This window comes from Nuphar pumila, chromosome 7, assembly GCF_984573655.1.
Source record: "Nuphar pumila chromosome 7, dmNupPumi1.hap1.1, whole genome shotgun sequence".
Classification (NCBI taxonomy): Eukaryota; Viridiplantae; Streptophyta; class Magnoliopsida; order Nymphaeales; family Nymphaeaceae; genus Nuphar; species Nuphar pumila.
In genome coordinates, this window is record NC_143255.1 from 12,215,815 (window position 1) to 12,279,683 (window position 63,869).

Below are 63,869 nucleotides of genomic sequence, written 5' to 3' on the forward strand. Positions count from 1 at the left end.
TCATAGGTGGTGTACACTTTGTCAATGCATTTTTAAAAAGATATTTTAATGAAAATTATTTATGAAAGTTGGCCACCAAACTTTAAAAATCCAACTCCCACGAGTAGTGAAAACTAGGATCGAACTCGAAGAACGGGTTGATAAAACTCTGTATTCTACTCAAAGTGAATTTATTTATTGCCTTAAAAAGAAAAATTAAATTAATTAAAAATAATTATAAAATGAGAATTAAAGAATTATCACAAAACCCAAATAATACTCAAATTGAAATTAATTAGAAAGCTTAAATGTGGCAAAAAAGGTCCTAATTAACTAGGAATTAAAAAAATGCTAAAAAAAATCTAAAAATGAAGCTTCTTCGCCTTTGCTTCTTCACTTTAACTTTAAATCCACTTCACTTCAATAATGTGAAATCAACAAATGGTGTTATCTCTTGCAAAAACAAACTAAATGCAAAATCTACACTAATTTGAATTACTACACGAAATTATAATACTGCTACTAGTTATTACAGAATTTCCTATCATAACAAGTTTCTGTAATTTGATAGAATTAGATAGCAATTGAATTCAGATCCTTCTTAAATTTTTTAGATATGTTCTTAAAATATGAATAAAGAGAATCCAATTTGCATTAGCATTAAGTGGGTTTGGGTTTAAGTGTTTGCTGAACACATTAGCATTGGATACAAGATCCAATTAATGTGTTTTGGACTGGATCATGGTCTGAATTGCTTTGGGATTCACTCTAAAATCGTAAAATGATCGTAACTTTCTTGTTTTAATTCTAAATTCTGCAAGATTTGAACCATGACTTCTTTAATTCTGAAACATCATAAGCATGAAATGTAAACCAATAAAATACACTTAAATGCATGATTTATGTATTAAGAACAAATGTGTTATCATGCATTATTAATAGGCAAGATGCTTGATTTTGTTTAAAAGACCAGAGCATATTGAATGGGTTGTTGAATAAAAGAAGACCTGACATACTCATTCATCCTTTAGTTCTATGAAGAGAGAGGATATGAGGTACAAACTTTGATAAAAAAATGTTAACAACTACGTGCTTCGAGTTGCAATGGCTCGACGTTCCCGGTCATCGGAGTTGATGGACATGGCTACCAAATATTATCCTAGATGGTAGATTTCATAAACTTTTGTAGAAGTTCGGATAGATCACTCATTTATTCCTTCCTCAGAGGGATTCTTTCTTGGTTTCTGAAATCGTTTCCATTGGAGCAGACTCAGCTAGTCATTCGGGTTATAAATTTACATAAAATAATAATCCTTCAAACGTTCTTAGTTGTTTCTATATTTTGTCCTATGAGAACCCATAGGCCGATATTATCGAAACAAGACGATGTTCACATTGCTTCTTTTGAAAATTGAATGTTGTAGAATATGATAATGCATATGTTAGTCTTATTCTCTGGTCTGTTATCATTGCATCTGCCAAGCTTTTATGAGTCTAACTTGTTTTATAGGATACATGTGAAGAATAGACGAATGGTGCAGGAGATGACAAGATGATATCAAGAATTCACTCTCTCTAGTGTTTGCTTCTGAGTACGTTTTATAATTTTGTATAGAAACTTTTGTATAACATTATTTATATGCAAAACCTTATTTTGAATCTTCATAGTTTTGAATGAATGTATGAAAATGTTGACCCAAATCTAAAACATTTGGTTAGAAATTTTGCTTGTAATTTGCCCAAGGTTCGCTGACTTGTTCTTTTCAAATATTCATTTTTAACTCTGAAAAATGATTAGTTATTAAATTTTTTTCTAAAATTTACAAATCCAAAATTTTGGGGCATTATAATTTTGATAAAAAAAATATGAGTTTTTGAGTCAAAATTTTAGTGCATTATGGACCATTAATTTTTAAAGCCCTTAAAAAACCTACTTATATATCGCTATTACATGATTCAAAACTCATTTACCACTAAACAAAACTTGTAGATCACATTCATATGATTTAATCTACAAAAGAAATCTAAAACTTATGATTTCGTGCTCAATAGTTTGATATAATTCCTTGTATATATATAAAAGAGACTGAATGTTTGGTACTGTTTTGGGTTCTATATCTCTAGTGAAGAAAAGTAGTTTTATTTATGTATTCTTTGCACACCTGACGCTCAAGATGTCTTCTACATGTTCTTTCGATTTATTACGTAGAGAATGCACTAAGGATCAAAGACCCTATCACACTGATCTTCGCATGTGGTATCTATGGCCGCATTCTTGGCGACGTAATACTCAGTAGATGCCCTCTTCAATGCCTAACGAACCAAATGCTTCGCCTTGTGGAAGGAGGTGATAATATTTGGACTCAGACTTGGGTTGGGGATACCTTCTTATCCACAAGCTTGTAGCCATAAGGGCAACCCCTTGGGATTAGGGCTGAGAAACAAGCCAAGCCACTCGTGGCTTTGCTCATGTTTGGCTCGTAAAGAGCTCGTTTAAACTCATAAAATAGATTCGACAAGTTGAAGATGAACAGTAGGTACTCGGCATTTTTTGTAATTCTAATTCTTCCAGCTCTAAACCAATGCATTTTTTTTATAAACAAGTCAGCTCGAACTTGGCTTGGCTCGCCACAAGAATGAGCCAAGCTTGAACACTTCAAGCTCGTCTCATTCATCTCTACTTGGGATCATGTGATTTACATGTTTGGTCTACTGACCTTTGGATCATGTTTTTTTGGCGTGTACACGAGTTTTTAGGGTTAAAAAGACAAACGGTCTATAACGTATGAAAATTTCAATCCTCAAAAAGTTGTAATTTTGCATCCAGATAAAACAATCTAAGAGTCAATTCCTACTCTTATAACCATGCTAAATACATCCATGGGGTTAGATTTAATCAAAACAACCTCCTCCTCCTCAAAAAGTAAGATTTTTAATTCAAAATAACACGATCCAAGGTTTGATCCTTCGCAAAAAGACCATGCTTAATGCACCGATAAAGCTTGAGCCTATGATTTTTAGCTCAATAGTTCTATGCTTTTATTAGTTCCAAATCTAAACTAGTTAATCCATTGTCCTTATTTGATAGATGAAGATGCCTAGTAAGGTCCATTGATAATGGCAATTGAAGCTTATTTTCTGTATCAACGAGTGAGTCCTGAGGTGCTGGCGGAGCCCCCCCCCCCCATCTTGGAGTATATATATATATCAACTAGAGAATATTTCCCCTAATTAACAACCACTTTCTTCCAACCTTTCATTGGGACTAATTAAAGACCAAAGGGGGTGATGGCAGCAGGATAGCACAACGGGGTCAGCACGTTCGTTAGATCATGACTAGGGCTGGTAAACGAGCTGAATCAACAGAACAGGGCCTGTTCAGTCTCGGCTTGTTTACTGGAGAGCAGATCCTGAATCTCACCCAGAGTCTACAGCCACAAAACCCACCTCACTTTCGGACTCAACGCATATGGCTTGTGTGAGCCGAGCTAAGCTCAGGTCGTATAGGCCAGAGCCACAGAGGCGGAGCTTGGGGGGGGGGGGGGGTTCCCCTGTCCACTTCCATCCCTAGGTTAAGGTGTGGAAACGTGGACCCTGTCTTGGATCTTATTGTAGGATCCCAAACCCAGATGCAATGAAGTTCAGCCGTTTATTTTGACTAGACATAGGTATAAAGTCTACAGACTACCCATATCGACAATGCTAGTTTGGATTTATTTCCTTATTTAATTCTACATGTGAAGAAAATTTTCCCAAAGGGAGTGTACCTAGGTTTGGATTTAAACCAATTGGACCCACTTACATTGTCCAAACAGGCAAAGATTTGTGGTTGGTCGTACATTTGATTCAAGCTCTATCTGATATGGTTCTCATCTAAGATGATCAAAATCCTAAATATGTCTTTTAGACCGTCCATATGAATTGGTTTTCATATGGGGTGCGTTTTGAATGCCTCAACCTGCACATATCCAGGGATTTGAAGTCCAACCCCTGATTTTTTTTTTTGAATTTACAACCCGAAAAAACCGCACCGGCATGAAGACCTGATCGTGCTGGCTCAGCCTGCCATACTTACGGCTCATCGCGCCGGTAGCATAAAACTCCGAGGCAAGAATCCCTCCCGATCGGATTTCAAATCCATGGCACCTGTACCTCTGAAAAGTGAGGATCTCAAATCCAAGGTAGCCTAAGATTTGAGATCCAGCATTGGCAAAATTAACCCAGGATTTTACTGCCACACAAGCACCACATCAGCATGCCTGTGCCACATTAGATCTTCGAATATGAGATCCGAGGCATTCAAATGGTGAGTTTGTATCCTTGCCTCCCTGGGATCTCAGATCTGAGAGGATTTTGACCAGAGGTCTGAGCATCTCTAGTCTGACCCCCTCCCACCATGGATTTGGGGAGGGGAGGAGGGGTTTGGCTAGTTGTGGGGAAATTTGTTTGAGGTTCAAATTAAGGTGTGAGATCCACACCCTAGGTTCAAGGCATTCAAATGCACCCATAGTGAAAAGGGTGTAAGTGGGTCGGGTTTGACCAGGACCCGACCCATATCAAATCCTATATGGTCAGGTTTTGGTGATAAAAAATGTCTGATATCTAACAAATCGACCATGCCGAACGCATCTGCGGGGTCAGATTTTGCAAAAAACACCATGAAAACCCCGCTCACTCCTGGTAGGCACCTAATGTATGTATGCACTTTTCTGGTTTCACATGAGATCGAAAATGTCTTGGCAACCTCTCTCTCTCTCTCTCTCCAAACATGATTTTCTATTTGTTATTAACGGCTCCCTTCTAAGCTGAGTGACTTAAGGTATTGGTTTGTTAAATCAAAATGCAAGTCTTATGGGTCAATTCCCATTTTCTCTAACATGCTATGATCCTTTTTCTACACGCTTGAAGTACGTCTAAGGGGGGATGGTCCTACCACTTTTTTGGTTAACTAGGTCCAGTTAGGACCTCAAAATCATACTTTCAAGTATTTTTTATTTCATTTGAACTGCTAAATGTGTTTATCATTGCTTGTTTACTAAGAAACAAGCTTTCTTTTGATGTGAAAATATAAATATTTTGTCATCAAATTTTAGTATAATACACATCTGAGCATAAAAATTCTTAATCAAAATACACATTCTCTATTGAATAAACAATGATACGCATCTAACAGTTTGGATCAAGCAAAAAATACTTGATACAAATTTTGGAGGGTCCTAGTGAACAAAAAAGAGGTAGGACCATCCCCTTCTCAGCAAGAGTTAGAGTATGCATGCACTATGAGAATGAGATGATCCAACAGTCTATCTAACCCAATTTTGCTTGTATAATTTTGATTCTTCTTTGAATATGAGACAGGAGACTGAAGTGGAGCATTCTTATTTCATCATATAGCAAAAAAGGTTATATCCTATGGCATATGAGCATCATATGTAGATCCTAGCCATCCAACTAAATGCATCTGCATAGTTGTATTTTGATCCTAGCCATCCAGCCGAATGCAACTCCATGGCCATATTCATACATATAATCCAGACCGTCCAGATACATTCAGTTGGACAGCTAGAATCTACACATGATGTACAACATCATATGACATAGGATACAACCTTTTTTCGTCGTTTCAACTAGAATTAAAGAACAAAAATAGAGGAACATTACGCATGAAATGAGTGCACAAAAGCGAACCAGTTCTTCTTTTCAAATATAAAAGAGAGCTTTTATTATTAAGCATACGAAGTACATTTATTTGACTTTGTTTCCCAAAGCAAGGCAACAAGGGTGCAACTATATGCTTTATTTACTTTTAGGTATAGCAAGATCCATATAACCCAGTCTTTAAGTTCTTTCTAAGGGCAAAAGATGACTCTATAGTCAGTATTAGAACAAGTGAATGTGCTAGTTTTATCATCCTTTGGATAGCTGTAGGCATCAGGGCACCTATCCTTGAAAAACTGGGAGTAGTTGGTGGGTCCACAAGTGTTCGCAGACGACCCGGTGCAACAGTACTGGTCCTGCCTGAACGTAGTGCAGGGGTTGTTGCAGCCGCCGGGCACGCGCAACTCATTGGGACACTGGCCGTTGATGTCGGCATTGCAGGTGATTCCCCTGCAGTTGTTGCTTACAGGGTTGAATGCCATGGGGATGTTGAATCCATCCACAAGGGATATGTCAAAGAAGTCAAGGTTGTTGAATTGGTTGAGTGCATACTCAGCCAGTGTGTTAGGTGGCTGGCCAAAGGCTTGGCAAGCCAAGAGTCCACCACAGTCTCCTGTTTGGCAGCTGCCCTGGCCGCTTCCATCAAAGTTGCAACCGGTGCGGCCCCATATGCGTGCCATAGTGGTGCCGGGGTTGACGCCAATGGTCCAAGACTCTCCGGGGTTGAGCTGGCGACCGCCGCCGGGAACGGCAGCGGCCCAAAGGGTGTAGGAGCATTGGTTCCTTATCTCAAAGTTGGCTCCATGGGTGAGAGGGGAGAGTGATATGAGGGTGATGAAGAGGGGGAGAAGGCTCAACATGGTTTTGTGCTTCTCTTTTTTTGCCGGAATGGATGAAATGGGTAGAAGGTTAAGGGGGGTATTTATAGTGTTGGGTTGGTTGCTTGTCTATGGTAATTGAATTCCTAAAGGGAAGAGTGTAACAGAAACAAGAGCATGTATTGAAATCATGTGGCTGTTTCAGATAGTGACAACCAAAATTTCAACAAAAAGCTCAGTCTTCAAAGTATGTAAACAAATCAGATTTCTGGTAGCGGTCAATTTACTCCCTTTGATGAGTCGGTCGTAGAACACTGCATTTTCTACACGTATAAACCGCATCCAATGAGTGATGGACATGTATAAATCCTAATAAATAAGTTAATTTTGCACTGTCAATTTTACAGCCTAAATACTGAAGCAAGGCCACAGTCAATTTTGCACCTCTTGGCCTGTATCTTGGAAGTCCGAACCATATCAGTGGTTTCTCCTTGGGTAATAAAAAAGCAAGAAATTATGAAAGAATGTACACCACTAATTTATCAACGGGTGCTCTGCGTGGTTGGTCAGAGCTGTAAGTGCACGTCTCCTTGTGGTGGGACGTTGCAGGTTCAAATCCCAGTGATACGTTTAAGAATAACAGGTGTGTGTCTGCCTAACCCCAGCTTTCCTATAAAAAATAAAATTTGTACACCATTAATTTCTAAGGGCATATTTTTCTGCGGTTTCCTTGTTTTTAGATTTCCTATTGAAAATTTTGTTTTTGAACGGAATAGAGGCATGCGCATTGGTACTGCCAAAAGTTCCAAAACTTTTTGGATTGTCTAATTCTTAACAGAAATAGGAAATCCTGGATTAAGGTGATCAAGAGATAAAAAAAAGTTTTTTTTTTAAAACGTTAGTTTCTTTTTCAAACTCTTGATTTGAAGATAATGGAGGTGGATATTTGGAGCCAATGCATAAAACAGGGGGCATGACATGCATTAAATCAAACTTCAGCAGGGAAAAACATCAGCTTCCATTTTCCAAGAGGGAAATTTCCTGGTTACATCTTGCTAACACCTAAAAGCCAATTATTAATTACATGCCTGCGTCTGCATTTCGTACTCCTTTGACCAGTTGCTTTACCAATTTGTATGACGAAAATATTTTAAGAGGAAACTGGGTCATAATGATGCAACACTAGCTGGCACTACGTAATCATAACCATTTTTCTTGAATTCTACATCAAACGGTAGTCTTGACTTGGTCATGTTTATCGTGTCATATATGAATTCCACATCGTTCAGTAGTCTTGACTAGGTCTAGTTAAAACCTCAAAATCATACATTCAAGTATTTTTTATTTCATTTGAACTGTTAAATGGGTTTATCATTGCTTATTTCACTACAACAAAGCAGTAAATTAGCGACGACCACATTCCGTCGCTAATCCGTCGCTAACATGATTAGCGACGGATTAGCGACAACGAGGCGACAGTATGCTTACGTCGCGAATATTTCGACGCTAACCGGCGACGAAATTATTCCGTCGTCAGGTCCGTCGCTAATTGCGACGGAATAACGAGCGCTATATTCCGTCGCCAATCCGCCGGTACTAAACAGCGACCACGGCTTGGCGACGGATTTACTTCTATCGATATGCCGTCGCTAGATTAATATGAATAGCGACGGATGGTTCCGTCGCAAACACGAAAAAAAATTAAAAAAAATTTATTTGAAAATTAAATACCGAGAACTGTACAATTTCTATTTCCTGTACAATTTATATTTCCTGTAAATAAAAAACAAACCACACAAAAAAATTCATATAACAAGAATCTACAACAATTAATCATTCCACCTTAAAATTAAGAAGTTTAATTATTTACAATTCAACAATTACAATTAGGAAAAATAAAAAAAATAGAACTTCTTCAACACAGTCCTCTAATCATCGCCAAGATTTTGTGCGTCTTCTTGTTCATTGTCTTTATCTGTCCCTTCAGCTCCACTACGCTGATTATCGCTAGCAGCCTACACAAGAAAAGAACAGTAAGTATTGATAAACAAAATATAATGAAATAAATTACACACTATATGTGATTTTATCATGTGCTCATGTGTGATCTAAGGCAATAAAAAAACTCTATATGTGATTCTATCATGCTCATATGTGCTCTAAGGCAGACAAAAAGTTATATATATATATATATATATATATATATATATATATATATATATATATATATATATATATATATATATGATTCTATCATGTTCATATGTGTGCTAAGGCAGTCAAAAAATTGAATATGTGATTATAGCATGTTCATATGTGTTCTAAAGCATCTAGAAAAACTCTATATGTGATTCTACCATGCTCAGATGTGTTTTAAGGCAGGCAAAAAACTATATATGTGATTCGATCATGCTCGTATGTGTGCTAAGGCAGTAAAAAAATTGAATATGTGAATATAGCATGCTCATATGTGCTCTAAGGCAGGCAAAGCAAAAAATTTTATATGTGATTCTATCATAAATGATATATAACATGTTCATATGTGTTCTAAGGCAGTAAAAAAACTCTATATGTTATTATAGCATGCTCATATGTGTGCTAAGGCAGTCAAAAAACTGAATATGTGATTATAATATGCTCATATGTGTTCTTAGGCAGTCAAAAAACTGAATATGTGATTATAGCATGCTCATATGTGTTCTAATGCAGTCAAAAAAACTTTATATGTTATTCTATCATGCTCATATGTGTTCTTAGGCAGGCAAAAAAACTTTATATGTGATTATAGCATGCTCATATGTGCTCTAATGCAATAAAAAAACTCTATATGTTATTATAGCATGCTCATATGTGCTCTAAGGCAGTCAAAAAACTGAATATGTGATTATAACATGCTCATATGTGTTCTTAGGCAGGCAAAAAATTGAATATGTGATTCGAGCATGCTCATATGTGTTCTAATGCAGTAAAAAAAACTTTAGATGTGATTCTATCATGCTCATATGTGCTCTAAGGCAGACAAAAAGTTATATATATATATATATATATATATATATATATATATATATATATATATATGTGATTCTATCATGCTCATATGTGTGCTAAGGCAGTCAAAAAATTGAATATGTGATTATAGCATGTTCATATGTGTTCTAAGGCATCTAGAAAAACTCTATATGTGATTCTACCATGCTCAGATGTGCTTTAAGGCAGGCAAAAAACTATATATGTGATTCGATCATGCTCGTATGTGTGCTAAGGCAGTCAAAAAATTGAATATGTGAATATAGCATGCTCATATGTGCTCTAAGGCAGGCAAAGCAAAAAATTTTATATGTGATTCTATCATAAATGATATATAGCATGTTCATATGTGCTCTAATGCAATAAAAAAACTTTATATGTTATTATAGCATGCTCATATGTGCTCTAAGGCAGTCAAAAAACTGAATATGTGATTATAACATGCTCATATGTGTTCTTAGGCAGTTAAAAAACTGAATATGTGATTCGATTATGCTCATATGTGTTCTAAGGCAGACAAAAAACTGAATATGTGATTATACCTGAGAGGGACCTGGAATCGAAGATCCCCTATCCTGAACAGCGGCCTTGATCTCATTTCGGAGAAAGGGGGCGACGGTGTATTGAAAGTAGTTATTCAGTGATTCATTAATGATCTCGCGTACATCATCACCGGAAAGAATAGTCGGCTGCTTGGAGCTTATGTCGGCGCAAGAAGTCGGTGAGCCGTAACTGGAAGAACCAATAACTGGTGAAGTGTTCATATTACTCCCAAACCCGAACACGCGACCTTTTTTGGGTTCACCTGCTGCAGTCACCCATGCCCCATGCTGTAGGATCAAATGATGGATGCTGAGTAGCGTCATCGCCATATCGCTCTACCATCTGTTGCTCATATGCCTCCTACAAAATAATGTTTAAAGTATTCATTAATAATTAATGATAACATTATGATAACTTGCATATATATTGCAATGATTATTAATAGAATTAATACATACCGTTGTCGTTCTCGCCTTCTCTGATACGAAGACTCCCGTGGTCTTCCGTTTATGTGTTTCTACAAACACATCCTTATATGGTACACTGTCTCCTTTGTCTGCTTCCTGCGAAGTTAAATGACAAAAGATTTAGTACACAAGTTTGCAACAATACTTATAAAATTAATATTATATATTGATGAGTTACAATTTTCTTTAGGTGGCTCCCAAATGTCTTAGATCCACCTGTGTGTAGATGGGCTTCGGGCATCTTCGATCGATTTTGTGCAGCCTTCGCAGAGCGATTTCTAAATGCATCTCCCGTCCACTTATCGCACATTTCATCCCAGTAATCTCTCATGATAGTAATAGTGTAACGCCCCAACTTTTTATAGTAAAAATTTTGAAGTAATTTTTTTTTTTTTGAAATAGCGGAAGTGCGAAAAATACAAGTCGGGCGCATTACAGGGTAAAACAGAGAAGTACCAAACATACCATTCATTTATTGAAATATTAATGTCATTAATTACATCCCATAACAGAAATGTAATTCGACTAATCAGAGTTCAAACATAAAATACTGAATAAATGAGATCTCTTGGCTTTATCCAAAACGACACCCCGATGCTCCAATTAGTTGCTACCTGAAAAACATTTAAAGCAGAAGGGTCAGACTCCCCTGTCTGCGTAAGAAGCATTATATTTATATGTGGTGCTCAGTGACCTGTGTACAAATATGTGCAAGTACAACAAATATAACTAGCATGGAAGTTTATAACATTCTAAGAAGATGATTATGCTCTCTAATTCATGATACAGTGCAAAGGATGACTGAACTAGAGGTATATTTATCCACATTAGTACAAGCTGTAGATTCCACAAATTTTACTAAAGTCAACTCAACAGAATATAATTCTTCAGAGATAAGTTTCTAGTCAACTTAAATTATTTAATGCTTATCTTACTCTTACCCTGTGGGTACGCACAGACATAGACCTCGTAGCGGACCGAGACCATACGAGGGTCTATTATTTAATAACCCGTATGACTAGCCATACGGATATCCAAAGGGGACGGTCAGTGACCGAGAGAGAACTCCCCAGTGGCTAGAACAAAAATTAGGATGCACCCTGTACTTCTGCAGAAGACTTGGATCTACCACCTAGGACATACTGGTAGTCCTGATCCCCTAACTTCGTGGACTGGGGACCGGGTGAGACGCCTAGCTCTCACAAGAACAAGAATGTCCACGAAGCTTGTACCACCTACCCTCTCCAAGGTAGACCATGGGTCCAGTAACATACGCCATCTTTCAGGTGTACCCAGAGCCCTGGGAAACCAGTAACATATACCATTTTTAGGTATACCCAGTATCCCGGGAAACAAGTAACATATATCATCTTTCAGGTATACCCAGAATCCCATATTTAATTTATATGTGTATAAATTTTCATTCTTGTTTGTTTGGATCCAGTAACATACATCTTCTTTCAGATGTACCCAGAACCCTGAGAAACCAGTAACATATACCATCTTTCAGGTATACCCAGAATCCCACATTTAGGTTATGTGTGCATTTTTTTTTTTTTATTCTTATGTGCAAGTCATTGCACCACAGGGGATTTTCAAAACCCCAACTCATACTCAAGTTGATCTTAGTATATACACATTACCCATCGAATGCCTCAAAGGCACCAACCACAATTTCTCATAATTCTGGTTCAACTTTGTGTCGAGTACTCAAACATTCGGCATTTTCAGTTTTGTTTATGAGCTCGAGTGTACGTTTCGTACCCCCACTGGTTATGCCGCAACATGGCATTATCCAACTTTATCATGTGTGTTCCATGTATTGGACATAATCCTAAAGTCCATATGTGAATCACTTATTTAATTTACCATCAAAACTATTTTTTTTCATAGATATTTCAGTTGCATTTCATCTAAAAAGTCTTTAGAAAACTTTTCTAAAAGAACCCTTCATGAAAATCCTTTTAGAAAACTCTTTACTCAAATTTTCATGTTTATTAGTCGACCAATAGGCTCACCGGTCGACCAACCCTTTTGGCTTCAAATCTTTTAAGCAAAACGTTATTATTTTTTTTTTGTAAAATTAGTCGACCGAAGAATTTATCAGTCGACCGGACAGAATGTCTGTTTTCTGGAAAAGTTTAGCAGCAGTCGACTGAAGGGTTTATCAGTTGACTGATCATAAAATTAGTCGACCGAAAGTTTTATCAGTCGACCGGACAGAATGTCCGTTTTTTTTAAAATTTAGCAGCAGTCGACTGAGGGGTTTATCACTCGACTGAACAGAATATCAATTTTATGAAAATTTTAGCATTAGTCGACTGAAGGTTTTATCAGTCAACTGATCAGAATATCTGTTTTCTGGAAAAAATTTAACATCAGTCGACTGATCAGAATGTCTATTTTCTGGAAAAATTTTAGCATCAGTCGACTGAAGGTTTTATCAGTTGACTGATCAGAATGTCTATTTTCTGGAAAAATTTTAGCATCAGTCGACTGAAGGTTTTATCAGTCGACTAAACAGAATGTCTGTTTTCTGGAAATTTCTGCAGCAGTCGACTGAAGGTTTTTATCAATCGACTAAACATATTATCAGTCGACTAACTATTGTCTCAATCGACTAATTTTGCCATTTTTCTGTAACTTCTTAAAAGGGCGTATCTTTTTATTTTTCAAACATTTTGATCATTCTAAATATACTGTTTTGCTACCCCTTTCATCCTCAATGTATGGAATCTTTCAACTATAAATATGAGTGCATTCCATACTCAAAAACATCGAATCCAATCGAATTACCCAATAGGAATGATATATCTTTATTTTACCATGATGTGAAATAGCAATCACGTATACATAACTTCAGACTTGATTAAAACCATTCAATCTACAAAGTAGGAAAGGTGTATTGAACAAGTAAATACAACCAAACAATAATTTCATGAATAATAATCCAAGATACTTAAGGTTCCACGCCATTTGCCTACTTTATTTTTGTTTTGATCTTGAATCCGTCATGGCTAACACCCACACCAAAATATATGCATTTTCCTACACAGATTCGAACTGTAGGTTTTGATATGAGTACTACATATTACCAGGCACACACATAGGAATAAAATGCCCTTACAAAGAACACCACAGTGCCCCAACGTTGGCCAAGGATGAGAACCATTGGCTGAACCACTACATATTGACCTATTGGCGAGTAGGTGTTTCAACTCATGCCACCTGGGTCTCAAGGCCCTAAACATACCTACATATAGGTGGTGCTTGTCACGTAAACTCCATGATATTGCAACATAGATGTGCAACAAGGCATCAACCACTTATATACAAATAGCAATGCTCCTTACCTCTTGTTGGAGCGTCAAGCGAATGAAGCAACGCTTCTTCCTTCGTTGGAGTAGCACACTACGTTTGCCAATGGAAGTCCAGTCGTGCAGCAATAGAAAACTCCACCACCAACTATGGAGGTTTGATCACCCAAGAGAGGGAGAGAGAGAGAAGGAGAGATATAGAAAATCGTGTTTCACGATTTCTAAAAGAAAAAACTTCTTGATTTGTCTCCTCTTTCTTAGGTGGAGTTTCAAAACTCAACCCTAAAAAATATCCTCCAAATCCCACGATTTTTGTTGGGATAACATCTCTTTCGATTTTGCCCTTTACTCCATGTGTCATTTTTTTAACTTCCACTCTCTTTTTTCCTTATTGTGGTACCCCTCATCCCCTGATGCATGGGATTCCCCTCTATTTTTGGTAAGGTGAGAGGAGTTGCTCACGTTTTTGGTGGAGAATGACAAAAAAGGTAAGGTTTAATTTGAGCCCACGTTTTTACCTTTTTCACCAAGGTAGAAAACATCACTTTCTGGTGACAAAAAAATTTGTGCATAGGGGGTTTTGAACTTGGGTGGTGGCCCTACAACCCTATGTGTCCTACCATAACTCCACTTCACCACTTATTGTTTACTTTTGCGAAAATATTCTTTTTATGTCATATCGGGAGGTTTTTCCTTGTTGATGGATTTCTTCCATTTCAAGTGGATTTTTTTCACCCGTTGGTTTTAAACTTGCACTTGCTTACTTTAAATGTGCTTCAGATCTCACGCTATTATCCCGAAACCATCGGGTTTCCTTACTTGGACTCGTAAACCGGGTCAGATCATCGGATCTCGCCAAGATCCGGATCCAAAACCACTTGTGAGAGTTTGTTCTCGGTTTCGTTCTAGAAACCACAAGTCATAAAATTTGTACTGTCTAACTTAAAATCTTACTATTTCACATAACTGATCCCTTTTATTCATTTAGAATTTCATAAATTTCACGGGTTTTACAAATAGGACCAAGGCCCTTCCACATTAATGGATCATCTACTACGCCAGATGCTTTTTTTGCTGCAGTCTTCATAGTGTGCAACATGTCTGCAAATCGATTGACAACCACCTTCTGCCACACCTTTCTTGCATCATTTTCTTCCACCGTAGTTGCGAAGCGATTCGAAGCCTACAAATATTTTCAGAAAGTTAGTAGACATTACTTAAATAAATTAAATATAAAACACATTAACTATGATGAACAATTGTATACCATGAATGAGGACCACAATCTGTCTAACACCTCCTTTAGGTACTCTTTCCATTGAGCAACTGGTCCTGGTAGATGTTGAAGAAGTGAATTCCTAATCTCCCGTACTACTTCTTGTGGCTCAAACCTCGTGCTGCAAATGAATTGTTACACAGTAAATATCAATATAAAATATTTAAAAGATATGCAATAATTGAAAACAAAATACTTACGGTCGATTATCGATATACACTATTCGAATGAGTCTTCTTGTGCCAGCCTGAGAAGATCCTGTTTCCTGTGTTGGCTGTTGACTTGTGCGATCAACTGGTGTAGGTGGGTCGTGTACAGGCGCAACATCATCTGTAAAAAAATACATTAAAAATTCTCAGAATGCACATTTGAACTAATCAAGCATCCAATTAGTTATATGATATACCTATCACAGGAGCCCGTGAAGATGAAGGTTGAGCCTGGCTACTACTGGATGAGCGACCACTATAACCTCCACGAACCATATTCTAACAAATAACATATGTCATACAATACATTCAAATAATTCACATCAAGTATTACAATGCATTCAAGTCATTCACATCAAGCATTGCAATGCATTCAAATAATTCAAATCATTCACATCAAGTATTGCACTAATTCAAATCATTCGTTAATTGCATAAATTATAATACATTCAGATAATTGAAATCATTCACATCAAGTATTACAATGCATTCGAATCATTCGTATCAAGTATTAATATACATTCAAATAAAAATTTTAATCATTCACACCAAGTATTGCAATACAACTCACATCAAGTATTACAATGCATTTAAATAGAGGTTTGTAGTATAAGATTTTGCTCACTAGCTTGAGAATTCTTCCTCGTCACTAGTTTGACTTTCTTCTACTTCTTCTTCTTCTTCATTGTTTGCCCATCCACTTGATACATCATTTGGATCACATTCCTCTATGAATGTTTCATCGGCCAATGGAGATATGACATGCATATCATGCGCAACATCGTGACCATAAGCGAAGTCATAGACATCATCTGATTGATAGTAATCACTGTCATCAACTAACTCATCTTCCTGTAACTGATTATACTCGGGGTATAGTTTGGATTTCACCTTGCAAACTGCCCACCATTCATTTCTATCTGACTTTTTTATACTCGAATATGAAGTATAATAAACTTGTTGAGCTTGCGAGGCTAATATGAATGGTTCATATGTTCCAAACCTGGATTTATGATTCACCTCCACAATGCCTGAAGCTTTGTCGAGTCTTGTTGCAGTTGGATCAAACCAATGACACTTGAATATCGTAACCCTGTTATTCATGCCTAAGTAAGTCAACTCCATTATTTCATCTATAACACCGTAGTAATCATGTTCATTTTCACCGTAGCTGCTACCCTTGACACACACGCCACTATTTATCGTTGATTTGTTTATACCGTAGTCTTTTGTATGGAATCGATAACCATTTACGATATACCCGTTGTAGCATTGCACAACTTTGGTTGGACCATTTTCTAAATCACATATTCCTTGATCTTTAACATCACCATGGCGAACCTACGCACAGACATAAACAATTATTGTGATCACGATCAATTAAGTAACTTAGTGTTGTTTATAAGTACAAAATTTAAGTTAGCTTCTTTACCAACTGTTTCAACCACTCCACAAACTTAGTTTCACGTTCTTTTTGTACTTCTGCATCAGTGAGATGTGAAACTTCGCTTTGCAACTCCAGATCAAATCGTCTGCAAACCACAAATACTTATATTACCGAGCCATGTATCCACATATAGAACATAAAAGGATTTATAATTGAGTTGCATATACATATACTTACTTGATGTATGGGTCGATCGCTGTGCAATTAAAAAGAATATAGATGTGTGCTGCATCTTGCTCTCGATCTGTCAATAGCCTTGATCGGCAACTACCAAATACATGCCCAAGTGGTTGAAATATCGATAGTTTGTCAGCTACAGTTACTTGTTCTCCATCATCGTTACGGGGCGGGCATGTGTAACGTGTTGGAATATGAGGTTCGAAGTACATAGATGAGAAATTTGAAATCTCTTCTAAAGTGTACGCCTCACAAATAGAGCCTTCTACTCTTGCTTTATTACAAACCTTTTTTTTAGGTCGAACATGCATCTGACAAGAATATACATTTCAAATTTTAAATATCTGTCATTAAAGAGACAAATATAAAAAAACACATACCTTTCAAATGGGTACATCCATCGATATTGCACAGGGCCACCAACCCTTAGTTCATATGGCAGATGTATGATCAAATGTTCCATAACATCGAAAAATGCTGGCGGAAATATCTTTTCTAACAGACAAACAGTGGTGATGACAGAGTCCTCGAGATTCTTTACATCTGATACAACGACCTCCGATGCGCACAATGTTCTGAAAAATCCGCTCAACTCATACAATACCCCCCATATAGGTTTGTCTGACATATCATGGAATGCTAGGGGTATCAATCGTTGCATAAAGATATGACAATCATGGCTCTTCAACCCATATAACTGTCCATCATCAATCTTCACAGCCCGAGCAATGTTAGAGACATATCCATCTGGAAATCTCAGTTGTCTCAACCATTGACATACATGTTTTATTTGATCAGGTCCGAGCACGTACTTCGTCTTTGGTTTCAGTACTTTGACATTATACTCTTTGAGTTCCAATTCTGGTCTTTTACATATTAATTTTAAATCCATATGGGCTTTCAGATTATCCTTCGTTTTTCCTTTAATATTCATTACTGTATTGAACACATTTTTCTCTATATGCATCACATCCAAATTATGTCGTATCAATAGGGTCGGCCAATACGGTAGTTCCCAAAAAATAGATTTTTTTGTCCAATTGTGATCCTTCCCAAATCCACGGAAGGGTGTAGGACTGCGGGCATCTGTTAATACATCTGGAAAGTATCGCAATCTTCTTAGAATCTCTATGTCGGACAATCTTGAGGATGAACCTTTCGTTTCAGTTGTGCCTGCTTTAAATGCATTCTTTTGAGGTCGGAACGGATGATCGCTGGGTAGGAATCGACGATGACACTCAAACCAGCAAGGCTTCCTTCCATGCCTCAATCTAAAAGCTTTGGAATCCTCCATGCAGTACGGACAAGCCAACCTCCCATGTGTGCTCCAACCAGATAACATACCATATGCAGGGAAGTCACTGATTGTCTATAGAACAGCGGCCTTCATGTTGAAATTTTGTTTTTTGTGGGCATCATACGTGGTAACACCGTCATCCCACAGTACTTTTAATTCATCAATCAATGGCCTTAGATATACATCAAGATTTTGGCCAGGTGAGGTCGGACCAGGGATCAACAGAGACAAGAAAAGATTTGGACGTTTCATACACAAGCTTGGTGGAAGGTTGTATGGAGTAACAAATACTGGCCAACATGAGTATGGAGTTGATCTACCCCCAAATGGATTAAATCCATCTGTACATAGACCGAGTCTAACATTTCGCACTTCCATTGCGAAGTTCTGATGAGTACGATCAAAGTGCTTCCAAGCTTCAGCGTCAACAGGATGCGTGATCTTGTTTTCATCGTGTCGAACTTTATTTGCATGTCATCTCATGTGTTTAGTTGTCCTTGAAGACATATACAATCGCTACAATCTAGGAGTGATAGGAAAGTAGCGGAGCGACTTGTATAAAACTTCCTTTGATCTCGTGCTACCATTGCCTCTTGTCTTTGGCTTGAACCGAGGATGCCCACATGACGGACATGATATGTCGTTTTTCTACTTCTTAAAATACAACATGCAGTGATTTGGACAAACATCAATCTTTTTGTAACCCATACCTAGAGCGTTGACTATAACTTTCGCACAATAGAAATTTTGTGGCAATTTATCATCTTTAGGCAACATACTCTTCACAATCATGCATAAACGGTCAAAACATGATTGACTCAAATTATACTCGGACTTCAAATTCATTAGTTGAAGAACTGCAGACAAGATAGTGTGACTCTCACAACCGTTCCAAAGTGGCTCATCAGCATCTCTAAGTAAATCATAAAATCTACTAGCTGCATCGTTTGGTGATTCTTCATCTATGGCAGTTCTTACATCACTAGAACTCATAGCAGAACCCAGTTCTGTTCCTGCGACATCAAATATCAAATTCGTATATCGATTATCGTGCACCACATTCACCCGTGCATCAAAATCGTTTCTAAATTCTTCTCCATGAAACGTCCAGTTCTGATAATCACTCACAAAACCCTTCCTGTATAGGTGATGTCTAACGCCATGAGGTTCTACAAATCGATTATTCTTACAAATCTTGCAGGGACACCTAATCCGACCTGTGGGATCTACTGTACTGACACTTGCCGTTGCAAATTCAATAAAACTGTCAACACCATCCATATATTCATGCGATAACTCATTGTCCACTATCCTACGGTACATCCATTCACAGTTTGCAGTCATTTTGTCGTATGATGTTGCGAATAGTATCCTAACCAGTTAAAAGAGAACCATCAGAATGCTATGATGAAGAAAATATCAAATTTATCATACAATATATGATGTCATACAATCACAAGAATTATGATACATGCATTGATAACTTAATATTTTCATGTGCAAACTATTCATGACACGATACATTCATTTGAAATATGCTTTCAGTATACAATTTCACATGGTAGACATAATCAAATTGAAAGTAACTACATGTAAGCATGGATACAATCACATCAAACATTGCAATACATTGAAATAATTCATATCAAACAAATCTCAAACATGTACCTGCAGCAAACACACTTCAATATCCCACTAACTACTACCATGCCTAGCATGGACTCCGTACTCCAAAAATAAGAACACTTCCATATTCATACATTAAAATCATGCTCAGCATAATCTCCGAACTCCAACAAAGCAGTCCTAGATATCAACAACTAAGTGAGTGTGTGAACAATAAAGTGTTACATTCAATACATTAAATAACATGTGATGCGCTTGCATCACTTACTCACCACGGGTATTTACCCGATTTGCATTGTTTTTGTCACTTACTTACCACGGGTGGCGGGGCACAAGCGAGTTCCGTTGAAAAATCTGCACAAAAAAACACTGCTTTAAAATGAAGTCACCACGGAAAAAAAACTGTTCTAGCAAGGGGTCGACTCCCCTGCTGTTCCGGCAGGGGGTCGACCCCCTTACGGAACATAGGGGGTTAACCCCCTTACGAAACGTAGGGAGTTAACTGACCCCCTGTTCGGGCAGCGGGTCGACCCCCAGCCTGTTATGGCAGGTGGTTAACCCCCTGTCGGGGTCGACCTCCTACCCGGGGTCGACCCCCTGCCCGGGTCGACCCCCTACCGGAAAGGCAGAGGGCAAGGGTCCCCTGTCGAAAAACGCAGGGGGTTAGCCCTCTGCAAGAAACGCAGGGGTTAACCCCCTGTCGGAAATGGCAGGGGACGCAGGGGGTTAATCCCTTGCGTTTTTCGACAGGGGGTTAACCCCCTGCGTGAAAACGGGGGTTAACCTCCTGCCGGAAACAGCAAGGGGTTAACCCCCTGCCGAAAACGGGAGGGGGTTAACCCCTTGCCGGAAACGGCAGGGGGTTAACCCTCTGCGTGAACCGGGAGGGGGTTAACCCCCTGCGTTTTCCGGCAGGGGGTTAACCCCCTGCCGGAAACGGGAGGGCGTTACCTTTCTCCGGGCGGCGGACGGTGGGACCGGCGGGAGCGGGACCGGTGAACGGCGGGAGCGACGAACGGTAGGAGCAGCGAAAGAAGAAAATGAAAAGTTGTCTGGGATTAGGGTTATTCGAAAGTTAGCGACGGATTCATTCCGTCGCTAAGCCAACGTAAAATCAAATTCGCGAAAATAGCGACGGATTATATTTTGTCGCCACATCTGTCACTATTTAGCGACGGACTAGGTTCCGTCGCTAACGTCGTCAGTAAATGGTGCGATCGTACCGACAAAACAGTCTGTCGCAACATCCGTCGCTAATTAGCGACGGACTATCTTCCGTCGCTATTTTCATAAGATTCAGTAATAATAGCGACGAATATTTGTCGCTCGACAATCCGTCGCTAACTAGCGACGGAATCTTTCCGTCGCTAACGTCCGTCGCTAACAACGTATTTTCTTGTAGTGTTTACTGAGAAACAAGCTTTCTTTTGATGTGAAAATATAAATATTTTGTCATCAAATTTTAGTATAATATATACCATTGATTTTTTTACATTTTTAAAATACACATCTCAGCATAAAAATTCTTAATCAAAATACACGTTCTCTATTGAGTAAACAATGATACGCATCTAACAGTTTGGATCAAGCAAAAAATACTTGATACAATTTTCGGAGGGTCCTAGTGACCAAAAAAGAGGTAGGACCATCCCCTTCTCAGCAAGAGTTAGAGTATGCATGCACTACGAGAATGAGATGATCCAACAGTCTATCTAACCCAATTTTGCTGGTATAATTTTGATTCTTCTTTCAATATGAGACAGGAGACTGAAGTGGAGCATTCTTATTTATTTCATCATATAGCAAAAAAGGTTATATCCTATGACATATGAGCATCATATGTAGATCCTGGCCATCCAACCAAATGCATCTGCATAGTTGTATTTTGATCCTAACCATCCAGCCGAATGCAACTCCTTGGCCATATTCATACATATGATCCAGACCGTCCAATTGCATTCAGTTGGACAGCTAGAATCTACATATGATGTACAGCATCATATGACATAGGACACAACCCTTTTTCGTCGTTTCAACTAGAATTAAAGAACAAAAATAGAGGAACATTACGCATGAAATGAGTGCACAAAAGCGAACCAGTTCTTCTATTCAAATATAAAAGAGAGTTTTTTTATTAGTAAGCATACGAAGTACATTTATTTGACCTTGTTTCCCAAAGCAAGGCAACAAGGGTGCAACTATATGCTTTATTTACTTCTAGGTATAGCAAGATCCATATAACCCAGTCTTTAAGTTGTTTCTAAGGGCAAAAGATGACTCTATAGTCAGTATTAGAACAAGTGAATGTGCTAGTTTTATCATCCTTTGGATAGCTGTAAGCATCACGACACCTATCCTTGAAAAACTGGGAGTAGTTGGTGGGTCCACAATTGTTCGCGGACGACCCGGTGCAACAGTACTGGTCCTGCCTGAACGTAGTGCAAGGGTTGTTGCACCCGCCGGGCACGCGCAACTCGTTGGGACACTGGCCGTTGATGTCGGCATTGCAGGTGATTCCCCTGCAGTTGCTTACAGGGTTGAATGCCATGGGGATGTTGAATCCATCCACAAGGGATATGTCAAAGAAGTCAAGGTTGTTGAATTGGTTGAGTGCATACTCAGCCAGTGTGTTAGGTGGCCGGCCAAAGGCTTGGCAAGCCAAGAGTCCACCGCAGTCTCCTGTTTGGCAGCCGCCCCGGCCGCTTCCATCGAAGTTGCAACCAGTGCGACCCCATATGCGTGCCATTTTGGTGCCGGGGCTGACGCTAATGGTCCAAGACTCGCCGGGGTTGAGCTGGCGGCCGCCTCCGGGAACGGCAGCAGCCCAAAGGGTGTAGGGGCATTGGTTTCTTATCTCAAAGTTGGCTCCATGGGTGATAGGGGAGAGTGAGATGAGGGTGATGAAGAGGGGGAGAAGGCTCAACATGGCTTTGTGCTTCTGTTTTTTTGCTGGAATGGATGAAATGGGTAGAAGGTTAATGGGGGTATTTATGGAAGCAGATCAGGTCACGCTGAAAATGAGCGTTTTTGCTCATGCGGCCATCGTGACCGTCTGTTTGCATTTTGGATGAATGCCACGTGGTTTTGTTGACTTTTGAACTTTTTAAAATGCAAATCGGATAACTACGATGTCAGCATGAGCAAAAACGGTCATTTTCATGGCCTGATCTGCTTTCGGTATTTATAGTGTTGGATTGGTTGCTTGCGTATTGTAATTGAATTCTTTAAGGGAAGAGTGTAACAGAAACAAGAGCAGGTGGCTGTTTCAGATAGTGACAACCAAAATTTCAACAAAAAGCTCAGTCTTCAAAGTATGTAAACAGATTAGATTTATTGCACTGGTAGCGGTCAATTTACTCCCTTTGATGAGTCGGTCGTAGAACACTGCATTTTTTACACGCATAAGCCGCATCCAATGAGTGATATTGGACATGTATAAATCCTAATAAATTAGTTAATTTTGCACTGTCAATTTTACAGCCTAAATACTGAAGCAAGGCCACAGTCAATTTTGCACCTCTTGGCCTGTATCTTGGAAGTCCGAACCATAGCAGTGGTTTCTCCTTGGGTAATAAAAAATCAAGAAATTATGAATGCATGTACACCATTAATTTATCAACGGGTGCTCTGCATGCGTGGTTGGTAAGAGCTGTAAGTACACGTCTCCTTGTGGTGGGACGTTGCAGGTTCAAACCCCAGTGGTACGTTTAAGAATATTTGGAGCCAATGAATAACAGGGGCATGACATGCATTAAATCAAACTTCAGCAGGGAAAAACATCAGCTTCCATTTTCCAAGAGGGAAATTTCCTGGTTCCATCTTGCTAATTAACACCTAAAGGCGAATCTTTAATTACATGCATATGCATATGTATGCATGTACACCATCAATTTTCACTAGCTGGCACAATGTAAACATAACCATTTCTCTTGAATTCCACATCAAACGGTAGTCATGACTTGGTCATGTTTATCGTGTCATATACGGAAGCCCTGGCCTTGAATTCCACATCGTTCAGTAATTTGGACTTGTTTTTTTCCATGCTTTTTAAAAGCAACAAGGTAAAAGAGAAAAGGAAATTGATAAACTGATCATGGAAGTCTACTATTTCATGTATCTGCAGCCGCATCGAATATAAAAATGATCAAAATAATAAATGCAGTCTCCCAACCGAGATTGCTGCTCTCCAACGTGCCAGACCCTCCAATGTGATGGTTTTGAATTATTCATAATGACTTTTTTTTCAGATATTTTATCCAAGATCAGTTTGCTCTTGTTATCACCTCATATTCAACAGCCAATTCTACAAAAGTAACCTGTGTGGTCAATAAATTCATTAAGCAAAGTTACACAGGCTATAAACATTGATTTTGGACAATACCCTTTTTATGGCGTATTCCAGTCACTTGCACACAGCCACCTTACTCTTACTCTGCAGAATTTTTTACTAGGAGGATTAAATTATCCTACTTTTACTGCTGAGGATGATAGGTATTATCCTACGTCTCCTGCTTAGAATTTTGATGTTGCAACTACCTCTATAATTAAGAGTCCGGATCCACTCATTCCTTAGTCATCTCTATCTTTAGACCCCTCTTTGGGATTTCATTGATGCCCCACGAGTCTATTCTTACGGTTGAGAAAATACAAAAACTTGTGATTTGAAAAAGTCATATTTTTTCCTAAAAAAAGGTATGTCCCACGAGTCTATGCTTATTAAATCAACTATGTAAATTGTAGAAGGCTGATGCATAAACTAACAAACTTAAACAATATCGGGTTGAGTCATTGCCAAATATGAAGGAAGCCATGAGCTGACGATATTCAAGGGGATTAGGAAGAGAATCACCAATCACAAAGAGAAAGTTTTCCCCCATAGGCAGCTGAAGTGGTAACAGGCTTGCATCCATCCATACGAAAATGAGACAAAACATTCATAGCATATTTTTATTGAGAAAAATAAACTAAACTGAACTGTATGTGGATTGCTACATTAAACCCGGATTCATTTGTTCATTAGAATTCACAATGTGACAGATCACTTAACCCCAAAAAAATACTCCTACATATAAATCAATATACCATGTTGAAATATCAAATCATCTCTACTTTCTTCCTCTTAGGTTTACCTTTGCTTTTTTCATCTTGCCTAACACCATGTCTTCACATACAGATATTCTTTTTACCTTTCTTTTAATTAAACTTTTATTTTGATGAAATTTTTATATATTTAAAAATATGCATTACATCATGTCCTAATTTCCATAAATTTAGTATCCGTATCTTGTGTAATATCCCTGTCTATGTGACATTAAATATATGTTGACAATCCGCTTGATATGGACAGGAAGCCACTAAATTGCGAACAACTATATGTGTAGTTTACTAGCTTCACAGAATATGTGTAGGCTTTGTTTGGATGGTGGAAGCGAGATGGTGCCAATGGAGTGGATAGATGGTCACACTCGATCCACCTTGCAATTAATGTCCCCATGGGTCCACTCATCTTTGTCTGCATTTCACATGGTTGGTCAGTCCCCCAAAGGACTACAATTGATGATCTTGGTCATTAGGATGAGTCACATACTGATAGGGTTCAAAGTTGGCTAGCTTGACCTGAGACGATAGTGACAAATATCGTGAGATTTATGAAAAATCTTGAGATAATATTGAGAGAAATTATCTGAAAGTTAAAAACAATAATTTTTTGTGATATTTTTCAAAGTATTATGATTTTTTTGTTAAAACATAAATATCGTGATTTAAATGCAATATTTATGTTTTCAACAGATATTTATCATGAAAAATTATGTGATTTTTATTTTTAAATATTTTTTATTTATATTTTATTATAATACTATTTTTATATTTTATATTTATTTTTTATTGTCGAGTTTTTGCCAAAAAATTCAAGATTTTCAAAAAACAAATTCTAATTCTTGTGAGTTTTTAAATGCCAATATTTGGACATTTTTTTAACTTTTGTCACTATGCTTAAGACTGCCAAGCTCTGTGATCACCAATTCAGACACAATTGAGAGAGGATTATGGCAGAAGTGGGGGTGGGCAACCGGCCCGGGCTGCCCAATGGGCCAAGCCGACCAGGCCCACTATGGGCCGGGTTTGGGCCAGGATTTTAGGCCCGGGCTCATTAGGAACTGGGCCGAAACCCAGCCCAGTCCACTAGCAAGCCGGGCCCGGGCTGGCCTGCAGGCTAATGGGCCGGCCTGCAGGCTAATGGGCCGGCCCGCAGGCTTCCGGGCCGGCTGATGGGCTTGAGTTATAAAAAAAAGTTAAAGTAATTTTTATGGAAACTAGAAAACACATAGTAACTTGGGTACATGGAAACTTGTTAATTACTTTGAATTACCTAATTAATTGCATTAATTTTAAGAAAAAATAATTAATTGCGCGCACAGTTGGCTAGGATTGTTTTATTTAGGAATCGTCTTATTTGGGCCAGCCCGGACCCAGCCCTTTTCGCATTGGCCCATTGAGCCACTGGGCCCGGCCATGGGTCTCTCTCTCTTCAAACCCGAGCCCGTTAAAAACCGGTCCAAAACCCGGCCCAATAGTAAATGGGCCGAGCCATTGACCGGACCAGCCCGGTCGGCGCGATGCCCACCCCTAGTCAGAGATGCCTGGGATGGCTTTTGTCTTAAAAATGGACGACACCCATCGATGAGTGTGGAGGGCTCATTATGAGCCGTTCATTTTAAACCATTCTGGTAATGTATGCGTGAAGGGCATCGGGGAAAATGCTTCAAGTTTTTTTTGTCGGCATCTCAATCAGTGGTTTTGATGCTCGTTCTATTTTAGATCAACGGCATCCAAGGGGGTTCCGACGATATTACATTAGAGCTTGCTCTGTACTCATCGTGTCACATTGAGATCTAGATGGATGAATTGTCTTGATCTAAATTGATAGCTCATAAAGGGATCTGGAAGCTGATGCTTGATTTATGTGTGCTTTGGTGTTTTACTCCAGATATGATGAAAGGCATAACTCTTTTAGGTTGATCATTAAACCGGCAGGGTCTGGATTTACTGTTCCTTTTGTAGGTACTAAATTATCGTTCGAGCCTGTGCTCTGGATATGTATAGTTTAGGCTATGTTTGATGGTTTGTCCAGGAACAGAACATTTGTTCTATTGGTTCTGTAACAATTGTTTCATATATCCGTTGTTTGATGACGATGTTCAGATAACTTGGACAGTCATGGATAATGGGTGGAATTACTTCGACGACCAGAGCAAACATCCCACCTGTGAAAGAGGGCGAATGCCGTTTCCAATGAGAAGAAGACGAATGTCGCGGCGATTACCAGCAAGGAGACGATGAGTGCCTTGGAAAATCCTACCAGTCCGCTGGAGGTTGACGACAGGCGTCCTAGGTTCGGGACGTCGTCCGCCTGTGGCCGAAGAAGGGAAATGGAAGACGCTCTATCGACGATAGCCGAGAACGTGTGCCGCTGCGAGATCGGAATGCCTCACCGAAAATGCGTGCCGCTACGAGATTGGAATGCCCCACCACAAGGTCATCCGCTCGACGATGGTGGTCGATGTGGTGACGGCGAGCGAGATCACTGTAGCCAACTGCGGCGATTCTCGGGCCGTCTTGTGCCAAAATGGGGCTGTCCTCCCCCTTTCCTCCACCAATTGCTATCGTTTTTCGATGATTTCTGCGGGCCTGATGGTTTGTTCGCTTTGGTGATGTTGCAGTCAGACGAGCTCCTCCAGATCGAAGAGGCCGGCAGGGGCGTCATCTACTGGGATTGTTCCCGCGTTCGGGTGAGGAGAGAGAGAGAGAGAGACCATCGCCAACTATGGTGATTCCCGTGTCGTCTTGTGCCAGAATGGGGCCGCCATCCTCCTTTCCTCTATCGTCCCCCTTTCCTCCGTCTCCTTGCTATCGTTTTTCGTGGGAGAGAGATGCATCAACGGGTGCAGCGCGCCTATCGATGCATTTTTTTTTTATCGTTCTGCCCGTCCCTATTATTTTTGCAACGGGGAGGCATGTGGAACAAAAAAGACAATAGATAATAGACATGGTGGACGGCGTTCACCACGTCCCATGTTTGTTAAAAAACATGAGCTTTTTGTGATTTTTATCTGCGCGACATGCGAGATGTGTCGTCAAACCCTTAGGTTACTTAAATGATAAAATGGATCAATTTTAGATATGACCCGTTTTGTTGATAGATCCATAATGGAGGTTCAGAAAGGGGGAGGAAGGTTGATACTAAAGACCGAACAGGGGGAAGACCGAGGAGGGTTGGATCCTTCAAAAAAAAAAAAAACCCTAGTTCCAACTATGTTTTGTTGGGATTTTTTATTTTCTGCTGAAGCTAAATGAGGATTCATCCCTACATTTGGAATGATTGCTTCAAATAAACCAGCATGGGATAAAGGGGGAACGATTCTGTTCCCATTCTATGCCCTATAAAAAGGGGGTTTCATAAGCAACCCAATACAGAGTGAAAAATAGTTTTCACATACAGGGAAATACGAGAAAGGGTTTCCCATTCGAAGTATTTTCATCCGATCACGGGAATCGGTCCTGCTCACCAACTGCATCCGGTAGCCTGCGCTTGTGGAGGGTCGCAGTCCGACTGAGGAAAAACTGCATCCTCTACTCCAGCCACCACCAGTCTGGTTTTCCCCTGCTTCAGTCGACCTCCACCTACAACATTTATACAATGGCGGCATCAGGTACTTCAGCCCCCTTGTTTTTCTGTTTTTACACAGATACAGTTTCTGCTGTGTATTTTTTCTGTTTGTACGCAGGCTGCCCATAAGGAACTCCCCAACAATGGGTTATGGGCCCACACCTTGCATCTGCTGCGCGGGGTGTGTCCCGGTCGCCTGGCAATGCAGGTCATCGTGGGGCAACGCTATAGCTGGTCGTTGGCACCAGCGACTGTCGTCGTAGAGCGACAGAACAAAAAAAAAGAAGGGGGGGGAGGGTTTGGGCTTTTACCTGTGGTCGTTGGGCTGCAGGAGCATCAACCATTGCTGGTGGAAGTCGCAGACTATCGTCGATCTAATGGTCAACAACGCACAAGGGTTTAAAAAAAAAACGTTTTTCCCTGTCTCCTCTATCGTCGAGCGAGGAGAGGTGCAACACCAGTTCGGGCTTCATAAAGGTCGCCGACAGGTGTGGTGACATTGGTCGTCGGCAGGTGACATGGGTCGATGGCAGGCGACATGGGTCACCGACATGCGACATGGGTCGCCAGCGGTGATTTGGGTTAACCCTAACCCCCTTTTGCAGAAAATAGGAAACCCTTGGGTTTTCTATTTTACAGTTTCATTTTTAATCAGATGGAACCGAATCGGGTCTGTTACCTGTTCAGACCCGGATCCAGTTCATGCTGGGTCTGATCCAGATCAAATTAAAACCGGGTCAGACCCGGGTCTAATTATATACCGGGTCCAGACCCGGATCAAGTTAAAATCGGGTCAGACCCGGATCTGATTATATATCGGGTCAGACCCGGATCAAGTTAAAACCGGGTCAAACCCGAATCTGATTATATGTCGAGTCCAACCTGAAACTAGTTCAAGTCGGGTTCGAACTGGATCCAGTTAAAGTTGGGTCTGACCCAGATCCAATTTGAACTGGTTCTGACCCGAATCCAGTAAGGTCCAGGCACTATTTGGCCTGAACAGGATCAGAGACTGATTCGGTCCCCTTTCGGGATCGATTCAGAGCCATTTTGACCGGTTTTGAGATGCTAAGACCCTATTTTCATAAATATAAGAAAATACAGAGATTTTGGCATACAATTATAGGATTTTTATGAACTTTTGTTCATACTTCACACCAGTTCATAAGGTTCAAAACCGGTTCATACCCTTGGATAACCAGTTCGGGATTGTTTCAGATCTGCTCAAAGTGCTTTTAGACTGGTTCCTGCTTAAGGACCCAGGGTTTTACCCATTTAAGCATTTTTTTGTTATTGTTCATGCATTTATTTGAAATTATGCATACGTAAATGATTGTTTAATATTAGCATTAAGGATAGTTAGATGACTTAGTATATTCACGTCACCAAAGTGACTGAATACATGTATATCGTCAAAGAATTTCAACACTATCATGCAGTTTAAGCCAACTCATATCTATGAAATATACTGGAGGAAAAAACATTCGCCAGCATATTTTGGAAATGAGGAACATAGCGTCTTAGCTAAATGACATGAAGCTAACCATCTCTAATTCTTTGCTAGTGCATTTAGTTCTAGGGTTCTTATCCTTGGAGTACGGACCTTTCAAAATCTCTTACAACACACATAATGATGAATGAATGTTCAATGAACTTATGTCCAAGTGTGTTGAAGAAGAAGAGAGGTTGAAATGGGAGAAGGTGCAGAGTGCACATATGGTTTCTCATGCATCCAATGTAGGACCAAGAAAGAATGCAGTTAAGAGAAATGCTAGGAAGAAGCCAACAGGGGATAAGACATCCCAAGGTAAACAATCTGACTCTGATCTCATAAAGTGTTTTTTTTTTTTGCAAGAAAAAAAGACACACGAAGATAGATTGCATAAAGTACAAAAAGTGGTTGGAAAAGCAAGGTAATTTGTCATTTGTTTCTCATGAATGTAATTTATTATAAATTTCTGAAAATAACTGGTGGATTGATTTTGGTGCTACTGTTCATATTTTCAACTGTCTACAATTGTTTCTGAGAAGAAGGAAACCAACAATGCATAAGAAGAGCATCTATTCAGAAAACAAGATGCGTTCATATGTGAAGGGTGTTGAAACCTGCAAGATTACTCTAAATACATGCATAGTTTTGGATCTTCACGATGTCTTTTATATTTCATCATATAGTAGAAACTTAATTTCAATTTCAAAATTAGATAAATTTGGATATTGTTTTAAGTTTAAAAATTCTAAATTGTTCATTTAAAGAAATTCAATTGAAATTGGTTCTGCATCAGTTTATGATGGTTTGTATAGATTGAATGTGAAGATCCAAAGTCAGGAGTCCTTGAATTCTGAATACGCATTAGTTGAAAATAAACGTAGCTTGATAAATGATAGATCTTAGATGCTTTGGCATCGAAGGTTGGGTCATATATCTGAAAAAAGAATAAAGAGACTTGTAAATAAAGGGATCTTGAAATCTCTAGATTTTACCGACAATGACCCATATGTTGATTACATAAAGGCTAAGCATACAAACACATATAAAGAGGGTGTCAAACGCAGTAGTGAGATATTAGAAATAGTTCGCACAGATATATATGGACCCTTTTCTCCTTGTTACACAGATGAAAAATATTTTGTCACATTTATTGATGATTGTTCTCGGTATATGTATTTCTACTTGATCTTTGAAAAATCTGATGTTTAAAGAATTTAAGAAAGAAGTAGAGAAACAAATCGATAAAGTTATTAAAATAGTTAGGTCTGATAGAGGTGGTGAATATTATGGTAGGTTTACTGAGATGGGGCAACGAGAATGACCATTAGCGTGATTTCTCAAAGAGGAAGGCATTGTGTCCCAATATATCATGCTTGCTAGTGCCTATCAGAATGGTATAGCTGAAAGAAGAAATTGAACGCTTAAAGAAATATTCAGAGCTATATTGAATTTTTCAACACTTCCCATTAAGTTGTGGGGTGAAGCCTTAAGGACAGCTGTGCATATTTTGAATAAGGTACCTACAAAATTTGTGCCTAAAACTCCTTACGAGTTGTGGATATGTAAGAAATCATCTTTGCCTTATATGCACATATGGGGATGTCGTGCAGATGCTAAGTTGTATAACATTCACATTAAAGCCTTTGATCTAAGAACAACCAGTGGATATTTCATTGGTTATCCAAAAAGATCAAAAGGGTACAAGTTTTATTGCCCATCTCATTCACCACAGATCGTTGAAACAAATAAAGCAAAATTCTTAGAAGATGGTTCAGTAGGATTAAGTACACTTCAAAACCTTGGTTTTGAGGAAGTACATGATCCAGTTTTATCATCTGTTAAGGAAAACACTGAGAAATACAACATTATTATTCCTAATGATGATGTGGTTGATCATTCGGTTGTTGATGCACAAATCCAAAGTGAACCTATTGTGGACAATGCGAAAGAGTACGAATAGAATAATCAGGTTCAATCTGAACCTGAAGAACAACCAGTTTGAAGATCCACAAGAATTATGAGATCTGCCATACATCCTGATTATGTGGTGTACCTTCAAGAGCCTAATGATTTCATAGATATGGATGATGACCTATTGACTTTTATGGAAGCTGTGAAAAGCAAACAATTTACACAATGGATATAAGTCATGAAAGAAGAGTTAGACTCTATGGCTAAAAATCAAGTGTGAAATCTTGTCAAGTTACCTAAGGGAGTAAAGTCCATAGGGTGTAAATGAGTCTTTAAGACCAAGAAAGACTTCAAAGGTAACATAGAGAGACATAAAACAAGATTGGTTACTAAAAGATTCACCCAGATGGAGGGCATTGACTACAATGAGACATTTTCTCCTATCTCAACTAAAGAGTTAATGAGGATAATTTTGGCCCTTGTAGCTCATTATGACTTAGAGCTACACCAGATGGATGTGAAAATAGTGTTTCTCAACGGGGATCTGAATGAAGAGGTATATATGGATCAACCTCTTGGTTTCTCTAAAAATGATCATTTAGTTTGTAAGCTCAACAAATCAATATATGGACTTAAACAGGCCTTCCGACAGTGGTATATCAAATTTTTCCAAGTCATTATGACTTTCGAGTTTACAGAAAACATTATTGATCAATGTATACACCTTAAAGAAAGTGGGAGTAAGTTCATTATATTGATGTTGTATGTGGATGAGATTTTACTTGCAACCAACAATATAAAGTTGCTTTCAGAGACAAAATAATTTCTTGCATCACATTTTGATATGAAAAATATGGGTGGGGCTGCTTATGTTCTTGTCATTGAGATCCGTTGAGACAGAGCAAAAGGTTTTCTAGGCCTCTCCCAGATATCCTATATAGATAAGGTGTTAAAGCGATATGGGATGGAGAATTGTTCTCCTAGTTCAACACCCATATCAAAAGGTGACAAGCTGAGCCTAAAGGATTATCCACAAGACGATATTGACAAAGCACAGATGAGTGCTTATCCATATGCATCAGTTGTTGGCAGCTTGCAGTACGCGCAGACATGTTCTCGACCAGATATTTCTTTTGCAGTAGGGGTGCTTGACAGATTTTAGTCTAACCCAGGTATACCCCATTAGAAAGCTGTCAAGAAAGTCTTGCGGTACTTGCAAGGGACAAAAGACTATATGTTGACATATCATAAAGTTAATCACCTCGAGGTCATTGGCTACTCAGCTGCAGACTTAGAAGGATGCCTTGATAGTAGAAAGTCTACTACTGGGTATGTCTTCTTACTTGCTAGGGGCGCGATCTCTTGGAGTAGTGGGAAGCAGACGACCACTGCTGGCCACAATGGAGGTAGAATTCATAGCATTATACGAGACTACCTCGCAGGCTATATGGTTAAAGAACTTCATATCACAGTTAAAGGTGGTTGATTTCATTGGGAAGCTACTGAAGGTCTACTTTGATAATGAAGTTGTGGTGTCCTTTTCGAACATCAACAAAAGTACTACATCATGTAAGCATATGGAATTGAAGTATTTTGTTGTTAAAGAAAGGACGGAAAATCATTTAGTGCATATTGTTAATATTGGTACCAAAGAGATGACCGTTGATCCTCTTACTAAAAGGTTAGCACCAAGATTATATTCTGAACATGTAATGATGATGGACTTATTAAACTCTTTTTGATATATGCATATAAATAAAGTGATCACTTTCAGTTCATGATTTCCATTTTTTTGTTGTTAATCTCATAATGATTAGAGCTAAGAACCTATAGAATAGAATAAAAAGGTCATTCTATTCATCAAGTTATTCCCATAAGGTTTTTTGGTTAAAGGGTTTATTGTCAGATCAAGTGGGAGAATATTGGATTAACCACTATGATTTACGTGGTGGTTATCCATGATGTGCATTCATGCCCACATCTGGAATGATCGCTTCCGATAAACTAGCATGGGATAAAGGGGAAACAGTTCTGTTTCCATCCTGTGCCCTATAAAAAGGGGGTTTTATAAGCAACGCGATATAGAGTAAAATACAGAAGGAAAAATAGTTTTCACATACAAGGAAATATGAGAGAGGGTTTAGAGTCTTACCTCTCCATTCAGAGTATTTTCATCCGGTCGTGGGAATCGGGCTTGCTCATAGACTGCATCTGGCAGCCTGCGCTTATGGAGGGTCGCAGTCCGGCTGAGGAGAAACCCCATCCTCTGCTCCAGTCACCACCAGTCCGGTTTTCCCCTGCTCCAGTCGACCTCCACCTACAATAGTTATACAATGGCGTTAACAGGTACTCCAGCCCCCTTGTTTTTCTGTTTTTACTCAGATACAGTTTCTGCTGTGTATTTTTTTTTGTTTGCGCAGGCTGCCCATAAGAAACTCCCAACAGTGTCGTCTTGTGCCAGAATGGGGCCGCCATCCTCCTTTTCTCTATCGTCCCCCTTTCCTCCGTCTCCTTGCTATTGTTTTTCGTGGAAGAGAGATGCATCAACGGGTGCAGCGCGCCTGTCAATGCATTTTTTTTAGCGTTTCGCCTGTCATTATTTTTGTAACAGGGAGGCATGTGGAACAAAAAAGACAATAGATAATAGACATGGTGGATGGCGTTCGGTGCATCCACCGTCGTCCCATGTTTGTTAAAAAACATGAGCTTTTTGTGATTTTTATTCGTGCGACATGTGAGATGTGTCGTCAAACATATCCTTAGGTTACATAAATGATAAAATGGATCAATTTTAGATATGACCCATTTTGTTGATAGATCCAGAATAGAGGTTCTGAAAGGGGGAGGAGGGTTGATGCTGAGGACCGAACAGGGGAAGACTGAGGAGGGTTGGATCCTTCAAAAATAATAAAAAAGAACCTTAGTTCCAGCTATATTTTGTTGGGATTTTTTATTATCTACTGCTGAAGCTAAATGGGGCATTCTGAATTTTTTATATCCTTAAAAAATAAATAAATAACCTAGTTCTGACTAAGATTTTGGTTTTTTCGGGGTTTGGATTTTGGGTGAACACTAATGGGGCTTTCCGAATATCTATTCAATTTGTGTTTGTAAGAAAAATGCATGATAAGATAGAAATTTAGATTTTTTTAGTAAAATTTGCAATATATATATATATATATATATATATATATATATATATATATATATATATATATATATATATATGTGTGTGTGTGTGTGTCTTAGTGTCCTGTTTTTTAGAATTTTTTATCGAATGCGTCATGTATCGGAATCACGAATTTGTATCCTCCTCCTGTGTCTTTGTGACATACTAATTAGTAAAATATATAGGATACATCTATAGATTCAGACTAAGCAAATATGCAGGTACATGATTTTTTAAGTTATTTAAGATGGTTTAAGAGATAAGACTGTTTAGAACTTACGTACCCCTCTTTCTATTTCTTTCCATATATATAATAATGATATCATTGAAAAACATGATCCAAGGGTCAGATTGAGTAAAAAAAAAATCACTATGTTGAATACATCTACAGGGTCAGATTGAGTAAAAACAACTTGCACTTGTGAGTTTCAACTCATTGATACCTTATGCACATCCACACCAGTGGCTTATTCATTAAGTCTCTAGTGCGCATTTATAGTATGAATCAGTTGAAACAAGCAATATCTTATTGCTTGTGTTTTTTCAAGTGTATGCAAAATCTGTTGTGTACAAGTTTTTTTGGTGATTTTAAAATCAATAGTTGTAAATGCATCAAATTTTCACAACTTAAAAAGTTTTTTTTCGTTGAAAAACATGATTCAAAGGTTGATCTCTAACAAATTGATTAAGATTAACACATCTTCAGGGCCAGATTTAATGAAGACAACTTGCATCTATGAGTTCCAACCTAATTGATACCATATGCACATCCTCACCAAAGACTTATCTATGTGTGCCGGGGGGGGGGGCACTTTCCTATCATTTTTCCACTATAAATTATTTTGGACCCAACCTAACTTTCTCATGGAACCTCCTAAATCATCTTAAACAATTTCTTTCGTGTATTTAAAAGAGGGGGAAAACGTTTTTTTTCTTATATTTAAAGAGGAGAAACCCTAATTCAGGTTGATGGGCATAGGAGAATGAAGCTCTGCCATATGGACATCGTCAAACATGCAGAATTTTGCTACCCCTTGCGAAATTCATGGAGAATTTTGAAACCCCGGTCCAAAATTCTGAATTTATTATGGGGGTTGCAAAATTAGTAGGAATTTTCACATCTATATTACCAAAATCGCCTACTCCTTGTGAAGTTCGTCAAGAGTTTCACGTTGTTGATTGCGAAATTTTTGAAATGTTTGTAGAATTCACGAAGTTTCGCATGTAGTGATGCCGAATTTTTTTCAGCGTACGAAATTTATGTTGTGTTAAATGTGACGTTTTGTTTCTGGCTACTTTTTGGTGACATACATCGACAACACTTCATCGACGGTACTTTATTTTATCATTGATTTTTTACCTACAAAATAAAATAATTCAAAAAATTCAGAAAAGAGCATAGATTCTAGACAAAAGAATCTTTCTAATGATATTTTATTCACTAAAAAATGACAAACGAGCATTGCGATACAACCCAAGAACATTCCTAAAATAAGAGATGAACAAACGCATATGAGCCTATCCCAGTGATTTATGCTATTTTTTTGGCCAGCTGTGCCAAAAATTTAGAGTAACAAAAAAAATAACAGAAGAAGATCATGATGTTAACTTTTCAAAGTCACCAAGATCATATCATTCTGATGAACGGCTGGAAAGAAATGCCTTCTGAAACACAGATTATTCGATTGTAATAGTCTATAGAACAATTTTCTATTCTGATTTTGGATCTTAGAAACGAGAACTTTAGAGGGGATTTTGGTTCTAACTCGAAACAGAAAAGTTCAGTATATGTGTCCCAGCTTTTTAACGACTATAAAAATATGGGTTTTCAATGTCAAATGACTGAGATATAGATCTTGTTATGCAGATTTTTGAGAAAATTCACGTGGGGGTTGCGAAATTGGTGAGGTTCGCACACGAGAAGGGTAAAAAAGTCCTAAAAATGAGAACCTGCATAATTGTTTGTTTAGCAGATTTGGTAAATTGTGAGACATTTTTTAGAAATGCATCAATTTTGTCATACATGGTCATTTTTTATATACTATTTGTATCTTTTGAGAACTGGGTCAGTTCAAGACTAGCTCAAGAACCAGGTCTCGATTGGCCTTATCTAGTTGGATCTAGGTCTATGTTGGTTCCGGCATACAGCATACAGGGTCCATGATTGATGAGGATTGCCCAAAACGATGGTTTTTAATCTTTTTATTTTCTTTTCATTTTGATATGTAATATTTGTTGAGCCTGTGCCCAATCTGGATCTTGGTGAGTAATTTCTTCAATAGATTAGGCTCCTGGTCTTATTGGGTCTGAGACACTATTCGGATCAGGCCCTGCTCTGTGTGTGCGCTCATATGGATCCCTTTCTATCACACGTAAGCAGGTCAGACCACATCCAATGTCTTGACAGCTCCAGAAGAACACACCTTATATCAGTTAGTTAAACAGGTTGGAGTTTCGAACCAGATCTAAACCATATTGTCAATTTGGTCAGTACACATATGAATCTGGGTCAGAATCAGATCTAACCAGGTCCTTTTTACCTTTTCAACATAAAATTCCATAGAATTTATCCATTGATTTTCACCGGATCCAGTAGTAAAGGAACTCAGATCATAACCGGATCTAGTCCTCCCGAATTGTATCTGGATCACTCTTTAAAAGTTGGATATCCATTGGTAGGTCAAGAATGAAACGAACCATATCCAACCTGTTACGTCCATAACTAGCACAGAAAATGGATCAGTCATGATCTGAAACCTCCCATTTTTATCATGTCTTCAAATAATTATAAGCAGATCCAAACACAAGAGTAATGAAGTCCAGCCATGTCTAGTCTGACTCACGAAGTCTTCAGTCAGCCTAAGAGTTGAGCCAGCCAGGTTTTATTCTACTACAGCTGATCCATCTCCATATCAACTTGAAGTTACACGGATGTGGATCTAGACCCAACCCCGACATGGTCGAATCTCCAGTCAGTATCCAATCCATTATCTAAATATAGATCTGAGTCATATGAAAATATATTGCATTGTTTTCTAACTAAACAGAGTTAAATCTGTTCTGTTTAGCTCGGCAGCAACAGATCCATACCCAGACCCAGATTCACGATGCAGGTTTGCGTCCCTCGGAGAGCAAATAAATTAGCCTGGATTGCAAACGGAGCGGGGTCCACCGAACTCTTTTGAGGTTATATTATACCAGATGGCCCTGGCAACTTGCCACACAGGGGTAAAAACGGATCGGATATTGGATTAATTGTGGCTGATCCAAAGACCAATCCGGTGTGAATGAGACCTGATGAGGTAGACATGGTGGCATAACATTTTTTCGGTAAGTATTGGCGAAAAAAAACTCACGATATTTTGAATTTTTTATAAATCTCACGTTTTTTTGACAAAAAGGCAATTTTTTAAATTTTAAAAATTAAAAAACAATTTTTAATTATTTTTTACAAAAGAGTATTTAAAATTTTAAATTGAAAAGCAAAAAATTAATTTCTGCTGATATTTACCCCAAAAAACGGCCAGCTAATGTCTTGCTGGGTAGTGTCGAATCCGGATCCAAAATTTATATGGTAATACTAGATCCAGTAAATACAGCAAGAGAAATGTAGTTTGTATGTATAGATTATAAATGATTTGGTTTGAATCCAGATGTAAATATGGATCCAACAGAAAAACCTTGATGCAGGTCTGAATCCAAAAAAAGGACAATCACATAGGTCTGAATCCAAAAAAGGGACAATCACATAGGTCTGAATCAGATATCATTGCACATTTGAAACTTATCTTAAGATCCATATCCAAAAAATATATATGTTGGATCAGGATCAAAGGTCATGGAATCCAATCCCTTTGCACCCAGAATGCTTCACAATGACACGTATGTTAGGGGTAAAGATTCGTGGATGGATAGAGAAAGTCTCAGCCAACTCCTTTTTCTGAAATATCAAATGCATTCTTTTAATATAGGGAGAAAAATTTTTAAATTTCGCCTATAAATAAAAAAAAAGTTAAATGAAAGAGAAACATAAAACGACCGAGATGGGACTCGAACCCACAATCTCCCGCTCCGGAGGCGAGCGCCTTATCCATTAGGCCACACGGTCTGTGATGTGCTATTGGACATGAAGTTATTTATTTATTAAAATTTTAAAAGTGATCTCCAGCATTGGCACTCGTGCAGTCGTACCACCTATCAGGCTATCAGATACTGGCTGCGAATGGTTCGGATTCTGATGGATCCGATCCATCCCTTGCCAGAATGAGGCGTTGTCTACAGCGATGAGGTCCAAATGCATGGATCTGTTATGCGTTTAGACTTTAGGCCCTCATTCCTAAGACCTGGAAGTATTACAAAATAGGTTTGCCAGGTTCGAAATGGATTCCCTTTCTTTTCTCTGCTTTTTCTCAATCTAGGAAAATATTGAACAGATCTGGAGCAGAATGCAGTTCACATGTATTGGATTTGGATCAATGTCTAATTTCATTATCCATTTCGCCAGTCCAGATGTGATCCAGACCAGTCGAGTCTATATCTGAAGTCCAATTGATTATCTGATCCATTACAAGGGTGCGTCCTCCTAACTAGGGTAGGCAAATGGATTGGACACAGGCCAGATCATGCTTGGTTCATTTCAAAATTGTATCCAAATACAAGTTGTGGTCCAAATGAGATACGATAATGTAAAATTGAATGAGTATCCGAAATTATATGTAATACTAGATTCGGTAAAAGAATGCCAAAAACCATCTTTTTTATCTGCGACAAGTACAAAGAAGATTGGATTTGATAAGGATGTGAACATAAATCCAAAATAAAATTGTGATCCGCACCCAATTCACCAATTAAGAAAATTCACACCACTAAAAATTACTAAAATCATTAAAATTAATAAAATATTGTTCGTATGTGTCATCGACGTGTCCCGTGCATGTGTAGGTTTCCGGTTCTAGTATACCCGGACCAGGTTGTGCATCTTATGAGCTGGATCCAGACCTAAAGTGAAAACTCAACTAGTCAGGTTGTTGTGATGATATGCAATTTCATATGATTATGCTGTTGTGATGATATGCAATTTCATATGATTATGCTGAATTGGATCATTTCAGCATTTGATTGTTGACTCGATTGGCACAGCTAGACCCATATGTGATAATGGGTCCACACAGCACACCAATTCGAGAGAGAGAGAGAGAGAGAGAGAGAGAGAGAGAGAGAGAGAGAGAGAGAGAGAGAGAGAGAGAGAGAGAGAGAGAGCCCAATGTGAGTTTGAGAGATTAATCTTTTTTTAGTTTTTTTTTTGGTATTACCATTTACTGTTAACTTCATGCATAATATCCAGCCTATGTCGCAAAATGTCGCCGATATTTTGTAATATTGAAGCGATACAATAGCGATAAAACATGAGATTTTCAAAATATTGCATATTTTAGACATTGTCGCATTTTTATTATGATATTACCATGATAAAAAGTTTTTGTGGTATTTGTATATTATTTATATATTTCTCTTTACACTTTCATGTGTTTTATATTTCTTATGTTTTTATACATGACAATACTTTCCTGTGAAAACCAAACTTTTCAAAATATTGCAAGAATTTCCTCAATGCTCAAACAAGACTTGTGAGCATTGGTGTCGCATTCTTCATGTAGGTTTCAGGATTATCTAGAGATGTTGATGGGTTGGATTTTTTCTAATTTCCAACCGAATCCAACTTAGTTTAGTCAGATTTGGTAAGCCAAAACCATATACGATTATAATTGGATGTGAATGTGGTTTTAGTTTTTTGCTACCGAATCTAATGGATATATGGATTTGATGGATATCAGAATCCAATTACAAGTAATTAGATGATCGGATATGGTGGAAAAGTGGAGCTTTACACCAACTGAGTCCAATTAGGAATCCAAATTCATTTAGGCAACATCGGATCTGATATTGGCCACATCCAATCTGGATTCTAACTGTTTACATCCCTAGGATTATCCCACTTCATGTTTCAGCATCCCAGATTATCCCATTTTGTGGACAAATAAATTCATGTCAATACCCTGTTCATATTTCCAGAAACATTTGAAAACCGATTTGCATGGATGTAGTAGCGTACGTCTTATAGCACTACTCTTTCATAATAAGATCAGCTCTTGTTTAGCACTCAAGCATCAATACTTAAAAAACACCCTCTTATTCTTTTTTTTTTCCTTATTTTCATCTAAAAAAGGTTGCTGGGGACAGAAGCAAACTGTATTGTAATGTATACAAACCAGAGTTGCTGAAGCGGGAGTGGGAATCGAGCAACTTTCAAAATTTTAGGAAGCCTGCAGGATGACTTAAAAGTAAACCAAGAATTGTCTTGGAAGCGACTTAGGAAGTGAACCGGAAGCGAGAGGGAAGTGAACCAGAAGCGACTTAAGAAGGGAGGGAAAGCGAAAAAGAAAGAAAAATAAAAACACAAAAAAAAGGAAAAAAGAAAAGCGCACTTCTCAATTTTTTTGGTGCTTCTTAGCTCGTTTCGGAAGCGCCACATGCACTATAGTGCTTCCGATAACCCTGATACAAACTCTAGTGGAACTATGAACTTATGAGACTTTCAAGGAAGAAATCATTGACTAACTCAAAAATAAAGCTCCATTAGCAATAATATGTGAATTATATATTAGATGAAACATAAAATGAACATATACAAAAACAAATGAATGAACATATACTTCAATCAGGTTAAAACATTCAGAGGGACATAACCTGCCCTGCTAAAGAATGAATAAACATATCTCAGTTTCACTTACCTAAAAGAATAACCTCTCTCTGTATATCACTCTCTCCTTCTATAGGGAAAAAAAATAACAAAAAGTCTCCAAGGCTGTCTTTTTTATTTTGGCTGTGTTGCTTTCATTCTAGTTTCAAGAACTTCTGCTCAGCACTTTAGATCGGTAAAGAGCCCTTCTTTTCCTGAAGGAGTTGTTCTCAATAGACAGGACTACCATGCCAGGCTCGGTGATTCTGAAGGAGTTGCGAATTGGTTCCTCTTGAGATGTTATCTTCTTGGACTTTTGAATTATGATGCTGTAGGATCCCTCATCAAGAGGATCAAACTCCTCCTTGTAGTTCACCTCCCAGCCCAATACAGTTAGATCCCAAATTATAATGGCACCAACCTGTTATATTCATACAGAAGCCACAAGTTCTTGAAAGAATAAGGCACCATATATGAAACCATAAGTTCTAAAGAATGAAACCATGAATCATCTGATCAGAAAAAAAAAATGAATTACTCGAGTTCATCATGATTCCACTTTGTTCATGTATTTTAATTATTTCAATGTGAGCCTTAGGCATGGGTTTGAGAGCCTTGCATTGAGATATGTGTTGCCAAAATATGGTTTTGCGAAAGTGTGGTGTTGAGGATCGAGTTGCCAAAAACATCCACTTGTGAATAGTGTTGAAATGTGGTGTTGGGGCTGCAAAATCCATTCCAGTGGAGCATGAGTAATGGTGGAAACCACAATACACCTTCCATTCAATGCTCCCAAACAGAGCCTCAATGACACTTGGGATTCCACCAAATACAGGCCATTTACCCAATTTCACCTTTTAACTTTTGGCTTCCATGCTATGCCAATTTTTAAATAGTATCATCAACTATCAAGTTTGCATTTGATATTTGTTGGGTAGCATTCTTTAATGGTTTTGATTTTGTAGTTGGTGCTATTTTTATTTTGCCGCCGACGCAGAGAAGGAATATTGCAGGGATTATTGTCCAAAAGCTATACCTCTGGGGCCGGAATTTCCACAGATTCAGTGGATCCAGATTTGATGATAATGTCTGAAACACCTCCTTCTGCTGGAGAGAACACTAGATCGACTTCGCGTTTTAGGCCACCATATTTGGTTGGTATATTTTCAGCAGGAATATATCTGTCAAGAAAAGCTGGTTTCAGGTGACTGCAGGATTTACATATGAAAAAGCAGAATTGCTGAACAAGGATGGCATACAACTTACTTGAGCAGGGTTTCAGTAACCCTGGCAGGCCGAGCAAAAGCAAGTTTGCTTTTGGTTCTCTGTGTCAAGAATGGAGTCAACTTGAAAGCATAGTACCAAAATGGAACATTGATAAATATCTGCAATCGCAACCATGAAAACCAGTTGACGTCAAAAATCTGAAAAAGCAATTTAAAGAAGAATTTTGCAAAAAAATAACTCTGCTACACTAGATGAATCATTTATAAGAGAAAATCATGAAACCTCATCAGAGAACTATAATCTGGAAAGAAAATTATGTGATGGAAGGAGGCTTGATCTTCAATAAACAAAATTATGAAAAAAGATGGAATACATAAAGTGGAGTTGAATAAAGAAATGTAGGAAAAAACAAGTGAAGGCTAAAGAAAACTAATGGTTTTCAATAATAGATTTTCTTTTTTATTTTTTTGAAGATGGTCTTCATGAAACTGTAAGAATAACAGAGAAATTCTTACATTTCTAGAAACGAGTTCAGGGTAATTGTCCTGAAGCAAATTCACAGCTTTCCTCATAGCATTCCTCATCTCCTTCCTGGAAGGCCCAGGTGCGTTCTTGAGATCAATGATCTGAAGAATTGAAGAAATGCTTCCTGGTTCAAAATCCAGCTGCTTTATTCCCTTCTCCATCACTTGCAGCCTCCACCTGAAGAACTCCTCGCATTTCTTCTCGGTTCCGAATGTCTTCTGGTACAGATCATTGTCCTCAAAGACTCCATAGACATTGTAACAAATAGGGTGGCCTTCCCTATCAACACTATCCATATAAGCAGCTCCATCAAGACCAGAACCCAGCTTCTCCTCCGTAATCGAATCGATCTTCGACTCTTTCCTCCATCGAATCGTGTTCTTCAGCATCTCGAAAGCTTCGTTCACCTTGAAATCTCTTGCTCTGAGGAACTTCAACAGCACCACATTAGTACTATCAAGATTCTTGCTGGGCAATAGAGGCACACCCCACAAAGAGATATCCTCATCAATCACTTGGGCGTTCTCATTTTCATCTCTTTTCTCACTACCAGCCTCTGTCTCTCCCTCTTTTGCATCTTGGGCTGTCTCTTTCTTTCCTTCCTCGGCATTGGCTTTCTGCGGTGGATCCGATATGAGCTCATTCCCGAAAATTGCTTCTTCCAGTTTGGACTTCAGCTCATTCAATGCCTTCTTCTCGGGCTCAGAAAGATCGGCAAGTAAATTGCTCTCTTCCCTGAATGAAGGACAGCTCAATTTCTTATCAACGGCGGTGTCCTGCTCCTCCTCTGCCTTTTCTTCTTTAGGACTTTCGTCTGCAAAATTGTCGATTGGTGAGGGATATTCATGGATTGATCGGATGGTCTCTTCGGAAACTTGGGCGGATTCGACTTCCTTCTCGGCAGCGACCTCTTCCACCTTGGTTTCGGCTAGGTTTACCTCTTCGGCGGCTGTCATCTTGGGACCCCTGAGCCTGTGTATATCAAAGCTCTTTCAGATAGAATTCCCCAACAAGATGAAACTACCAAAAGGTTGTTGACTATCTCTGATTCAAGGGTGTTGCAGAACTAGAGAGTCTTCAGAAAATGAAAATTATTAGTACCTCTCTCTCTCTAGCCCCTGGATTTGCTCTGTCTACATTGGCTGCTCACCCTTCGTTTCTTTTGTAGAAGTAGCCGTTAAGACGAACGGCCAGTAACGGTTATTATTGTTTTTATCTTTGCTCTGTTTGGACTTTTGGAGATCCAACGGTTGCACCGACTCGTGGGAGAGCCGTTGGGGTCCCCTCACCACCCCCACACCACAACATAAAGCAAATTCTTTTGTTTTGTTTTTTCTTAGAACCATATTTTTGAAGTTTGAACGATTCTTTTGCAACTGTAAAATTTACAAGATTGCTATAATCAACCTTCGTGTGTTTTAGCCCTCAAGGTTTCCGCTCATCTAGTAGAGGCTAAGACTTGAGAAGGACACCAAGTTGACAGGACGTCACAAATTGAGAACCTAAAGAAAGGGTCCCTTTCCCAAGGTTGCATGGTTTTACTAATCGCAGACCTGGGGTCTTCCCTTAGCCTAAAAAAAGAAAAAACATAACTCTTAGCTCCATTTTTTTTTTTTTTGAAAGGCAAGTTGGGGTTAGGCAGATCCCCCAGTTATTAAACTTACCACTGGGGTTTGAACCTGCAAAGTCCCAGCACAAGCAGACGTGCACTGACAGCTCCTACCAACAATGTAGAGCCCCATTGATCTTGGCTCCATACTTCATTCACATGTGCCACTGCTTCATTTCTGGTATACCCAACGACCACTGTACCTGATCTGCTCCATATTTCATTCACATATGCCACTGCTGTATTTCAGGTATACCCAACGACAACTGTAGCTGATCTGCCCTCTATCTTCTGTTGAGCCCACAACTGATAAGCTATATTTCAAAGATGAAGGCAGTCAAGTGCAACAGCGCACTCAAAGTGTGCAATGTAATCGCGGATGATCTTCTCTCTGCCCAACAACTCTATATCTCTTATTATTGCAATAGCAATGCAAATGACATTGTATTGGCCTTGAATTTCTTGTGAGACTTTCAGAATTTTTAGTTTTTCTGGATTTTATCATAAAACTCTTGGTGTTGAATAGAAAGAATAAAAATAATGAAAAAGTAGGACTTCTTTATATACGGGGCCAAAAATTAAAGTTTCCTTGGCTTTTATTGGTTGTGAAGTAAGATTTTTCATTTTTCTTATTGGTTACTGACATGGGATAACTCATTTTTCATCATAGCCACTTAGCCAGTTATTCATGACATTTTGGGAGTCCTACACGTATCAAGCTCGTAACTAAACATTTCTTTTTTCTGGTGTAAACGCGTGGAGGATTAATACCTCAATGAATCTTGCATTTATAAAAAACGTGTACCATGTAAACCTGCCTGAGTGAGCCAAGTAGTCGACCTGGCTTTTGCAAATCCTTTAGCACCATGTACACTTGTGTTTTTTTTTTTCTCTATGGCAATAAGTACACCAGGTTAACAGATGGGAAGACAACTGAAAAATCACTCTCCCAAGCAAAACAGATGTAGTGATCATGAGAATCTCTCTCGAACCTCGCATAAATCAGTACCCTAGCACAACTACAAACTAATCAAGAAGAAAATTAATGAAAAATAACTAAAATCGCTAATAATTCATTCATCAAGCTCCCTCTCTATCTCTCTACAATGAGTATATATAGCAAACAATAAGTCAATCTTAAGAACCTCGATCCTAATATGAATGTAAGATAGATTCAATCATAAACTATGATCCAAATATGACTCAAGAACCAATATGGATCTGAGAAATATCTGATATGAAATAAGATCCTCAAATAATATTCAAACTAAATAATTATAAAAAGAACTCATAATCAAAATAGATCTAGATGGACCCTAGCCGGGTAGTGTCGCTCTTGCATAAAAAAATACATGTGATCTCACCAAGAGTCCATACCAGTAGCTTCACAGCCAGCTTTTCCATGAGTGCCAAACATCCATAGCTGGAGAAGGAGAAAGAACATAGCAGTATGAGGGTGCCCTGCCAAATCAGATCAGTTGAATCATCAGAAATGCAACAAGGATAATCTGATACTGAACCAGCTATCTATGAGGGATCCTTCATTCTTTCTTAATCTATGATCTGTTGCTCCCTCAGTGTGTGTGCACCCACACACATACACATACACTCCCCTTTACATCTTCACCCAACTCCTTGTTGATCTTGAAATTGTCCAGCCAATGTTTCTTGGCTTTAGGTGGTTCTTTTTTTTTTCCTCTTTTATAACTTTTTCATGTTTTTTTTTTCGACATAGAAAGCTGGGGTTAGGCAGACCCTACTTGTTTATTAGAAAAGCTTAATTACAAATTTACATTGGGAGAACCTGCCTGTTTATTGCCGCGATGCATCTTTACCTGTTTCCACTCATCCTGTGGAGGAGGATCAGCCTTATTTTTTATGCATTTGTCCGACTTCTTGGTCTGTTTTCCTACTGTCCATTTCTTCAATCTTCTTTTTTTTTGAAGTAATTGTTGTCTGTTATAATAACAATTTGCTGGTATATCTTCTCACGATCCTAAGATTAACAATATTTTGTTTTGTTTATTATCTGGTTTCTTTGGAATTTATCATCAATATATAGGTGAAAAGGGCTTGATGCATGTCAGATTTAAAGGTTTAACGTGAACATGGATTTAGCAACATGGGTCATGATTTTTTTCCTTTAACACCTTTGTTTTTTGAATTTATGTGTGATGTCTTCTTATTTTTTGTCCATATTGATGATTGATGATATGCTATTTAAGCTAAAAAGGTTGGATATAGATTAAGATAGCTAAAAAGATTTGTACTCCATTAATCTATTCTTTGATTTGGGTGTCATGAGACACTCCTTTTTTTCGGCCCCTTATGGATTACACCTTTAGAATAGATTTTATCAATTTTTATTGTTGGTAAATAGAAAAGAATAAAATTAATGAAAAAGAGAACTTTTTTTATTTAATATGAAGGACAGGTGGCAACGCTTAAGAACCTCTTTTAGGAGAGGGACAGCATCTGAAAATGGTTGTTTATACCCTCTTGGCTGAGCAGTAAGATACTATTAGAGTTACATTGGTTCATGAAAATCACATAAAACTTGGAAAAGAACAGTAAAAGATAAAAACATAAAAATAAAAAACTTGGGCAGCTGGGTTTCTTCCTTTTCAATTGTATTTTTGGAAATTGGACACATTACTTTCTGAATTTGATTTTATCATCAAGTACAAAACATCATCATCTTCTCGTGATATTTTTCAGATAGCATAATTTATATTTGCTAATTTGTTTCTTAATGACTTATAAATTGGTGCCAACATCAAACCAAACCATGTCAACTTATCCTAGCTCTGATATAGTGCATAAAGGGTCCAACTAATCTTATAAAGGAAAGGTGAAATTCCATTTGGGGACAGATTTTTTTTCCATAATTCATAAAAAAAGACTCATGATTCTGAATTTCCTGATACAGGCCTCTATTTTTCTGGAAACCTGCTAATATGAGACCTAAGGTTAACCTCCGCCATCTTGGGCCATGTGATTCTTTTGAGTTTTTTTATATTGCTCTTTGAAATTTAAAAATGCTTATTCACTCTCATAAAAAAGAAAAGGACATGTATTTTAATCTTATGAGGGATTTATTATCATTTGACTCATTTTAACTGAGATCTAACCAGAATTAATGGTCAATGATAAGGGTAGGTCTCTATTTGGCAGTTTCCGAAACAACAAGGTCACATATCAGAAAATTCAGAACTGTGGGCCCACTTTTTTGGAATTAGGAGCAAAAGGTGAGCCCTGAAATGGAATTTTCTTAAAAAGAAAAATACATATTATATGGATACAGTCTTACAGAAACAGATATCCTACGGATTTGTGTCATGAAACGTGATTTTTATAAAAAATAGGGCACAAGAACATGCATTTCTGTAAATGCTTGATAAATAAAATATAATCCTTAATAGTTATAATAGGAAATATATTTATTAAGAACAAAACCCAAAAAATATTAAAAAATATGTCATAGCATGTCAACGGCAAGTAAGCGCGTCGTGGTGTCTCCCTAGACACGGTACCCGAAACAGCGTGTCCATGTGACATGGATATCAAGGTTGGCGCGCGGTAAGGTTGGCTCAATTGCGCTATGCCCACTGGGTACGCCATTTTGGCCGTAGGTCCCTGATGACAGGCAGGGACACGCTGGTCTGGACATAGATTTGTACAGTTATTACTTTAAAATTTTAATAATTTTTATTAATTTTAATAATATTTCCAAAAAAACTTTTTAAATTTCAAATATTAAAAAATAGCTTTTTATTGATAACAAAATTAATAAATTTCATGTCTCATGTTACAATTTTAAGAAAATTTTTGAACCTGCAAGTCAGACCTGCATCCCATGTCCTCGTGTCCACGAATCTTTGTGATGTAGGTGGTCAGCCTTGATATCGGTTTTGAAATTTGATCCACTAGAAACCCCTAAACATCAAATATCCGAATCCAAATTGGTCACTTTACACTAATGCCATAAATCATGCATGTTCTTGGCAAAACCTCAGGAAAGAAAAATCTTCTGACTTATTTCAAAAGAAAAAAACTCACTCTTCTTGAAATATTTAAAACAAATATATTGACTAATAACAAAATTATATAATTTTACTATACAATTGTGTTTGTTGTGTTCATATCATATAAAATCATGAGTTTTTCATATAGGTGATATTTTGAAATGGGTGGTTCAGTATTATATCGTCCTTGGAGTCATGATTTCTTCAAAATATTAGGATATTTGTAAGCTTTATATGTACGTTAAGGTCCCAATCCAAGTCCAAAGCCTATTATGTTACATAGGTGATGGTTAAGCCCCTCTTTTTCTTTGGTTCAATTTGCGGTGCTAAACCCATTTGGTGCTAAATCGTATGCTAAATGGTTTTCTATGCTCCTTTTAATTTATTTTTAAATTTTGACTGTAAAGATGTGATCTATGTACTTGATTTTATAGGGATCAGCTCTTGAAGCCATTTATTCCAACACATGGGTGAGTTTTTATAAAGTTCGAAAAATCAACTGTCCAAAATCTATATAAATTTTGGAGGCTCCAAAAATCATTTTCTTCAATGAAAACACATGATCCAAGTGTGGATTCTTAGTAAATTGACCATGCCCAACACATTTATAGGACTGAAACCTTGTAAAAAGGCACCGGAGAAGCTGAAAAACCCATTTAGCAAGCGGTTTAGCACCAAATGGGTTTAGCACACACCTATTTTCGTGTATATGTATATACATATATATATATAATTTTATTGCATGGCAGCTTCTTAGTGCACCAGATGGCACAGCAGCAACTATGTTGCTGCACCATGGCACAGCAACTGAGTTCGTTGCTGCGCTGTGGCATAGCAACAACCATCTTGCTGCACCATAGCGGTGCAGTTTCACATCGTTACTGCACCATGTTGCAGCAACAAAAGCAAAAAAACATTGCAGCGCCTCGGGACTGCTGCATTATTCAAGTGAATACTCCACCAGTCCCAGCTGATACTGCACCGCCACTGTACAGTACGCCGCTGCAGTATCGTACTAATAGGGGCATTGCTGCCCCTTTGCTCTCTATAAATAGGGCTGACCTCCTTGTGGTGGTGGTGTGTAAGCCCACGGTAAGTTATTTTCTTTCATTTTCTTGGCATCATATTCTTTTTTATATTATCATATATTTTGTAAGTTCTTGTTTGCTAGCATTTTAACTTTATTTTGAGCATTTTACCTAATCTTGGTGACAAAAAAAAATAATCCTATGATTTTCCAACTGTTTATAGGATTTCCCCCAAATTTTCACAAACGTTCTCCATGTTTTTTCTAAAACTCTAGATTAAGATTTTCAAAGTTCCAGTTTCAAGGATTTTGAGATCCTTTTCTATTTTCCCTATGATTTTGTGGTCCTCGTGAGGCTTTTCTAAATCTTTGAATTTATAAAGTTGTGATTTCAAGTTTGTCTAGGTCCTTGGGTTCTTTTAAGTGCTTAACTTAGCTTTTGCATTACCCCACATTTTCCACTTAGGATCTTTCAAGTTCCTACTTTAGTTTTTTTTGGCACTTGGGCATCTCTAGCCATTTTCTAACATTTTTCTTTTTCTTTTGTTCTAAAACTCAAAGTTTCTTAAGAATCTAAGCCGTCTTAGGATTTTCTAAAAACCCTCAAGGCTTTTATCAAATACTTGTTTAAAACAAAAATCTATCCAAGTTCTTGATTTTTAGGTTTCACTTGATATTTTTTCACCCTAGATCTATAATTGTTTGCACTCTTTTGTAGTTTCCCATTTTGAGCCATGGTGGTGTATCTCGCACCGGCCTTATGAGACCCAGGTACTCAAAGTTCGAAGTATGTGCCACACAAAGAAGATACAAACCAGATATAAAGCCCAAGTCTTGCTGGAGTTATCCCTCGTCAGTGTGGGAATGACCCAAGCTAGTATATATGGGAACCCATGACTTTTTAAAATAAAGGCAAGTTAAAGCTCATATTCAAAAGAATCTTTCAAAACACAAACCAAAAAAATAAAAGTGGACCGGGGATCTTCTCCTTTTTAGAGTTCTTCCACCCATCTCGGTTGTCCACAAATTTTTGGCGATCATGATGGGACATGTCTCTACTTGGTTTCTTGAGGTTCTTGGATTATCTTTGTTTAAGCTCTTTCTCTCTCCTCAAACTTTAGAATTTTGAATATAATGCTTAGTTTGGATTTGGATTCTCCTTAAGCCTAATCCATTTAAAACCTTTTGGCTTATTTTGGAGTCTTGAGATCCTGACCATTTTGTTTTACCATATAGGTTTTTTGTGGAAACCCTAGGTTAGTTTCCTTACCTAGAATAATTTTTAATTTCATGAATTTTGAACTTATAACTCCTCCTTGGAGTTTTGCATGTCACTAGATCTGGGTCTATAATCTTCAACCTCCAACCAGTGTTGGTACAAAAACTTGGGTGGAAATAAATATTTATATCATGATTGTTCATTCTCATCTTTTAATATCACTGCTTAGGACTTTTATTTTGATCCCTCAGCTTTCTTGGGTGTGATTTTTCAAAAACCAATCTAAGTCTCAATATTTGGATCTTTTAATCCTCTCACACGTATCAAGAGTATTAGCTTGGGTATATTAGTGGTAAACCAATGAGTCGGTCTCTCACATACACGTACCAGGAGTATTAGCTCAGGTATATCTTAAATTTTAGACCAGCTCCAATCCATGACTCGATTCAAAATATTTTTGGTGACTAAATAATGATGATTTTCAATGAAGATTTATGGTGGTAGCTGAGAGATCAGGCAATTAGGCCCAAGACACAAACCCCTCCGAGGGTGTGATGCGAAAACCCCACGGTATGAACTTGTTCAATTTTTTTAATTTTTTCCTTTTGTACTAGCTAGAATTGCGATGAGAAAGTTTTAGTGTATTGGAGATTAAGGTTTTTAGAGTTTTGTACCTTGCCTTCATATTTTCTGGCATTTGTTGAACCACGTAAATCTTGTATCTTCTCTTCTTTTTTCCTTCTCTTTATCTTATGCTTTGCTTTGCTTTTCATTGTGATTTACAGAGCAAACTAGAAGTTCTAAATACTTTTTGTTTTGACTCAGAATTGATTGAAGAATACGTTGTTCGAAAAGGTGAAGAAGAGTCCTACCATGAGCGATGATAACTGAAGCGAATTGGATGACAAAGCCCTAACCGCTATTTAGCTCTATTGGACGAATGATTTTCTCCAAGAGGTTCTTTTGGAAAAAGATGACTATTGATCTTTGGAAGAAGTTAGCAGAGTTGGAGTTGTATTTGATGAAATGCCACATAAATTGGTTGGTCTTAAAGCAACGATTGTAAACACATCACATGTTTGAAGGTATCATAGAGCTAAAACATATATATGTTAAGAGCCAAGATGATGATGATCAAGCCCTTTTGTTATTGTTATTGTTATTGTGTTCTTTGTCACCCTCATATAAGAATTTTGAGATACTATGATTTATGAAAGGGAATTCCTCACAATCGATGAAATTAAGACCAATCTTATGAGAAAAGAGAAAATTGATAGAGTTTACTAATGAAAGTAAAGATCATTCAGTAGACTTAATTGTTACAGGAAGGACTAAGGAGAAAGATGTCAACAGTAGCAAACATGTCAAGATCTAAATCAAAATATAAGAACTTGACTTTTAACTATTGTCACGAGGGGCACATCAAGTCAGAATGCTTTAAGTTGAAAATAAGCAACAGAACGATGATAGTGAAGTTCAGAAAAAGAATGACATCAATGTAGAAACTAGTATTGCACAATCAGATGATGAGATTGGCATCATCTTAGTGATTGAAGATAAAATTAAACCTAAGAATGAGTGAATTCTTTCTTCTGGTTGCTCATTCCACATGCATTCCAATAGGGATTGATTCTCCACATATAAATCTGTTGATTGTGGATTTGTGATAATGGGCAACAATTCATCATGTAAAGTTGTTGGTAAGGAATCAATTTGAATTAAGATACATGATGGTGTGGTTAAAACTCTAATTAATGTTAGATGTCTCAAAATTAAGGAGAATCTTCTCTCTTTAAGCGATCTTGATACAAATAAGTGCAAGTACTCAACTGAAGGTAGAGTTATGTAAATTAGTAAAGGTGTTGTTATTGTGATGAAAGACATAAAGCTTGAAAGTTTGTATGTATTGTAAGGTTCCATAGTGACAGGTTTTGCAGCATTCACTTCATCAGTTTTATTAAATTTTGATATTATCAAGTTATTTGGCTATTTTGAGCAAGAGAGTTCTTTTGTGTAGCCAGTGTATAAGTTGGAGTTTTGCAAACATTATATGTTTGGAAAGTAGAAAAGGGTTAGTTTTAGACTGCAACTCGCAGTACAAAGGGCACTTTGCATTGTATTCATTCGGACCTTTGGGGACCCACATAAGTTACTTCCAAAGGTGGTGCTCATTATTTGCTTACTCTTATTGATATATAACTCTTCTAAGAAAGTTTGGGTTCACTTTCTGAGGAACAAAAATAAAGTATTTAAGACCCTTAAACAGTAGAAGACCTTGCTTGAAAAGCAAGTTGAGACGCATATCAAGAGGCTCAGACGCAGATTAGTAGGGCATTAGACTAATTACAAGTTTGGGTCTTATAGTTCCAAACCTGACTTGGTTCCATCCTGTGTAAGTGTGGATCGGGGAAATCTAGGGGATTTTAAGGGGTGTTTGATTCGCAGACAGACCTGAACAAGGACACCCTGTCCTATCCACAGACAGCTCTAGACAAGGACGGCAGACAACACTTTGTTTTTTTTTCTCAAAAGTGTCCAGAGTGTCTTGTCCTCTCCTGCCCCGGAAGTTCCCCTGAACAAGAGTTTCAGAAGTTCCCCGCCCGTCCACGTGTCCCTATGTGCATGGGTGCACGTGGACCCCACTACATGCAAACTTATACTCGGCTCGATAGCTCGTTCAAGCTTCAGCCAAGGTTCAAGCTCGGCTCATTTTACAAAGCGGGCGAGCCCGAGCCAGCTCGGTTCATTGTGCATCCCTATGTCTCCACTTGAAAATTAGCCGTTTTAGAAGAAAACTTGTCATCAAGAAAGGTCTAGCAAACTAAGCTACCAATACATGCGTTAGGATAACCAATGTGTATACATAGGAATGACAAATTTGAAGAGTGTTTCATGGTAACTTCCAAACAAAGAATTCTTTTCTTGATTAAGCACGTCTCAAATACATTCACTCAAACTAAAGAAAGCCTAAGAAAATGACCCTTAAAATCACAAGATGGCTATCCCAATCAACACGCACGTTCCCAACCCAGCTTGTCGAGCTAGTCACGTTTATTAGTCCGGGCACGAATAATATGATTTATACATTTCCCACCATATTATAGTGCATATTTTTCCCTTCATTGCACGCGTATGAGAACTGTACCACTCATCCCCCAAGTCATCCTCATCTTAGTACCCCTCTTTGGGATTTCATTAATGTAAGTTGTTTTAATCAGCTCCGACTCCACAAATGCGATCTATATCGTTCATTTGTTCGCATAAAATGCAGCAGCACTGCATCATGCATCGTCCACACAACCACCCTTCGCATTTCTCGAGATGGGCATGATCTCCATCTCAAGAAATGTTGAGATGGGTGGCTGTCAGCGGCTTTGCATATGCAGCATACAAAATGCTTAGTGAATATCTACACTTTTCTTTTGAAAGGCAAGCCGGGGTTAAGCAGACTCCCACCAGTTATTATTCTGCTTACCATTGGGGTTTTGAACCTGCAACGTCCCACCACAGGAAGACGTGCACTGACAGCTCCTACCAACCACACGGAGCCCCCCTCGTTGTTTAGTGAAGATCAACACTTTGAATTTTCGGAATACAACTTGTTTGCAGGTTTTTTTGGCGATTCAAAAATCAATGGTTGAGAACAAACAAAATTTTGTGATTTAAAAAATCATATTTTTTCATAGAAAAAGTATGATATTAGATTATTATTAAATCAACCATGCTGAATCCATCTATGGGGTCAGATTTGTTCAAACAACTTGGTCCAAACGCGATAGCGAATGGATTTCTAATCAGGGCAAAGGTCCAAACGGGATGAAGCAGGGCGGAGCCCGGTTTTTCCCGGGTCCACTGCCATCCCTACAACTGTTATTTGTTGTCTCATCCAATCATTCACTTAAAAATATTGCATGTTCCTCCTTCATGGCTCAATGAACCATTTTGTCTGCAACAATAGAGTCATGTGACCCTAGTCTTGATGGGTACAGGCCTAAAGGTAGTGGGATGGGGCCTAGACAAGAGTTTCAGAAGTTCCCCGCCCGTCCACGTGTCCCTATGTGCATGGGTGCACGTGGACCCCACTACATGCAAACTTGTACTTAACTACCACAAGAGTACCAAATTAGACTGGATCCATATGTGGCAAATTTGAGCCTAGATAAAAATTTATCTAGGGATGCAAACAGATCAAATTCAGGTCAATTGTAGGAATTACAGAAACTGACATAATATGATCTAAGCCTAATCAGACACCAATTCGGATTCAAATGATAAAATTCTTTGTCAAAATGGTCCAAACCCGAATCTGGTTGGCTAATTTTCTTAATTGGTGATAGTTTTACAGCTGAATGGCTATAGTGTTTACGAGATTTAGACTCATATTTGGATGCAATGCCATGAAAATTTAACACTGATCTGGTTAATAATTGGATCTGGATATCTTTATGAACTCCAATTAAAAAGATGCGGTTCAGTTGGATATTCCATCCAATCAGAGCCATTGACAGTAATCCGAGATTTTCCTGTTTGTATTGAAAACTTGACAGCATCTGGTTGATTTTCTAATGAAAGATTAGTTGAGTCAATCAAGCCCAATTAAACTGGATTCATCAGAGATCTAATCCAAGAACATAGTATCCCTAGCTTTACCGGACAGGGTTTGGATTTTGGCTCAAACCAGTCAGACCCCTCTAGTTATGGACATCGGGCCAGGCAGTCAGTGGGTTTATGAGTACTCAATCCAGGATGAGTTGGGTTTGTGCTGTATGTGCAGCTTGAAACCTGACCTAAGGATGGGCAACCAATTGGGGGATCTGGTAGGCCAAAATGACCTGACCCGCCTTGGGCTGGGTTTAGGTCAGGGTTTTAGGACCTGATCTGTTAGATATCTGCAAGAAGTCCCTGCCCGTTTAATAATGGAATGGACTCAGGTCAGCCCAATGGCTACTAGGCTGACTTATTTGATTCAGTGGGCCTAAAGCAAAATTGTGTGCATTACTTAAGATAGTTGATTCCAATGCTCGTTCTTGTGGTGAGGCAAGCCGAGCCGAGCTCAAAATCATGGTAATCCCAAGTTGAATGAGCCAAGCTCAAGCAGCTGGCTCATTAGCAAAATATAACATTTTTTCTCCAAAACTTATTACTTGAAAGCCAAAATACTTCAAACATCTACACTCATATAAAATATATGTAAAAATATTTATTACTAGTTAACGAGCCTATACAACTCGAGTCGAGTCGAACATTTGTTGTTCGTGTTCAGCTTGTCAAGCCTATTCACAAGTCTAAACGACTTCTCTACGAGCTGAACATGAGCCGAGCCATGAGCGGCTCACCTTGTTTCTAGCCGTATATAAGATATGGTCTTTGTGCATTGGCCTTTATGATCACTACCAGCATACTGGGGCTGTCAATGGGTCAGGTTTGATCCAGACCTGACCCGTACCACACTCTATAGGGTCAGGGTTTGGTGATAAAAACGGTCACATTAGAAACTGGGTCGAACCCAAACGGTCTGATTAATATGTATATGGAGCCAGATATGGTTTGTGAAATTTCATACCAGACCTGGGTCCGACTCGATCGAGATCCAGTTAAGACCTGTGATTTTTTAATATAAAAAAGATAAAAATATTATTTTACCGGTTCATGTAATCCTTATTGGACCCGGGTATGGATTTTCTAATAGTGGACTTGATAGGACCCAACTCCCGGGTACCAGCACCTCAAAGACATCTGGTTTTGGACTCACCTGGGTCCAAACTGGATCTGACCCATTGACAACCCTAATCACTACCCTATACGTGTGCTGTGTAGGGGCCTTTACAACAAATCTTTCACTTGGATCCATTAAGACCCATCCGACCTACATGAACCATTAGGAGATTCACTACGAGACCTGATGGATAATGGGCACAACCTTACCAAACCCAGCTACATATCTATATTTTTTACAGATATGACCAAATAGCTAATATAAGTGGCCCGGCTCCGGTCATCTAGTAGGGGCAACTTGTGAACATCATTAAGATGAAGGGATTTCACGAGTTCAAAACCCACAGTTGTGCATCCCTTGCTGCAAGGCCGAAGCTAGATGTAGGGTTGCAAACGATTCAGATTCAAGATGGGGGCTTTTGCAAATTTTGGTTGTTCCGGATCTGACTCTCTAATGTATTTTCTGATCCGAAATCTGAACTGTTTGCATCCCTATAGCTAGATGTAATTGGTGGTGGGCAAGGGATCTTGGAACTGTTTTACATCAATGGTCTCTTAAGTGAGGGAGGTAGTTTTTCTCAATTATCCCAAAAAAAAAAGAAAAAAATAATAATGGAATAAGGAGATGGTAAACTAAACGTATTTATATTAAAGGGTGCAGTTAACATGAGTTTACAGCAGCTGATGTCATTAAAAAAAAACTAAAAATCAAGAAACATAGACCATGCGTTTCCATCTTGACATCCATGCATGCATAGCATCCGATGTCATGAGAGTTAATTGCAGTTCTTTGCTGACGTCATTGCAGTAAATACAACAACTATATGCTGACACCATCGCAGTAAATACAGGTATTTACACCTGAGCATCTGCATAACGGAAAAATTGCGGTTAGAGTATTAACTTTTGCCATTATCTCAAGTGACTGAAAACTGAAAATTAACTCTTTTATGCAACAAAGCTGACGACATGGATGTATTCAGAATGGATTGTTTGCTAAGGATCAAACCTTGGATCGTGTTATTTCATTTAAAAATGTGATTTTTTGTGTCATGAAATCTTAGTGCATTGTAAGCCGTTGATTTTTTGAAGCATTAAAAGAATCTGCTTACATGTCACAATCACATGATTCAAAACTCATTTTCTACTAAACAAACCGTGTAGATCACGTCTATAATGTCCGACCTACAAAAAAAGAAAATCTAAAAAATATGAAAAGCAAGTTATTTGTACTCAATAGTTCCGTGCCTTCAATAGCACCAAATATTAACCCTATTCCAAAATACCATTCAGCATTTATCAATGCTGACTATGAAACTATGCTATGTTAGGCGTTTATTACAGTAACACCACCACCAACATGATGCTTACTTTCTCTATGCACAGCTACATATCTCAGCAGACTGTGGCATCAAAATTTTCTAAAAAAAAACTATTCAGAAAGACTTTACTGTAAAGTTACAATACTACCTAAAGTATAGACAATAGGACCTCGTGGAACGGATCAATAACAAGAAGGATGGAATATTATAACTACTGTTGCTAGTGTAGAAACTAATATTGCAAGATTACGAATGCATACCTGCATATGTACAATCACATGGAACAATTGGATCAATCTCCCAATTCTTGTATCATTCTCTTCAGGTCATTAGAGATTGACGTGCACATCTGCATGTCCAGGTTTTCTGCAAGCGATTTTACCAACTCCATTGGCAAGATACACTTTTCTTCTTCATATAGTTTCTCTTGCATTGTTGGAGATGACAGAAGACCATGGAATTGCACATTTGTTGAGAACCCTGCCTTTTCCTATATAAAACAAGATAAAAGTTTTACTTGTAAAAGCTTCTATACTAAACATGCCTACTATAAAGGTTGAGAGAGAGAGAGAGAGAGCAGTATCAATAAGAGTTAATTACCTCTTCTTGGGCAGGTATAGAATACTTGAGAAACTCCAGAATTCCCACTTGGGCCTGCAGAAACTTCACATACTTGGCAGCAGCACCAAACATCTCAGCAGTGTTCATCTTTGCACCTCCAGGAATGAGCCTCCCAAGCTCCTGAGTCTTCTCACTGATCCGCTTCCTCCTCTGTCTAGCTGCAATGCTCTGTGGTGATAGTGCCACTGCCTCTGCCTCTGGATTTTGCGCATTCAGATAGGAGGAAACCATGTTCGGGCTTGGCAATGGAGGCAACAAATCGGGCAACACCAAGTAGTCCCCATAGGGGTCCTCATTAACATTAAACAGTACGGTTTGCATGTCATCAGCGGGAAAGAATTCATTTGAGGTCCTCAAACGTTTCATTTGATGCCCTTCATGATAACAGCAGCCAATCGGCTCTTCTTCGGCTGGAAAGATTTCCGGCGCCGACATGTAGGGGAGTCCAGGGAAGTAAGGGGAGAAATGGGTGCTGTTTTCTTGATATATATATTGATCTGGGTCATTGGAGAATGAATTGGAATCGATGGGGTATAAAGGATTACAGTCATTCCAACAACCCAATGGGTTTTCTGGTAAGTATGGCTCACTTTGGTGAAAGGGAGAAAGCATAGGATTCAGAAATTGAAATGGACCATAACTAGAGCAGAGTCTGAGTGTCATGACTGCTGATACAACCTGGGAAATAGAAAAATGCCAAATCTGAATAACATATGACTGCTAGTGTTATGCATGAAAAGGAAAGAGGCTGAGAATTTTTTTTTTAGTTCGTTGGCTATTTAATAAACTGGGAGGTTGATTAATATTTTTCTGAAATATCTGGTTTTGATTGAGTTTTTAGCCGGAAATTTTCTGAAACAGGTGGAATGACGCATTTGTTTGTCATTTTGGCTCTTGTATGCGTTCAGTACAGATTTTTCGGTTTATTTTTCAATAATTTGAAATGTATCGATGCCATAAAAATATTGAGCGTGCACGCATGCACATAATAAATACACATGCACATACACAAGAGAGAGAATCATTAAAGAAACTGTAGGTATGAGAGAGGAGAGAAACTATATGTTTTTCATAAGATTAACTACCACATAGATCACAATATAAACTGCTAGAAGAAAAGAAAATGGATCGTTCGTTACCGTTTTGAGTGCAATCTTGCAGTGGTTGAACTTCAAGTCAGAGTCAGAATCTAAACAAGCAGAAAAAGAAATAACTGAAACCAAAGTAGTTGGAGATTCTGCAAGGAAAGCATGAGAGGAGGAAGTGAAGGTGGGTCCTGTTCTTCTTGGAGAATCCAACCTAGAATTTAGAGATAGATTAGACAAATCTAAGGGATTATAGAGGGAAGGGGGGCTAAGCTGTGCTTTCTTAATGGGTTGAGCGTAATCTCAGGAGTGGTGGTTAGTGGAGCTTAACTAACTCTTATGGTATACGAGGACATGGATAAATCTCTCTCTCTCAAAGATAATAACTACTGGCGGTCTTTTTTGTTTCTCATTTAATTTGCTGTTTACTTGCGTTAAGTGGTGTCAGGTGTCTGTCTGTAAGGCTGCAAACTGATAGGACACTGACCGGATCTTGCCTGATCCGATCCAAATCAAAATTTCATGCAGTCGATCTGGATCAGAGTCCCTTGATCTAAGACGGAATCCGGATCTGGAATATATTTGGTGATGCTGGATCTCAGTAAAAGATCGAACGTTGAAATTAAAGTTGTTGTATGTGAATCATGCAAGCGGGCGGATTAGATACTTATCCAAACATCAGCCCACCACAAAGTACTGATCCGACTCCAATCCAAGGCTAAGAATGAATTGAATGTGTAAATCCAAATCCGATCCAAATACCCATTCAGATCTTTAGTGATCCATATCCAAAATCAAAATGTTGTATTGGGATCACGTCCGTCTTTGCATGATTGTTCTATATTCGCACTTTAGACATGAATTTTAGGTTGGTTACGGATCTGGTGATGCTCGGCTCAATACTTCAAACATCATTCCATATCCATTTTTTGACTCAGATCTCATGCTCAGCTTCAGACCCGCACCTTATCATACTAGATCCAGGGTAAATAAGTAAACCCTCTTGTTTTTATAAAGTAGAATGGATATGTTTAGAACCAACACTGACCTGGATCCAATTTAGATGTTTAAATGTTCTGGTATAGATATGCCCACATAGAAGGTCGATCTACCCATTTTAACTGGCTAACTTAGAGGTAAAGCAATGGTACAATTTTCAACACGTTGGTCCAGACCATCCAATTCCATCATTGACTTGACCCAAGTTATGTGTGTTCGTTAGATTGAACCTATAAGGTTTAGACTTATATGGACCAAGTCATGTGGAACCCAGAAGTCCTGGGTCTGACAGACAGAAGATCATAGGTCAAATGATATGATTGAATGAACGTTGGCAGATCCAGTTTTCGATCTAAACCTTGCTCGGATCTCACATTGAAATTCCGGATATTGATATGATCTGAATCCCCCGGTACTAGTATGTTGAAAATGATCAAAATGTATTAGTTTTCATGTGAAAAAGGCAAAACGGGTTTAGGTGAACCCAATTCTGAATCAGAATCGATCCATTTATTTACCCAATTCCAACTTGGATCCAAGTAGAACCTATCACAGTTCAAAATCTTACCCAAATTTGTCATACAGTACCCACAGACAATATCAGTCGGATCTGATATGGACCAGGGGCGGAACTCCAACTAATTTGCATTCCTAGAGTTGGCTTGCTCTGGACTGCAAATATACTAGAGCTAGGAAACTTCTTCTTCTATGGGGGCACTTGTTCCATGCGCTTTCCTATGAAAGAAACCCTCTTTCATAGGAAAGAAAGTCTCTTTCCTAAGAAGGGTAAAACAAACATCTCTATAGGCTCACATATTAGATAGAAAAAAAGCATATTTCTTTTCAAAAAGGGTTCACACTTCCCTCCATGGGGAAGCACTTTCCCTTCTTGGTGTCCCTTTCATGGGAAAGTAGCTTCTCATGAGTGGGGTTACAACAAATGCTCCCAAGTGTTCAGATTTGGAAGGACAGAAACTTTTGATTTGTTTCCATTTCTTTTCTTGTCTGGATACTGCTGGCCGGGTACAGAGCTGTCCTGAACAAGCCGAGTAAGGGTACGCCTTCGATTTATTTATTTTTTATTTTTTGGTTTTTGCCCCAGGTGTTTTGGATATCATTGCTCCAAGGAAAGGGGCAGAACACTACGGGACACCTAAAAGATGTCCTGCTGAATACATAGGACACCATGTCTCAGGCATCCCACGTGCCCACTGTTTGCATCAGGCATGTGGAGTGCGGACAAAGTGACTCATGGACGCTGTTGACTGCGCAATCAAACACCTCCTATACAAACTAGACATTTTTGGCACCTTTTCACAAATCCGACTTCATAGATGTGTACAACATGATCTGTTTGCTATGAATACACTTGAATTGTGTTTTTTTGACAAAAGAGCATGATTTTAGAGGCTTGAATATTTAAGAAATTTTTGAGCTGTTGATTTTTAAGCCTAGAAGAACTTACTAATGCATCATAATTGAACCATTTAAGGGTTGATTTCCATAAAATCAAGCGTATAAAAAACATCCATATTGTCAGATTTCAAAAAATAAAAAAAAATAAAAACACCCTGAAATGTAAGTTCATATAGCATTGCAGCATCTTCTACTGAAAAACTCACAACAGTCCAGAAATTTTCATTATTTAAGGATCATTTTCTTATTCAATGATTTTTTTTTTTTTTTTTTGCAAATACCACTACACTTCCTAGCGGTAGCGAGCACGAGGAGGTGTGCAAGTGCCTTTCACTGGTGGGCTCTGTAAGGGCTTGGGTGTCGGTGACCCCACTCGGAGATTACACACTTTGGTAAGGAACTTCGTCGTAAAAAAACCATTACAACTCTTCTAATTAACGGCACAGTTTATTTACAGGGATCAACCCTTAACTTTTGAGTATGATATGATATATTCGAGTTGATAACCCGCTATACTCCCAAGTGGTAGCCGGCTTGAGGAGGTGCTGAACCCCTTCTTTCCAGGTTCAACTCCCACTGGGTGTGCAGGTGACTTTTACTGGTGGGCTCTGTAAGGGCTTGGGTGCCGCTGACCCTACTCAGAGATTACAGACTTTGATAAGGAACTTGGTGGTAAAAACACCATTACAGCTCTTCTAACTGAGGGCACAGTTGATTTACAGGGATCAACCCTTAACTTTTGAGTATGATATGATATACTTGAGTTGATAACCTGCTATACTCCTAAGTGGTAGCGGGCTTGAGGAGAAGTGCTGACCCCTTCTTTCCAGGTTCAACTCCCACTGGGTGTGCAGGTGACTTTCATTTGTGGGCTCCAGTGTCCGTGACTCCACCCAGAGATTAACCGCTTCAGCAAAGAACTTAATCATAAAAAAAAAAACTTTTCTGAGGAGACAATTGGCTAAAAGGGATCAACCCTTAACTTTTGAGCATGATATGATATACTCGAGTTGATAACCTGGTATGTTTGCATGTAGCAACATTATCGGGTTTAAAATATTCATTCAAATGAAAATAATACAACAAAATACCACAGGCTATTGCTAGCGACAAGGTGAAATTAAGACGAAAGCGTTTATAAGTAGCTTTGTCTGAAAACAACAATAACAATGGATCATTGATTGATGAATAATGATAAACAGATATTTGACAATCAATCACAAAGGCAAAGCAAAATGTTTAACGGAGTGACTGGACGT

At 38.4% G+C, this 63,869-nt stretch overlaps 3 protein-coding genes, 1 non-coding gene and 1 pseudogene across 4 annotated transcripts; all 5 read right to left on the minus strand.

The window, feature by feature from the left end:
* Positions 1 to 5,741: 5,741 nt before the first annotated feature.
* On the minus strand, positions 5,742 to 6,511 carry LOC149831162 (protein P21-like). Its single transcript, XM_090011988.1, has one exon. The coding sequence runs from the start codon at positions 6,495 to 6,497 to the stop codon at positions 5,829 to 5,831; it is 669 nt and encodes a 222-aa protein (XP_089868114.1). The 5' UTR covers positions 6,498 to 6,511; the 3' UTR covers positions 5,742 to 5,828.
* Positions 6,512 to 8,279: 1,768 nt separating this feature from the next.
* On the minus strand, positions 8,280 to 10,269 carry LOC149831163 (uncharacterized). The gene is made up of 2 exons (XM_090011989.1): positions 10,025 to 10,269; positions 8,280 to 8,470 (listed from the first exon to the last, which is right to left on the minus strand). Exons 1-2 carry the CDS (start codon positions 10,244 to 10,246, stop codon positions 8,384 to 8,386), a joined length of 309 nt encoding a protein of 102 aa, XP_089868115.1. The 5' UTR covers positions 10,247 to 10,269; the 3' UTR covers positions 8,280 to 8,383.
* An 11,796-nt stretch (positions 10,270 to 22,065) lies between these two features.
* LOC149831164 (protein P21 pseudogene) lies at positions 22,066 to 22,797 on the minus strand (annotated as a pseudogene).
* A 16,319-nt stretch (positions 22,798 to 39,116) lies between these two features.
* TRNAR-CCG (transfer RNA arginine (anticodon CCG)) lies at positions 39,117 to 39,189 on the minus strand. The gene has a single exon. It is a non-coding gene; the product is annotated as a tRNA-Arg (tRNA).
* Positions 39,190 to 41,986: 2,797 nt separating this feature from the next.
* LOC149831166 (patellin-4-like) lies at positions 41,987 to 59,545 on the minus strand. Its single transcript, XM_090012951.1, has 8 exons — positions 59,090 to 59,545; positions 58,837 to 58,979; positions 49,969 to 50,087; positions 46,546 to 46,642; positions 43,563 to 44,544; positions 43,087 to 43,205; positions 42,857 to 43,001; positions 41,987 to 42,241 (listed from the first exon to the last, which is right to left on the minus strand). Exons 1-8 carry the CDS (start codon positions 59,543 to 59,545, stop codon positions 41,987 to 41,989), a joined length of 2,316 nt encoding a protein of 771 aa, XP_089869077.1.
* Positions 59,546 to 63,869: the final 4,324 nt, after the last annotated feature.

Coding starts and splice junctions, on each gene's coding strand:
- LOC149831162 (XM_090011988.1), bottom strand. CDS start 6,497: ATGTTGAGCCTTCTCCCCCTCTTCATCACCCTCATATCACTCTCCCCT.
- LOC149831163 (XM_090011989.1), bottom strand. CDS start 10,246: ATGAACACTTCACCAGTTATTGGTTCTTCCAGTTACGGCTCACCGACT. Junction 8,471..10,024: donor CGATTCCAGGTCCCTCTCAG/GTATAATCACAT, acceptor TTTCTTGTGTAG/GCTGCTAGCGATAATCAGCG.
- LOC149831166 (XM_090012951.1), bottom strand. CDS start 59,545: ATGTCGGCGCCGGAAATCTTTCCAGCCGAAGAAGAGCCGATTGGCTGC. Junction 58,980..59,089: donor CTATACCTGCCCAAGAAGAG/GTAATTAACTCT, acceptor TGTTTTATATAG/GAAAAGGCAGGGTTCTCAAC. Junction 44,545..46,545: donor GCTACTGGTATGGACTCTTG/GTGAGATCACAT, acceptor TGATATACACAG/GCTCAGGGGTCCCAAGATGA.